Raw genomic sequence first — 72,089 nt, 5'->3', positions numbered from 1 at the left:
CCGTCATTTAATGCGTTTCATCATGGTTTAATTGGCTGTGTGTTTTCTTTCTTAGTTGTTCATAAAATTATAGCACAGTGGGCCCTCCATATCCATGGGGTTTGCATCTGTGGTTTCAACCAAATGCAAATAGAATACTCAGCCATTTTATATAAGGGCCGTGAGCATCCTCGCGTCTTGGTATCTACGGAGGTTCTGGAGCCAATCCCCAGGGTCAGCTGTACCTCTTACAACTTCTAGCACTTAGATCGATGAACTAAAAAATGCTTAACTTAAGAAGGTTTTGCAAACCAGTATCTTTAGTGTGCAATTCACTATAAATATTTTCTCTTTTGTTCTATTTCATTGTTTAAAAATTCTGGCCATGACCTACTAAACTAATTTCCTGGCCACTTGATAGGCTGTGACCTGCAATTTGAAAAGATGATGCCGGCAGCCACCTCCTCTACCACGTGCAGGAACCCCACCCGGGAGGTGGGAGAGAGGCGTGGAGTCTGAACAAGCGCCGTCCAATAAAAATGCAACAGAAGCCACAGACACAGTTGAAAATTCTACACTTTTCACGTACCCACGGGAAAAGTGTAGAAAGAAGCAGGTGAAATTAATTTTCATACTATATTTCATTTAGCCAAACATATCAAAAGATACCACCTTAACATGCAAACAAATATACAAAATTTCTTAATGAGCTATTTAATACCCTTTTCTTCCTAGTAAGCCTCTGAAATCTTAGTTTACACTTAAGCCCATCTTAGTTCAGACTAGACAGGTTTCAAGTGTCATAACATTAGAGAGCACAGCTCTAGAGCCAGGGTGAGCAAACCTTTCGTGTAAAGGCCCAGGTAATAAATATCTTAGGCTCTGCCAGACGATGGTCTCCGGCACCACCGCTCAACCCTGCCTTGTTGTGTGAAAGCAGACACAGATATCACTTAAATGCTTGTGCTCGTGTTCCCGTAACAATGCACTTACGAGAAAAGCCGGCAGGACAGATGTGGCCCGAGGGCCAGAGTTTGCCGACCCCTGATGCGGGTCATTCCCCGCCCGAAACCATCACCGTCTCAGGACTCTCCAGCTCAAGCCAACAAACCCTCTTTTTACCATTTGCTCAAGCGATCATCAAATTCCCAGTTAAGATCCACCGTCTCAAGCTCCCGCCTGCTGCGGCCGCTGGGCAGCCCTCAGCGGTGCCCTGGGTCAGAGTTTCCTCCCAGCTTTCTGTTCACTGCTCAGCCTTTGCTGCTCCTGCCCCCTTCCATCCGCAGTTCTCCTGAAAGCTTGGCATCACCTCTCCTCCCTCCCGCTCTCCCCATCTCCGTTTCTCTTCTAGGAGGCACTGGCTGGGTTCTCCTGCCTTTGAAAAGCATGGGGGAACGTGAGGTTGACTTCATGAAGGCACACTGTCTCTCATGGACTGGAACCCCAGGCCCAGACCAGAAATAGGGAGGCCTGTCGGGCTGGTTCAGGGAGAGCTGGCCAGACAGGCAGGAATGGCCCTCTGGCCCTCCAAGTGCACGGCCTGCGTCCCTGGTCCCTGCTGCCTGGAGGCCCCAGCACCGCAGAATCCCTCACGGCTTGGTGTCAGTCAAATGGCTCCGTCTGACTTTAGCTCGCTCAGCTCTGCACAGGACATGATTTCCAAGTGACAAACATGAGCCTGTGGCTCCCAAATGCCGGAAACAAGCGCTCCCCGAGTGATGGCGGCAGGGAGCAGCCCTCCCTAGGCTTCCCTGCCAGGCCCTCGCCTTTCCGTGGGCAATTCCTTGTCCCCAGCCGGCCTCCGATGCTGCGCGGGGCCGGGAGGGACCTGACCAACGAGTTGCTGCCCTGAGGGTTCTGGACTTGGAGCTCCGTCGGCTGAGGCAGACCCACCTGGGGGCCGTCGGCAGCCACGTGGAGAAAGCTGATGCGCCGCGCACGTGAAGGGAACCAAGTGCAGGGAGCGGGGAGGCAGCTGGAGGGGCCTGGGGGCGTTCGTGGCCCTGGATGTCACATCCAGCCCTGCTTTGTGCTTGCTTTCCTAGGGGCTGAGTGGCTCTTAGAGACGCCTCCAAGTCCTCTCCACAAGCCCCTGGCTGCCTTAGCCAGCTCCCATTTTGTTCTGACCACTTGCAAACACATGAGTCCTGTTAAGTCCTATTAAATAAGTATGATCTAATGCAAGTGGGCGAAGCGCAGTGAACGCACAGAGGGGAGAAAGGGGCAGGGACGGCCCGGGGGCTGCAGCCTGTCCGAGGCCAGAGGCGCGGAGCCTCCCTTCTTACCCGCGGTCCCGCAGTCCTGGGCTCGGTTTAGCCTCCCCTGCCTGGGGAAGGAAGCACCTGCTCGTCTTCCATCCCTGGGGAGAGAAGCAAGAAAAGAAGCTTCTCTTCAGAAAACACTTGTGACTCAGTTAATATCACACGCCGCTTTGGGGCATCACAGGGGTGAATTGGGGAGTGAGAAAGTCTCTCCAAGATGGGACAAAGGGGGCTGCTCTTCACAACATGCTTCCTGCACAGGGTTAAATCGTGTCTCCCCAGGTGCACGTCCACCCAGAACCTTGGAAGGTGACAATTGGCAATAGGTCTTTGCAGGTGTCATTGGTTAAAGATGAGGTCATTCTGGATTAGGGTGGGCCCCAAATCCAATGGCTGGTGTCCTTGTAAGGAGAGGAAAGACACACACAGAGGAACAGAACACACAGGGACAACGTCCACGTGACGACGGAGGAGCTGCCATCCGAGGAACCCCAGCGAACGCCATAAGCCAGGGAGGCAGGAAGGGTGCCCTGCGGCGTCCAGAGGGAGGGCACTGCCGCCACCTTGGCTTCTGGCCTCCAGGCCGTGAGAGAATAGATTCTGCTGTTTTAAGTTGCCCACTTCGTGGCACTTGGTTACAGCGGCCCCAGGACACTAGTGTGGGGAACAACTCCTTAGTCAGGCCCCCCGCCAGGGCCCGGCGCCCACCTGGGCTTCTGGTTCTGAATTAGCAGCCAGCGGCTCCCCTGACACACAGCCCTCACTCTGCTTCCTGCAGCTCTGCGGACTCCTGGACCTCCTGAAGAATCCGCTCTGTCCTGGGAAGCACCCTGCCCACACCTGGAGACCCCCAGTGCCCCTTTACCTGGCTTCCCTTTGCCCTGTGAAAAAGGCCACTTTGACGGTGACCTCAGAGGATGCCAGTGCCTGTGTCTGCATCTGCCTCCCTCACGTACTGAGCTCCTGGCGGGGACCCCGGCCCTGGCCATCTCCACGCTTGGCCGGAGAGGACGCACTTAAGGAAGCACCAGTTGGGGCTTCGCCGGCAAAGCAGGGATTTGAGAAACAATTGTTCCTGTTCATCATGGGCCTGATGTATCCGTTCCAAACTCTTGTGGCCTGGATGGATTCATTTCTCCTCATGACATCTGACGGGGGTCATGCTCCAATCCCCATTTGGTGTGAGAGGTGACGGAGGCCTCACATGTCCAAGTGGTCCCGGCACCCCTGCCAGGAGATGGGGCCTTTCAAGAGGTGACTGAGGTTACAGGAGGTCATCAGGTCATCCGCTAGGACTGGTGTTCTTATGAGAAGAAACACTGGATACACGTGACCACAGAGGACAGACACGTGAGGACACAGGGAGGAGGTGGCCGTCTACAAGGCAGGGAGAGAGGCCTCAGGAGAGCCAACCCTGCCCACACCTTGATCTTGGATGTCCAGCCTCCAGGACTGTGGGAAGATAAATTTCATCTTGTTTAAGCCCCCCAGCCTGTGGTACTTTGTTACAGCTGCCCTAGCAGACAAATACAGCAAAGCCTCCTTGATCTTATTTATTTGTCCTTAAAGTTCAATTTTTAAAATCGATTCATTGGTTGATACTCTGCCACATTCCAAGATGGGTGTGAGTGTTTCAAAATCTATGTTGACAGGTCGAGGGTTGCCGTGAACACTGTTGGAAGCTCCCCTGCCCCCCACCCCCAGGGCTGCGAGAATGATGCTCTCACCTTTCCAGGCCCATGGCTCAGGGGCTCACGTTCCACGTGGTGGTTTCACGGGTATCAGTTTGCAGCCCTGATGATGGGTCACCGGTGGGAAGATGCCGTGACAGCACGTGGGCAGGTCACTGGTGTTGTGTCCAAAGCATTGTAGTGTTTCCTCAGGTTTCACACTGCTTGTATGATACACAGTAGAGGGTGCCGGCCTCTGGGCTCTTCAGATCCTTCTCCCACAAAAGTTAGGAGGCACCCACGGGCCCCTGCAGAGTATTCTCTGTCAGGCGATTTCAAGGGATGCTCACAGAGGAGCTTTTTCCTCTTCTGAAATGCACTTAGAAATGGTGGTGCTGTTGAGGATTCCAAGTGCTCCCAAGTACTGGGATGTTCTCCCTAATTTGAAATGTTTTCCCCTCAAGCTCCCAAGAATTCACGCAAGCGTGCCCAGTGTTCAGGTTTGGATCAGAGCTCCAGCGCTGGCTGCTGCAGCAGCGGGTAGAGAAGTAATTCAGGCGTTCTGGTCGGGTGATGAAAACCGCTGCGTGCACATTGAGACACAGAAAAGGAGCAGCTGAAACCGTTTCCTTGTGGGGTCCCAATGAGAAACAGGCCTGTTAGTCCCATGGATGCACGGGGGGGCCAGGCAGTGACGTGCGTGGCAGGTGAGTGCACTGAGCCAGGGCCAGGCGCTGAGGTCCTCTGCGCTTCTCTCCTCCAGCCGTGCTCCTGAGCGGGGAGGACTTGCCTGGGGACTTCCCCACACCTGTGGCTCGTCGACCATAAAGGAGGTCCTATGAAGCCCCAGACCACCGAGTATAAACAAGTGCCCATGACCTGGACTCCAGGCCCGAGATCTGCCAGGGAGCATGGCCCCGGCCTGTGAGAGACAGGAGTCAGGCTGCGGCGTGACATTGGCCAATGCCACAGGCTGTGCCTCAGAGCAGCAGGACCTGGGTGACACCCAGTGTCCTAATGGCTCACAGGGCTAAAGGGTCCTGAGTGAGGGGACACCCACACACCCTCCACCACGCTCACAGCCCCCAGGATTTTGAGATGAGAGCAGAATGGTGGTCTCGAGGGGCTGCAGGGCAAGGGAGAAACGGGGCATTTATTCATGGGTACAGAGTTTCGGCTTTGCAAGATGAACAGTTCCGGAGACTGACTGCACAACAGTGTGAATATACGTAGCACTACTGATCTATACACTTAAAAATGGTAAATTACACTGAAGACAGGGAATTTTTATGTTCTGTGTATTTTACCACAATGAAAAAGAAATGAGAAAACAGCAAGTCCCAGCTGTAATAGTTAGCTTAAATAGGTTCCTTTAAAATCGTTACTTTAAAATGAAAACTCAGATAGGCTGGGCACAAATAGATGGAAAAAGACATGCCCTGAAACCAGTAAGCATAAGAAGGCTAGGCTGGCGACATTAACACCAGACAAAACAGAACTCAGATAGCAGTAAAAGAAAGGAGGAGGAACAGCTCATCATGACTAAAACGTCCACTCATTGGGCTCATCAGGCATGTGGACTCAGAGCCAGCACTCCGGTCCCCTGTCCACAGGTAGAGTCCCTGCTCTCTTTCCCTCTCTGGCTCCCCTGCCCCAGGTCAGGCAGAGTGGTAGGCTGTGCCCTGCCATCCCAGGAAGACAATCTCTGGCGAGGGCGGAATTGTCCAGAACTAACCTCTCGCTCGGGCTGCGTGTCCAGGTCAACGGCCTGCCCCTGGGCTCGGCCACCAGCCTGCCTGCACGGGCCCACGGGCCCCACTCACAGACAGCATCGCAGGCTGCAGCCCAGAGCAGAGAGGCCAGAGGGGCTGGGCAGTGGTGGCCAGGCTTGCCCGAGGGAGGGTGTTCCTGGGAACTCTGCACTGGAAGGCACAGGGGAGCAGGGCAGAGGGGAGAGCCCCAGTCCTGAATCTGGGGTTTTCCTTCCTGTTTTAGTCAAAGCAGGTACCAGCATGTGAGGAGTAGACACAGCCCTGATGTATCTGGACCTCAGGGCTCTGAGCATGGGGGAGGGTGTGTGGATGCCCCTCAGTACTCGGGGCTGTGACAGAAACATCTTTGCATAATGTCTTCAAGGTTCACCTGTGTTGTAGCTTGTGTCAGGATGTCCTTCTTTTTAAGGCTGAATAATACTTCCTTGTATGTATTTACCACATTTTGCTTTTACCCTTTCACCCATCGATGGACATATAGGTGGCCGCCCACTTTTGGCTACTGTGAATAATGCTGCTATGAACATGGTGTACAAATATCTGTTCAGGTCCTTGCTTTTCGTTCTTTTGGGTATATATGTAGAAGTGGAGTTGTCGGATCATACAGTAATTCTGTTTTTAGTCTTGAGTAATTACCACACTGTTTTACACAGCAGCTGTGCCATTGTACATTCCCACCAATAGTGCACAAGGATGCCCATTTTTCCACATCCTTGCAACCTGTTATTTTCTGGGTTTTTCACTGTCGCATCCTAATGAGTATGAGGTGTGGGTCTTGCTTTTTAAAGTCCATTCTGACACCCTCTGCCTTTTAATTGGCATGCTCAGTTCACTAAAATTTAATGTAATTTTTGATGTGGTTGGATTTAGGCTAATTTAAGTATTTGTTTTCTTTTCGTTCCCTCCGTTTTGTGTTCCTCTGTTCCTCATTTTCTGCCTTCTTCTGGATTAGTTGAATATTTTTAAAAAATCCATTTCAATTAACCTACTGTGTTTTAGCTACACCTCTGTACATTACACTATTAGTGGCTGCTTACAGATTAAAGTATACACAATACGCATCCTTGACTTTTCGGTCTAGTTAGAGTTAATACTGTAGCACCATATGTAAAATGTAGAAACCTTATAATTGTATAGGTCCATGTGTCCCCCCAGTCCTTTAATCTATAGTTTGTATAGGTCCATATGTCCCCCCAGTCCTTTAATCTATAGTTGTCATGGGTATTGTATCCACATACATAATAAACCCCAGAAGAAAATGTTACAGCTTTTTGCTTTAAACAGTCTTATGGGTTTTTTTTTTTGTGGTACGTGGGCCTCTCACTGTTGTGGCCACTCCCATCGTGGAGCACAGGCTCCAGACGCGCAGGCTCAGTGGCCATGGCTCACGGGCCCAGCCGCTCCGCGGCATGTGGGATCCTCCTGGACCGGGGCACAAACCCACATCCCCCACATCGGCAGGCAGACTCTCAACCACTGCACCACCAGGGAAGCCCCAGTCTTATGTATTTTAAAGAAATTAAGATTTTAACATTCATTTATATGTACCCACATATTTCCCAGTTTTGATACTCTCCATTACTTCTCTAAAATCTGAATTCCCAACTGGTATCATTTCCCTTCAAAGAACTTCTTTTAGTAGTTCTCATAAATAGCAACAGATTCTCTGTTATTTAATCTGAAAACATTTTCCTTTTTGAAGGATACTGTCCCTGGTTACAGACTCCTAGGTTGATGGGTTTGTCTTTCAGCATCAAACACATCGTTCCACTGCCTTCTGGCCTCCATAGTTTTTGATGAGAAGTCTGCAGTCACTCAGATCGTATCCTTCACGTACAATGTGTATAGTTTTTCTTTGGCTGCTTCAGAGATAGCCTCTTCCTCTGATTTTCAGCAGTTTGATTATGATGCTCAGACATGGTTTTATTTATATTTATCTTGTTTGGGGGCTCACTGAACCTTTTGAAATTCAAATTTAGGTGTTTCACCAAATTTAGGAAATGTCTTGGCCACTATAACTTCGAATACTTTTTTCTCCTACATTCTCTGCTTTCTCTCCTCTTGGGATTCAAATTGCATATGTGTTAGATGTTTTGATACTGTCCCACAGGTTCCCAGGGCTCTCTTCATTATTTTCAACCTGTTTTCTTTCTCTTCTTCAGATTGGATGATTGACATTCATCTATATTGAAGTTCACTGACTCAGATTTTAATCTATTATCTCCATTCTGGTAATAAGCCAATCCCCTGAATATTTTATTTCAAATATTTTTCAATTATTTTTTTCAGTTCTAGAATTTCTTTTTGGTTCTGATTTTTATAATTTCTATTTCTTAGCTGAGATTTCTTATCTTTTCTTTCACTGCCAGCATATTTTTCCTTACTTAATTGCGTGTAGTTATAATATCTTCTTTAAAGTGTTGCCTTCCAATTCCAGCATCTTGGGGGTCACCTCAGGATTGTTCTCAGCTGATTGACTTTCCTCTTGAGACTGAGTCACATTTTCCTGTTGTTTTTTTTTCCATATGTCAAGCGATTTTAGACTGTATGCTGAATGTCATGTATTGGAATGTTATGTTGCAGAGATTCTGGAGTCTATTCTAATCCTCCAGAGAATGTTGACTTTTTTGTTTTGGTAGGCAGTTAACATGACTGGACTTAAATTGCAAACTCTGTCTTTAGTATCAGCCCAAATCACAGCGCAGATCTTTTATTTTAGCTAAACTGCTTTGATTCTACCTACAAGCATGTGTGGTTCAGATATCAGTCAGAGATTTGGGCAGAGTTTTTTCTTTTTGTGCAGAGTTTTTAGTGTTTATATGCAAGAGGGTTAGGTCCAGTAGGAGTTTACTTGGCTATACCCGTATGCTTGTTTCCAACGCACAGGTGTTTTGTTCACCTGTCACAAAGCTGGGAAGCCTCTGAGCAGATGACTCAGTGACAGGTAGAAACAGAAGAGATTAAGGAATAAAAGGTTAACTCTCTCTAGGCTGAGGGCAGAGCCAGCTGTGGGCAAATATGCCTGTATTAGTCTGCTCAGGCTGCTACCACTATGTGGCTCAAACAACAGAAATTCATGTTCTCACGGTCCTAGAGGCTGGAAGTCCAAAAGTAAGGTGTCAGCAGGTTTGGTTTCTTTCTGAGGTCTCTCTCCTCGGCCTGTAGATGTCTGTCTTCTCCCTGTGTGTCTGTCTTTTCCCTCTGTGTGTGTCTGTGTCTTAATCTCCTCTTCCTATGAGGACAACAGTCATATTGGATTGGGACCCACCCTAATAACCTCATTTTAACCTTAAATACCTTTAAAGACTCTTTCTCCAAATAGAGTCACATTCTGAGTTACCGGCAGCTAGGACTTCAATATATGAAGTTTGAGAAGGAAACAATTCATCTCATAACACTGCCCTTCAAAGGCTAAGGACTGCCCTCTCTTAAAAGACTGTAATTAATTCAGTTGATCCACCCAGTGGCACCCATGTTATCCTTATATTATGATGAGGAAACTAAGGCTCTGGAGGACGCAGTCATGGAGCTACTGAGTGGCACATCTGGTGCCCACTTCCCACATCAGCCTGTCTAACTGGGAGCCCATTTTGGGTCTTGGGCTCTGGTCCTCCAAGCCCAGTAGGTCGTGGGCACCACCACACACCTCAGGACCTCCCAACACAGTACCAAAAGTACCAACTGGGGCAGAGCCCATGTTGGACAGAGGGGTCCAGATAGTTCTGTGGGCTCTGTCTGTGGCTCAGAATTGCCTCCTGGCAGCACCAACAGCCTGACCCAGAGGCAGGCAGCTCTCTCCTCAGGCCCCCAGCACCAGGGCCAGAGCATTTCTAAAAGCCCTCACCTGAGAGGAGGGCTCCTCACCCATCGGCAGCTGCCTTCCGGCTGTGTGGTGTTGTGAGCATCCAACGTCTCCACGGTCTGTATCTGACGACCCGAGCGAGAAGTGACATGGCTCCACATGGGTGTGAATCACTGTACAGTGTCTGAGTTCCCAGAGGACGGCCTGGCTACACGGCCCACCTCAGGGACTGCTGCGGAAATGAAAGCTTCTAGAGATGTGTCCTCTACGCAATGGGGTTGGCTCTTCCGAGGTGTAGCTGGAGGGAAGATGTGACACCTGGAATGAACAGAATTGGAATGTTTTGGAAAACTTGGCTTCAATGTCATGTTAAAGTGCAGATGACATTGAAGAGCACGGCACAGCCCTGAGCCATGGGCCAGCCTGGACCAGCCCTGAGCCACCTGGAAGTCTGGGTGGAGATGGTGGAGGAGAGGGAGGGGACGGACAGGCAGAAAGGCTGCTGGCGTTGCAGTTCTGCACAGCTCCATTGCTGGCTCATTTTACATGGCAAAGAACATTTTTAACCAAGCACTGCTGCCTTCCCCCAGCTTGACTCATGCACTCATATTGATGCAGTGTATTCATGCAATTTGCCTCAATTACACTGTCTGGGGAACAGCTTGGCAACCCATTAATCTGCGGGTAAAGTACTTGATAAACAAATTCAGAGAAGGATCGCTCACACTCCTGAATTTCACCAGCTCCCTTTTTGCACAAGGAGTCTGGGTGCTTGACCTCCCAGGAGGAAGCGATCGGCTCTGTCCTGCGTCCTAAGAGCCTGCCCTCCCCGTGGGGTGGCCGCTGCCAAGTCCCACCCCAGCGAGGAGGTGCCATGCACAGTGCATGTGCACCTGCCATCAGGTAACTCTAGCCCAACATGTTGCCCCGTGTAGGGTCACAACAGGAAGATATGCAATTAAAGGGACAAAAATACCCCAAGGAAATCAACACGGGACTTAGTAATATCAGACACATAGGTGACAACTGTCAGACAATCAGTCAACAAGGGGCCCCGTGTCTGTGTGATCCCGGCTAACCCATTATGATCTTTGTGAAGTGTCCTTCTGGGGGGTTCGGATCTGCAGATAGGAGGGGAAGCCCCTTCCCTTTTATTAGCAGCTAAGCTCTTTATACTTCAGCCATATTGCAGCAGGTTAGAAGTCTAAGCTTTATTGTCTTATGTTATTGAAAATCCAGGTTCCGGCGGCCTTCTCCCTCAGGTCACGCTTTGTCTGCGAATACATTCTCATTTTTCCATGTACGGAGAGCGTCTGGAGAGAGGCAGGAAAGATTAGGGCTGTAATATACTTGAATCCAGTTTATTTGCCTAGCCAGAAACTTCCACCCTCCGCAATTGCTTCCCACCCAAGATGTTGTCTTTAATTCTTTCGTGACAGGAAGAAACACCGGCGCCGGCTCCCAGCAGGTCCAGGCAGAGAGGAAGGGCCTGGGCCCTGAGGTGTCCCTGCCAGTGGGGAACAGGGGTCCTGTTCCTGCCACAGACTGAAGTTTCTGGTTCTGAACTTCTCATTTGTTTAGGAGGAATGCATCTTCAGTGGCACGTCATTCATCAGAAGAGAAACACGTTCATTAGAGAACGGCGGGTGCAGAAAAGCCCCCTGGCCCGCGATTCCTGTCACAGCCGCTCCCTCGTGCTTGGTATCCTCCGGGAGCATCTTGTCCCCTGGCTGCCGGCTCCTGCGCAGGTGTCGGCCCCGACTAGGGTGGTCCCCACAGCCGCTGCTAAGGTCCACCTTAGCCTGTGTGACCGCCCCTCCTGACTTTGCCGCTGGACACACACAGGAAGCCTGGGAGGGAAATGATCTGGGGGGATTATTTTGTTAATTAGTTTGCTCAATTTAAACGATGGGACAGCAGGGTCCAGCTGCCTGGACGGTGCCCTCCCCATCCCCAGCCTGGCAGAACAATGCCTGCCTTGGCTTTGGACTGCCCAGCCCCTGAATCTGGGACTGGGCTGTCCCCGATTATTACCTGTACACCCTGCCTACAGTCAGTCCAGTGTGGCTCAGAGCACAACCACTGAGCACCGACTGTGTATGCTATTCCATTCCAGACCTAAACGAAGGGAGGAAGCAGAGACGGCAGCCCAGAAAGAAGTGCTGAACTGGGGGCTCTGAGCTCAGGGCGAGGAGCAGGGCATGGGGACAGGGCTCCGGCTGGCAGGGAGCACCCAGGGAGGCGCTTGGGAGATGTTGCATAGAGTGACCAACTGGGGCTGGTTTCCCTGGAACGTCCCTGTTAACACTGAGAGTCCTGTGTCCCAGGAAACCCTCGGTAGCGGACAAACCAGGACAGTTGGTCACCCTGGCAGCCAGAAACCCAGCTCCGTGCTGCTCTGTCCCATCCGGGTGACCCTGGAAGTCAGCTCGCAACCCGGGCCTGTTTCCTCATCCATACACCGTGGATAAGGATGTCTTTCACCTCTAGGAAACCTCGCGGCTTTTCATACAGTTTTGTTTGGGTCCGTGGCCCTCCCCAAGGCACTCTGGATGCCTTTAAGGAAGGCTACCATCAGTTTGCTGTCCCCAGGGAGCCAATGGGCATGACCCATTCAGAGACACAGCAAGTCGCACGGCATCGACGGTGGAGAGCTTGGGATAAGAAACTGACTCGTATGGGGAAGTGGCTCCACTGTCAGCAGGAGGCCTGGAGGCTCCAATCTCTCAACAACTTAGCCAGTCAGGGTGCTCCAGGATGGGTGCGGGTGACAGTGGACACATCGGTGGGGACACAAGGGGCTGGTGTTCGACCAGTCTGAGTCTGGGGGCCGCCTCTTTAAGGGAATGCCCGGGTCCCTGCACCCCCAGTCCCCAACCCCTTTTGGGCTAAAGGCACCCCTGTGCCTGGTAACCTGTGCCAGGCAGTCCACAAAGTCATGACCATGACTGTGTCATACATCTGCTTGTCCCTGCGGTGCAAGGACCATGTGAGCGTTTGGGTCTCTCCAAGGCGAAGGCCACGTCAAGGCTCCTTTTGCAAAACATCAGGAAGTGGGCCGTTTGGTTCATGGATATCAACTCTGTACTGGCCTCAAATTCTTTCCCCTCACTGGAATAAGGCAGCGACGAGCGTCCTCGGTGATTCTCTCCTGGCCTGGCCCACCCTGCCTGCCTCCCGTGGTAAAGCCCCTTACTCAAAAGGGCAGGAGAAGAAGAGACCACAGGAGTGGAGCTGGAGGCCCAGCGAGAGGGGTCCCTGACGGCCATGGGGGCCTGGGGGAAACTGCACAGCCTCTTTGTCCAAGGCACCACTCCTGGACACAAGCCACCATGCAAGGGGACGCTTGCATCCTGGTCAGGACCCATGCCCCACCCGGACCTCTGTGAGGCCTCCTAGGGTGGATGTGGGGTGCTGCGCCATCCGAAACGCTATCGCCTCCTTCCCGCCACCGGAGGGCAGAGTTGGGGAAATCTGTTCCGCTTTGAACGCTGTGTCTGAGACCAGACATCCGGAGTACTGGTGGCTTCAACAAACCTAAATCTCCAGGGGCCCTGACAGGTGTCACCGTCCCCACATAGGACGTTTGACCCCAGAAGGGAAAGAAGACGGTGGTCCCTTCCGTAGGCTCAGAACGCAGCTTTGGGCATAAATCTGTGGACAGAATCGATTCTTAGGAGGGTGACGAATTGAGCAAAGAGCAAGGGCATTTGACACGTTAAAAGATTGTGCCAAATGGCCTTCCAAAATGATGGTAACACTTTTCATTGCTACCAACACTGACTGAGTGCCTATTTTCCAACATCCTCACCAGCACCAAGTGTTACGCTTTTTAAAACTTCTTGCCAAATTGATTGTAAAATATCTAACAGATTTGACTTGCATTTTTAAACTTACAAGTTTTAGCATTTTTGGCTGTAGCAAAAATTCAAGAGCAACCCAAGTGTCTATCAAGAGGATACCAGCAACATGAATTATTGTTCATATATTCAATGTAATAACACGTGGCTCTTAAAACAACGAGCCAGATCTGTGCTGATGAGTTATATTTACAGGAAGGACGCTCAGGACACAGTGTTAAGTGAAAATGAAAGTTGCAGGAGTTTTGTGTATGATTTTTATAACCTCCACACACACACGTGCATACACACGCATACACGTACACACACGCCCATGTGTGGACACGCACATTCATACAAACACTCGCACACACATGCCCCAGGAGGAGGCATCAGTGGGCATCAGGGAGGAAGACGTGAGACGGAGCCCGCCCAGCCCATGCGCATCACGTGACTGCCTTCCCAAATCCCGACAATCGGGACTTGCTTCCAGCGAGCCAGGCTGTGTTGCCAGAACATCTGAGAACAGAAAGGGAAATCCACACGTGCCAAGCGTCTGACACTAGTAGGCAAGTAAAGCGGCACGAGCCTGCACCCCGTGTGCGACGACAGCAACAGCCCTCGTGCCCTCTGACGTGGGACTCAGCACTTCTGCAGTCCTTCGGGCCCGGCACGGCTCACGTAGAAACCACGGCAGAGCATGGCTGCGAGCTGCGTTAAGACCTTTATTCCAGAAACGTTTTTCTTCTGGGGAATGTTCATTCGAAGCAGAGGCTTCAAACAATGAATGCAGACAAAAAAGTCTGATTAGGCGGCCACGGCATGTCCAGTCACACCCCGCATGCGGCGTGGCTCGTGTCCGTCAGCAGCGGGGATCGCCGAGGCAAACGCTGGCATCTCGTCTGCGAGGTGACCGTCCCCTGAACCTATCCAATGCTCTCCCGTATTCCCAGGCGGGCTGATAAAGTAGTTTGATACCAATCAGTTGTAGATTAGATTCTGCAAAGCACATTTTCCTAGGAAATCCAATTGCACCTGCTTTGGTTTCTGGGGCAGTATCCGTTATTTGGTGATGGTACATGATTGTACTTAGGCTCTTTGAGAAGAGAGGGTGTGATCCTTCATCTGACACGGGCCAGATGAGACTGCACCAGGGGCTTTGGAAGGGGAGGGGCCGGAGCGGGCACCCTTGGGTCCCGTGCTGGCTGGGCAGCCCCGTCTGCCCCTCTGCTTGGCATCTCCCCGACCAGGACCTGCCCCAGGGGCCCAGCCTGCAGGCCGTACATCCGAAGGCAGGCGTTTGGTGGTTCTCACCGCAATTTATTTTAATTACGTGTGACATAAAGATGCCACCTGCAGATGAGACAATGCTGCCGTAAGAGTCTCCAGGTTACTCTAGGGAATACTTCGTAACTGAAGCGTGTTTTCCCCAAGGAGTTACACTACCATTTGATTTAATTTTTAATTTTTACATTTTAATCAAAAATAGATCAAATGGTGGTGGTCTCTCTGGGGAAACATACTTCAGATAGGAAGCCGGCCATGCTCCTTTTAAATATGTAAAGCTGCCATCTCCCTATAAGTCACGGACGGCGCCTGCTGCCAGCCGCCCCTGCGATGGCCTGGGCGTGTTTCCCGGGCAGCAAGGCCGCCAGCGGCACCTAGACCTGCTCCAATGCGTCAGGAGCCTTAAACAAAGGATGAGAGGTTCATTTAATCAAATGTCCTCTGTACCATGTGGGTCATTAGATCTCCCCGGGGTGGGGCCTGTTCTGCCTCCCACGGGGAGTCCCCTTACCTTTCCCTGGTGGGTCGGTGGGCAGTGTGAATCACACCTCAGGGGTGTGTGTGTGTGTGTGTACACCTGGGCACACTTGCTCTGCATTCTAAACAACAGGCAATAAAACTTTTCAATTGCAAGGAAAGGCATGCACATTCTTATCCAGGTGGGTCTTCCACCTACAAGGGTCACCTGGTTTGTCACATCACCACCTTGAGGGTGACCCGGACTCCCGCTGATATCCAGGTGGGCTCCAAGAGCAGCCACTCAACCCACCATGGACCTCAGATGATACACACGTACCTTCTGTAGCTTCTCTGGACTTGATGTTCTCATCTGTGAAGTGGGGATGAAGCTGGGATGTGCGTCATCATGGGGACCAAGCGTCCATCAGAGGACACGCTGGAGAAGTACTGGCCGCACAGCGGAACTGCTCACAAACGTTATCTCGTTAGCGTCTTGCTACTGCCCGGGTAATAAAGGTAATGTGCTCATTCTCTCTCATCCTGAGTGTCGCCACAGGACACTGGAGGCTCCTGTTCAAGGCTGGATGCCTGACGGGGAAACAGCCTGGACAATGCGGGAGACCCGGGGCCTCCAGCAGCCCTGCCCTTCCCGGGGGCTGCCTTAATGCCTCAGCAGTGCCCACAGCTTTGCAGCCGGCAGGGCTTTCTGAAGTGCCCGGATCTCCCTTCGGTGAGTAACCCAGACACCCACACTCCAGGCTTCCAGCCTCCCCCGTTACAAAGCCAGTGGATCCCAGGAAGCTGGGAGGGGGTGGGGGAGGCATGCGGGGGAGGGGCACCGCCCACTTCCTCCAACTCCCGTCCCTGCCTCAGCTGAGATCGGCAACACCACGGCCACACCAACCTGGCCCCGGAGACACGCTTCCTCACGTTTCTAGATTCAATACATCCCACCGGTGCCCCAACTCAGGGATGTTCCCCTCCGTCCGCCAATGTCATTTACATAAAGATCCACTGAAAGTGTTCCTTCTGAATCAGCTCCAGGGAAGTAACGCAGTTTCTCCTAAAGGACAGGTGTGCCTCCTTTCTTTGGGCCAGCAGTCTATACAGCAGACCATCTCCGTGCCCTAGAAGCCGAGAGAAAAAGCTCACGCTCGCGTCCGGCAGCCTGGCCCCCGGACAGTGGTCCTCTGCTTTGGTGACGAATCTGTCTTCTACCTCCTTCTCTGTGGCTCATCACAGATGTGCTTGGCACTGGCCTGCCCGGCTCCCTCTAGAAGCTGTAGGACAGCGGGGCAGTAAAGGCTGGTCTGGCTGCATCCTCGCCCCGGTCCCACCCGCTAAGCCTGAGGGTGGAGCCTGGCTCTCTGGGCGCCCCTCCCACTGGCCAGGTGGGCAGGCCGACTGGGGGCAGGCACCCGCTTTCCCCGCCCGGGTCCAGCACCCCCTGCACCCTCCTCCTCCTCGGTCACCGACGTGGCCCATGGCTTGGCTGGACAGACTAGGTCCCCAGTACCCACTTCTGGGGCCACCATGGGGCTTTGGGACAGCATTGTGGGCCCCCAACTCAGGACTCAGGGTGAGTGGGTTTGGCTGCTGTTCCAGACCCAGGGGGCCCAGGGGAGGTGAGGCCTGCAGGGACCTCAGTCGGCTTCAGGCCCTGAGGGCCACCCACTATCCCCACAGTTACACAGGTCCCGGCAGTTCAGCAAATTTTCTCACAGACCGTGCACAAGCCGTGCATCACAGAGGAAGCTCATGAATGAAATAGAGAGCTGGGGAGACATGTTCTTAATAGACTTTATTACTACTGCAGAGGCCCTGGAACATAACGTGAGGCCCCTGGAACTGGGGGGCTCCAGCCCTCAGCACTGTCCCAGGTGTGTCCCCGAGGGTGGCCAGGGTGGGTACGAGGTCGGGCTTGGGCTTGCTCACTCATCCTTCACATGTTTGATCCCAACGCTTGGGGAAATCACGCGGCCGAGGGGATGGGGGATGAGCAGGCGTCCTGGTGCCGGGCAGGGCTTGGACACTCCCACCTCTGAGACTGGGGAGGATGGCCATGCCACCTGGCGGGTAGGAGGTCCAGCTCGGGCGGGTCCCCTTTCCTCCGCTGGGCTCGGTCTTCATGTTAGAATCCGAGCTCCACACGGTGCCTTCCCGGGGCACAGCATGTCATCCGGGCAGGACAGCGACTCTCTCAGACACCGGGCAGGCAGGTCCAGGCCTCTCCACTCGGGGGCTGGGGCGGGTCCTGGGCTGGGAAGCTGCCGAGGCGGCCCGGCTCGCTCGCGGCCACCAAGGTGGTGTCCGACTTTACGGTCATTTTGTTCGTAGGGTTTGCTGCCAAAGTGACAACTCCTCCTGAAGCCACGTGGAGTAAGTGCCGCTTCCACTCCTGGGAGGCTGCGCCTGGGGTTTAGACTTGGAGTTCTTCTCATTTAGAGTTAGAAAGTCAGGGAAACATTTAAAATGTTAAATGAAAACCTCAAGAAATTCTGTTGCTCATTGTTGGGAATCAAAGCAGAGAATGAGGAAATCCTGTCACATTTAGAAAGGGACTGTCCCTCGGTGATACGCTGAGTGATTTTAACCTCATCGCCACGTGTTCTCTTTTCAGTCTACCTGCGGCGCACACGCGTGGCTTTTCTACCCAGGAGAGAATCACCGGCAATCACCGGCAACACACTTAGGGCTGAGGGCAGGGTCTGCAGCGGGAAGCAGGTGGTGGACGTGGCTGCGAGGTCGGAGCCCTGCAGGATGTGGCAGCAGGACCACGGGCCGAGGGTCCTCGGTGGGCCGCCCCCAGCCCCGCTGGCTGAGCACGCTGCTGGCCTGATGGTGGCTGGGCTCCTGAAGTTCATTAAAAATTGGTTCCAATCGACTCTGTGAATATTCACGGAACCCCTCTGGGTGCCAGGGAACCCTGCCCAGCTCTGGGGCACCGCCGAGTGAAGCACCGTCCTCGACTCCACTCGGGCCCGAGAAAACCTCGCACCCTTGCCCTCCAAGGCCAGCCTCCCTCAGGGCTCTGGGAGGGGGGCTGGGTAGACAGGGATGGAGGGGCGCCCTGGGCCGGCAGCTGACGGCCGAGCCAGCGTGCCTGGACGGGGGACAATGGCACAGGGACCTGGCATCATCCATGACATATAAACATCACTAATCCACAAAATCCAGGCAAGCTGGAAGAGAAAATAAGGTGTAATCACAGTAAGACTTTAACATATAAGATTTCTAAAAGAAATGTGAAAATCTACATGACATTTTCTACCTCACATAAGACAGAGTCCTGTGAATTCATTTCACAAAAGCAGCAAAGAAACACCAAATCTGAATGCCACGCTGAGGGTACAAGGGGCCATCTTACGCATTTATACCAATTGTGTCAGGACGTCTTTTTTGTTAAGACCCACACTTCCTCAGAGTGACGCGGAGCTCGAGAGGATGTAAGCAAAGCTCAGCTGCCCCGGGACCTCTGTAATCCGCTGGGCCCATCACTGCCGCTCACATGGTTTCTGGGGACAGAGTCAGATCTTCTGGGACAAGCCTCTGTGCCTCTGTGTCTGAGGTGGCGTTTCCCAGAATAGGGCCCAGAGCATGTAGGGCCCTCACTGGACCGCGTCCACCTGTGTCAGGGTGCTGGTATCGAACTTGACAACGGAGGGACAGCTGGCCGGCTGTGGGATACTCTGCAGCCCGGGTGGGCACAGCAGCCAGCGTGGGCTGCTCCAGAGCCTGGACTTGCGGACACGGGGTCTTGAGCGCATCTGTCAATTACCCCGGATGCCAGTGAAACTGCGGCATAAGTGGAACCATCTGGAGGGACAAAGAGGCTTTGTGCAAAGTCTCCTCCTGCTCTGGTCGGAGGAGAAACTGCTGACCACGGGGAGGGGGAGGAGAGGCCCTTCAGCGACGACCCTCTGGGGGGAGGGGCAGCATTCGAACCCAAGTGCGAAGTCCAAGAGTAAGTGCAGCCCTCCCTCCCGAGTGCCACCGCGGTCTTTTTAACTTTACTGTGGTAAGAACACTTAACACAGGATCCAGCCTCTCGGGTTTTCAAGTGTGCAACACACACGGTTTGCTGACACAGGCACTCTGTCGTGAAGCAGAGCACCAGAGCTTAGTTTCCCTGCACATCAGAAACTCCACCCACCCAGCAACACCCCCCCGTGTGCCCCTCCCCCAGCCTGGCAACTAGGGTTCTGTCCCTTGCTTCTTTGAGTCTGACTCTTTTAGATTCCCCACATAAGTGGAATCATGCAATATTTATTCTTCTCTGAATGGCTTATTTCACTTAGCATAATGTCCTCCAGGTTCATCCATGTTTTCACATAATGTAGGATTTCCTTCTTTTTAAAGGCTGGATAATATTCCATGGTATGCATATACCACATTTTCTTTATCCATTTATCAGTCAACGGCCATTTAGATAGCTTCCGTATCTTGGCTGTTGTGGATAGTGCTGCCATGACCATGGGAGTGCTAGTAGCACTTCAAGACCCTGATTTCGATTCCTTTGACTATATTCCCAGAAGTGGAATTGCTGGATCATCTATCTGGTGGTTCTATTTTTAATTTTCTGATGAACCTCCATGATACTATTTTCCATAACAGCTGCACCACTTTGCATTCCTCCCAAGAGTGGACAAGGGTTCCGACTTCTCCACACCTTCACGAACACTTATCTTTTGCTTTTTTGGCAACAGCCATCCTAACGGGAGCGAGATGCTGTCTCAATGTGGTTTTGATTTGCATCTCTATAATGATTAGGGATGTTGAGCATCTCTTCATATGCCTGTTGAAGGCATCATACTTCCTGATTTCAAAATATACTATAAAGCTATAGTAATCAAAAAAGTATGTTAACAGTATGAAGATGGACATATAGACCAATGGAACAGAATAAAGGGCTCAGAAGTAAATCCATGCATATATATATGGTCAAGTGATCTTCAACAAGGGTGCCAAGAATACACAATGAGGAAAAGATAGTCTCTTCCACAGATGGTGCTGGGAAAATTGGATATCCACACACAAAATAATAAAACTGGACCTTTATCTCATACTATACATACAAATCAACTCAAAATGGATTAACGATCTGAAACTGTAAAACTTCTAGAAGAAAATGTAGAGGAAAAGCTTCATAACGTTGATCTCAGCAATGACATGATGTAACACCAAAAGCACAGGCAACAAAAGCAAAAATAGACAAGCTGGACTACATCGGACTAAAAACCTTCTGCACAGCAAAGGAAACAATCAACAAAGTAAAAAGGCAACCTACGGGATGGAAGAAAACATTTGCAAACCATATATCTGATAAAAGGTTAATTTCTAAAATATGTAAGAAACTCCTATAACTCAATAGCAAAAAACCAAATAACTCATTTTTTAAAGGGACTAAGGACTTGAATAGCCATTTCTCCAAAGATGACACACAAATGGCCACAGGACATTTTTGATGATCGGCAACTTTTAGGGATTGGAAGAAGCATTTATGACCCCCGAGGTTAAGTTTCTTCTGCTAATTCAAATTAATTATGAAGAGGCATGTCAAGAATGTTTGGAAAATTTAAGAGGTTTAGATCCTCATTCAACTGGCTTTCCTGACACATGAGTAAGTGGGCCTCACCTGAAGACCGACCAAAAAGATCACTTTACATGTCATATACATTTGTGGTTGACAGTTACATCTTATAATTTTATTCTTAATAAAGGTCATAACTAAACGTGATTTAAGTTTGGATTAGTGTAATTATTTTCACCTAAGTAAATTTAGATGTCCGTAAAGGAATATTGTTTTGTCCTGAATTGGGGCTAAAAAGTCATTATGGATTTAGTTAAAGCTCAATTAGCCCTTGCTGACCTGAGCAGGCCACTGGAAGGGCTTGGGCTCTCGTTCCAGAAGGAAGGGCTGCCCCCAGGCCTCCAAAGCCTCTGGCTCTCACCCTTACCATGAGTCAAGAAGTGGGAGTGCTTCTTGCAGACCAAGGAGAGCACCTGGAGAACCACACATGGGTGCAGAAGTAGCAGTTGCCACACGCCGAGCAGTTACCACACTACATGCACACCGGCGTTTCACCTCAGGTGGCTGACGACTGTCACAGACTCTATAAGGAGATGTCGGCCCCAAAATACAGCAGAGGAAACGGATGGTCAGACAGAAACCCCGGATGAGTCCATGAGAGCCAGGAGACGCAAACCCACATTCTGCATTGTCCCCACCAGTCACCATGCGAACCAGTTACCGTCACCAGCCATGGGAGGTGCACGGCCTCTCTTTACTGGACCACCCAGCCTTCCAACTGCTCGGAGCCGGCCCTGTAGATCAAACTGACATGCCGTCCTGGACCCACACCAAGATATTTGTCCTCAGAGCGACTGGAAACCTAGGAACCTGATTTTGAGCCTGACACTGACCCGCCCCCATTGGAAGGTCATCTGGAGGGATTATTGCTGAGTTCTTGAGACAGATGGTTGCTTCTACTCCATAGAAGCTGTGGGGCAGGTGGGTCCCAGGTGAAAGATGTCAGGTGGCTGAGCAAGGCTCTGAGCAGAAATTTACTGTACAGCTCAAGCTTCTAACAGAGGAGGATTCTCTCTCCTCATCCTCCTTTCTTTTCTTGCCCAGCTCGGCTGTCCCTGCGTGCAATGGAGGGAAAGGCCACGATCCATGCAGGTGCCGCTGTCTGTGACCCTCCCCTGCAGCACTGACTAAATGACAGTCGCCACATGCGTCACCGTCCACAGCCTCTGCCCTCCAGCAATTACGGCGGGAGGCCCAGCAGCGCCAACAACTCCTCCAGGACACCTGAGCGTGGCCCAGAGGAATGGACTCCATCCAAACGCTTGTCTGGGCTGTGTCCCCAAACTGGGGACTGAAGGGTCATCCCCAGCTCTGCGTGACCATTTTCCCAAAGAATCCAGGGCAGGGGGGCTTGTCTGAGTTCCTGAATTATCCCAGGGTTTCCAGTGGCTGGAGGAAGAGGAAGAAGTGGAAAATGAGTGGTTGGATTTGGGTTGTCCACAGCCGGTGACTTACAGGAAGCAAGGAAAAGAAAGGGAAGCGGTGGGACTTCCCTGGCGGTCCAGTGGTTAAGACTTGTGCTTCCACTGCAGGGGGCTTGGGTTTGATCACTGGTCGGGGAACTAGAATCCCGCATGCTGCGTGATGCAGCCAACAAAGAAGAAAGGGAAGGACTGAGTCACTGCAAGTCTTGATTTTTTATTCTGGTGAAATACACGACAAAGAACTTACCATTATAACCATTTCTAAGTGTACATTGCAACGGCATTCGGTACATTCATATTGTTGTGTAACCATCACCCCCCATTCATGTCCAGAACTTTTCCGTCCTCCCCAACAGAAGTTCTGTCCCCACTCCCGCTCTGAGCCCTGCTGTTTGCATTAGACAGCCCTGCCTTCCCACTGGGTGCAGAAGTGACAGTGATCATGGGAGGCGGACGCCCAGGAATCCTCACCAAATAAGCACGCATTCTGTAAGTAACTGATGGGCCAGAAGTTCCTAAAGGCTCTCTAAAATAAGCACAAAAATCAAGAATACTATCATGAGCTCGGGGGCCGCGGGCCGTGGTGATGAGGTCTGGGATGGTACTCGCCATGCGGCTCTGATGGCAAGGGAGGGGGCTTCACAACAGGGTCCGTGTCAGGGGCAGAGAGAGCCCGCTTTAACCTCCTCTGTCGAGACTGCCTGTGACCCTGCACACTGGGCTGGGTGGCTCAAAGGCCCCATGCCAGTGGACCCCGTTCTAGCACCTCAAGTACATCACCGCATCGGCCCCGCTGCAGCTTATTACAAGGGGGGCACCGTGGTTGCCATTTCACAGGCAGGAAACCGAGGCGCTGGGTTGGAGTGAGGAAGCGGCAGGAGCCCCGGGCCCCCGACCCATCAGATGTCACCACTGCAGGTGCTGGACACCGAGACTAGGGACTTCCTAGGCTGTCCAGTTATTCCAGGAAAACGGAAACACCTTCCACACTGGAGCCCGAGGACTGCCTGCACCTCCACGAAGGCCCCATGTCACAGGGTCCTAAGTGACTCGGGGACATGCCGGTTCTCAGAGTGTGGTCAACGGCACCTCCTGGGGCACCTCCTGGGAGCCCCTCCCCCAGACCCGGAGACTCTGCTTTTTAAGCAGCCCCTCCCACCCCCAGGATCCAGGAGCGCTTTGAGGAGAGCGGGCGGGTCTGGAGGGGCAGATGCTGGGGTCCAAGGAGCCTGGTTTGGACCCGTGGCCTGGCCGTGGATAACTGACCTGGTCTCACTGATCCTCTATCCTTATAAGTACAGTGAGGATAATTCTCTCCCCAAAGGGCTTTTTGAGGGTTAAAATTGATAATTTAGTACAACATCTGACATACAGTGCTGCTCTCTAAAGGGCAGCTTCTTTCCCTTTGCTTTTGGGGAAAAAATGCACCAAAAAACTGTTTGAGTTTTAAGCAGCAAAATTTCGGGAAATGATCTGGTATAACAGTTATAATCAGAAAATGTAATGGAAAAAAGATTATCTAGGACTGAGCTTAAAGTGTGAGACAGATACTAACAAAACAAAAACCAAAAATGAGGGGAAAGAAGGAAACTTAGCTGCACACGGAAGAAGTATTATCAGAGCAAAGTGTGTGTGTCTCCGGTGACAAGTCACAACAGTGTAAAGTCACCGCTTATCCCACAATTAATCGGTAAATTCAGCACAAATCCAATAAATACTTTATGTGGTTTTTACTTTTGATATTTTGACAAAACGATCCTGAAGTTGATCTGGAAGAACGAGCACGTGAGGAGAACCGGGAGCATCTGACAAATACCAGGGGGAGGTGCCGCATCAGCCGTCCACACAGCATGTGCGCTGGGCCTGGACACTCCTTTTTTTCCCTTTTCTGTTCATGTGTTATATTTTAACAAAAAGGCCCCCCCCGCCACACGCACATACACATCCCACACGCACAGGTGGTGTAACAGCCACCAGATGAGAAAGATCAAAGAACAGAAGAGGAAGTACAGAAGCAACCCCACGTATAGAAGTGGGATTTATAATCGGTGCAGAAAGATGTGGTTAGAATAACTGGTTAATATTTGGGGAAAAGAAAAGTTAGATATATCACCCTTTATGTCCCCAAACTTTGTAGCTAAAGCAAAGTTCTATGTGTTCAAAATGAAATCAGAATCATGAAAAATGTCGATGCGTAATTTACATATCAGTTCATATAAGGTATGTAATCCGGGGGAAAGGAAGGTCTTTCTCGAATGGTTCCAAGAAGAGAAACAGGCTAAAAAGAGGCCAACAGATACGACAGCTAAAAACTTCCAGCAAAGGACTTTGTAGACCTCACTGAAAAGAATGTGAAAAATTGTAAATGGGGAAAAAAATACATGTAACAGATGAGAGGAAAACAGACTTATTATTTAACTCCTAAAAATAAACGACCATGACATGCACTCCAACAGGAAAATGGCCAAAGATGGGACATTCAGAAAGGACGCCCACGTGGCCAATGACACGTGTCAGAAACGCAACGCAGGACCCGCGCATTAAGACCACGAACTTGGTGCAAAGGTCAGATTGGCAGGGATCAAAAAGGAACTTTTGCCAAAAAATCAAAATTGAATCTGATTAAGCTTCTGGATCAACATCAATTTATAGGAAGTACAGAGGTCAGAGAAGTAGGTAGAACACGGGAGATGCAATTAGCAACATCTCAGCACAAACTCTACGAATAGTTTCCTGAAAATACACTGCAAATGGGGACAGGAGGTGGGGGACCCGTGATCAGAGACTCAGGACAGATCAGCCATTCAGGTGCGTGGACCCTGTCTGCGTCCTGCATCCAACTCAAACAAGTCATGAAAAACCAAACAAAATAAAAACAATCACCTGTGAAATTGAAGAGGCATGTAGGAATTTGACCAAAGACTACAGAGGGATTTCATAGTATAAGGAATTATTGTAAATTTTGTTTGAGGGCTGAAAATTGTATTGTGGTTATGCCTTTCACTTTGTCTGTTTGGGAGGACAGACTGAAATAATTATAGTTGAACTAATATTATGTCTGGGATCTGCTTCCAGTACACAGGGAGGGGGAGAGGAGGTGGGCAGGACTGGCCGTGGTGACCCTTGTTGGAGCAGGTCAAAGGCTAAAGGGGGTCCTTGTACTATTTCTTCTGCCTACTTTTGTGTGTGTTTAAGACGTGCTAAGTTAAAAAGAAAAAATAAGAGTGGGTTCTATTCAGTGTTGGTGAAAGGGAAGGGACATGGGACCACCTTTCCAGAGGACAGAAGACCAGTGTACCCGCTGACCTAGCAATACAACCTCTAGAATCTTCTCTTATGAATATAATTGAAAAACTTTATAAAAATGTATGTGTAGGACTTTCCTGGTGGTGCAGTGGTTACAAATCCACCTGCCAATGCAGGGGACACGGTTTCGAGTCCTGGTCCAGGAAGATCCCACATGCCACAGAGCAACTAAGCCCGTGCGCCACAACTACTGAGCTTGCGCTCTAGAGCCCGCGAGCCACAACTACTGAGCCCACGTGCCGCAACTACTGAGCCTATGTGCCACAACTACTGAAGCCCACGGGCCTAGAGCCCATGCTCTGCAACAAGAGAATCCACCGCAATGAGAAGCCTGCGCACTGCAACAAAGAGTAGCCCCCGCTCGCCGCAACTAGAGAAAAGCCCACGCACAGCAACAAAGACCCAACACAGCCAAAAATAAATTTTTTAAAAAAAGTATATGTAAGAATATTTATCCAGCAATTTTTGTGATAGCAAGTAGATGAAAGAAAGAAAGAATGAATGAATGAATGCAAAGAACCTACATGCACATTAGACAGAAAGTGGGCAAATGCACTGTGTATTTTCAGTCAATGGAATACTATGCAGCCCTCTTTTTTTTTTTTTTTTTTTTGGCCATGCCGTGCGGCTTTTAGGATCTCAGTTCCCCCACCAGGGATTGAACCTGGGCCCTCAGCAGTGAAAGTGCTGAATCCTAACCACTAAACCACCAGGGAACTCCTGATGCTGCCCTTTAGGATGACAACCTAATACACGCTTACTGACATGAGAAGATGTACATGATGTTAACATCAAAAGTACAGGCCTACAGATGTGCGTGTCCACACAGAAAAAGATTTATAAGGATACACGCTGAAATGTAAGCATTAGTTACCTTTGCATAGGAATTATAGATGACTTTTTAAAAAAATACTTATTTTATTTGGTTGCACCAGGTCTTAGTTGCGGCAGGCGGGCTCCTTAGTTGCAGCTCCCGGGCTCCTTAGTTTCAGCTCACCAGCTCCTTAGTTGTGGCACGCATGTGGGATCTAGTTCCCCAACCAGGAATTGAACCTGGGCCCCCTGCATTGGGAGCGCGCAGCCTTATCCACTGCGCCACCAGGTAAGTCCCTGACTTTTATTTATTTATTTATAAATTTATTTTATTTATTAATTTTTGGCTGTGTTGGGTCTTTGTCGCTGCACACGTTTCTCTCTAGTTGCAATGAGCGGGGGCTACTCCTCGTTGCGACACGTGGGCTTCTCATTGTGGTGGCTTCTCTTTGTTTCGGAGCACGGGCTCTAGGCACGTGGGCTTCAGTAGTCGTGGCTCATGGGCTCAGTAGTTGTGGCACACGGGCTTAGTTCCTCCACGGCATGTGGGATCTTCCCAGACCAGGGCTTGAACCTGTGTCGCCTGCGTTGGGAGTGCAGATTCTTAACCACTGTGCCACCAGGGAAGCTCCCTGACTTTTATATTTATATTTCATTTCAACTTATCTAAAATTAAAATTTTTCTTTAGTAAGTGTGAATTTGAGGTATCATTTTGAAATGCGTTAAAAACAAATTTGAAAATAAACTATTTTAAAAGCAGGCAAAACGGTTCAAGTGATGTTAATAAGTCTTCGATAACCATTTACCATGCTTTTGAATTTTCTGAGAGTTTTGTAATTTGTTCCAAGGTTTAGAAACCATTATAAACTTATTTGGTAAAATGATAAAAGGTATGTGTTGATATTTTTGTCCCTACACAAAAAGCAAACAATGACAGATCATGATTAAGAAGAAATGGAAAATTTAATGGATGGATATTCATGTATATGTATATCTAATACACATACGCAAATGCCTGGTCTGTTTCCTCAGAGTATTCCTCCTCTTTTGACAAGAAGAGAAAGACGAAGCACCTTAAAGGGATAATCACATTTCATGCCGTCATGGGTGTGTCAAAACCCCGTTTCGTGGAATCTGTACAGGTTTTGCGTGTCGCTAGTCTGTTTTCATACCTGTGGTGTGGACAAATTGGTGTGGCAGGGAGAGGTGGTCCCTGTGCGGGGTCTCCGGGCGGCGGGCCTGCTTCCTGCCTGTCACATCCCCTTACATCCCGGCAGAGACAGACAGGCTCCCTGCAAACTTGTCTACGGACTTTAAAGCCAGCCCTTCCCCACCAAAGGGCACAGCTAGTGTCAGAGCCATCAAAACAATGGCCTGCTTGCCCCCAGGTGGGGTACCGTGCCACCTTTTAAAACGACGTTTTCCTACAATGATGTGGGAGCATGTTCACTACAAAACACTCAGAAGTAAAACAGAAGTCCACATCCGGAGGGCGGCCCGCCAGCAGGCCAAGGGTGGCAATGCGGGGTGAGGGGTTTTGTTTTCCTTTCTCTACTTTATTCTACATGAACAAGTATTATTTTTATAATCATAAAAAAGCCAATTAAGAAAGTTTTACCAAAACGTCGCCTCCCTCATCCTTTGCAGGCTGCAGGGCCCAAAAGGAGGCGGGTTGGGCGGGACAGAAGGGACGATTCCGGAGCCGGGGTGAAGTCAAAGGCCAGGTGGGCGAGGTGGGCTGCAGGACGTGCTGCCAGGCTCTGCAGCGCCAGAGGTCTCTGCTGGGCAAGAAGGCCTGCTGGTGGGCTCCGCGGGGCACAGGGGTGGTTCTGGAAGCCTAGACCCAGCACACTCTACCGCGGGCCTGTTCTACAGGGACAGAGAATGCTGAGGCCACACCTCCCAGGGGCCCCCATAAGCTCTTCCATGCTGCGTTTTCTCTTTACCATTTAAGAACTGTAGGAATTTAGGATAAAACTGCCGGTTCCCTCACGCTGGCTGGCTTCACTTCACCCCTCTTGTCACGTTCACACTGTGAGGACTCCTCATACAGGGCTTTTCCAGAGAAGGTCGCCTGCTCTGGTCTCAGAGGGGCCGTGTGGCAGGGCAGGGGACAGACCCTGAGCAGTGGCCAGGCCTCGGTCTCACTCCTGGGTCTCACACTAATGACAGCCTGTGGGTCACCAGACCCTTTCACAGAGGGACGGCAGCCGAGACGCTGGAGGCAGCGCGGGGAGGTGAGCCCTGACTGCACGTCCACCCAACTCTACCCAAGGGCGTCCGTCCTGCGCCAGGCAGGGTGCTGCACAGGGGCTCTTCCCCCCCCGGAAAGCTTTCTTTCAGTCCATGTAAACGGCTGGGGCGACCGCTGTGCTGCTTCAATTACCAAAACACCTAGCTGTGAACATGTGGTCACCTCCTCGCCCCATGAATTTGGGGGGAAAGGAAGAGCTTATACACAAAACAAAATGTTGTCATCTAAGAATTTTCACGTTTTCCATAAAAATTAAGATGTGTATCTCATTTGGAAAAGACAGAAGCAAATTAAAGCTCTTTAAAGATGTATTTTTAAGGCCACAAATCTCAATACTTTTTCTCGGCCCTGACTGGCGTTTCCTCATCAAGTCACGGCTCTGCGAGCTTGCTCGGGGTTAAGATGCTGCGGACAGAAAAGTCAGCTTTCTGTCCTGAACCTGGCAGTGCGTCCAGTGACTGGGTAATCCATATCACAGACGGTCGCACTAAGCTCCTTTCTGCCCCGTGTCTTCTGCCCCATCTTTCCAGTATGAGGTGCCTCCGTGACTACACACAGTGGTTTACGGGTCGGGCTCTTCGGGACGCGGATGCTGCAGCCCGTCACTGGCAGAGGACACGGCCACACAGCTAACACAGGGCAACACGGCGAGCATGGGGCTGCGTCCGCCCGGGCAAAGGACCCGAGAGCAAGCCTACGACCCAGTGGTTTCACCGGGACCCGCCTCTAGGTGACAAGGGCATCTCAGGGTGCCTGCAGACCCAGGGGAACAATGCCAGTCTCCACAGTCAGGCCATACACTGAAAACCCAAGAGAAGGTGAGAAATTCCCATTTTAACATAAAGGTGGTCCTGTGCCTGATAAGTTTAGTTGGGGAATCACACAGAACAGACTGGATACTAACATTTACTGAAATTCAGTTTAAGATTATAGAGCATTTTCAATATAAAAATAGGACTTTTAATTAAAAAAGAGTACATAAGCAGCTCTGGAAACATCCACAAAACAACAGAAAAGTATAAAGTGGGGCGACATCTGGATATGGCTCCATAAGCTACAGGGTTCTCAAACCTCACGGGAAGTTTGATACTGAATTTTTTAAACTTTTAAATAAAGTAATTGATCTTCTTCTCAAGCAAGATGCATTTGAAAGGAGGCTTCATGAGGAGTAACATTTGGAGGCTCTTCTGGCTTTGGAGCGGAGGAGGACGTGGGATTTCCTGACGGGAGGGTACCGGGCGCTATCTGAACAGGTGGGCACACACATCCACTCAGGAGAGGTTTACATTCGCTGGCACATGAGGGTTCAAAACCACAACTGGAATCTTCCTTTTTCAGCTTGCATCTTCTACCAACTCTCCAGATGGTTAAAATGTCCCTACAATGATAAAACAGCATGTCGTGGGAATCAATTTACCTTGGCTTCACATTCACCAACACAAAGCACTGCATTTAAAACGGCTGAGCTAACACTTATTTCTGCGGTAAGTACATATTTATAGAATATATATAAAATACTATAAGATATTTAAAGCACTTCCTACAGTGCCTGGTACACAGAATGTTCTCAATAAATGTTACTTCTCTTCTCTCCCACAGTTCTATGAGAGGGAAAAAAAATAAAAATCATTTATAAATTCATAAATAGTTTTTAAAAATGATGTCTAAATATGGAATATGATTCAGCACAAAAGCACTGCAGCAGGGGCCAGGGTCTGGAAGTAACCCAGCGTCGGGAGGATCCGCACCCGGTCCCCCGCCCTCCCCGCCCCTGGAGCAGACCTCCTGTCTCCTCACCTTCGCCCGCAGAAGTCACTAGGAGCACCGGACGGCTGGGGGCAGACCCGTGGCCAGACACTGTGCCACCATGAAATGAGAGGTCTTGTCCAGCAACCAAAAACCTTTATCACACTTGCCACTGTCCCGGCAAAGAGCAGTGTGGCTCCGTGGCCCCTGGGAAGAGGCTGGCAGGGCACCCCTGCACTCCAAGGCTGCGCCGTTGTGGCAGAAGGCTCGCTGCGCTGGCTGAGGCCAGGAAGGGAGTGGTGGGCCAGGCGGTGGGGGGACAGAGCAGTCCGGTCCACGATGGCATCCTGTTTCCTGGAAGGCGGGTGCTGCCCTGAGCCACGGGGACCCAACAAGAGAGACTGAGGACTTGCGGTCGGCAAGGGAAGCAGCACCCAGGCTCGTGAACACCCGTTTCACACGGATGGCTCACTGGGGTGACTGGAACGGGATGCTGTGGCTGATGAACCTGACGAGGGGTGGGGAAGGCTTCACACACGTGGACCGTGGAGGCACAGCAGAACCTTACAAGATGGGAGATGGCACCCCAGGCAGTGAGAACGGCAGGTCAGAGTGTTCCGGAACCAGAGCAGCTGCCTGGGTGACCGAAGCCAGGGTTCATGGTGCACAGAGACAGGGATGGGAGATCTGCCTGGAAGGTCAGGGGAGGTCAGGCTGGGCCAGGCTGCAAAAGGTCCTGAAGACCACGATGAATACAGAGGCTGGATTTGTTCAATGGACCTGTGTTTTCCAAAACAGTCTCAGAAGCACATGTATAACAGGCGTCCCTTGACAAAAGGATGTTCTAGAAATACTAGGCTGAGCAAAATCAAACCCATCTCTTCACTTGATTCTCGGGACCAACAGTCTAATGTACATCACACCTCCAAAGGTGGGGAAAGGAAGCAGCATTTCCCGAACTTCTCTGGCCGGAAACTCTTGTCAGGAGCCCCTGAGCAGCAGGGCCCCCAGTGGGGAGGCGGGGAAGAGGCCAGACAGAGGGTGGAGGCTCTGTGGAGGGGCCGCGGGAGAGGTAGAGGAGGGGACAGGTCAGCAGGCAAGGCTGCAGAGAAGACGGGCCTCTCGGGAGAGACACTGGGACTGGGGGGAGGGGCGGGGAGAAGACGAGCGACTCTTTTTAATTAATTTCATCATCATCATCGTCAACACCACCACGTGGGTCAAAAAAATTTTTTTTGTTGAAAAGGTCTTCAGTGAGATGTCTCATTCCTGCCCCCACCCCCACCCGCCTGCTTGGGTGGGGTGTGTATGAAGCCACGCTGAAGGCAGAACAAATAGGACTTAGGACAATCGGACGCGCGAGGCACAGCAACAAGAGCACTGAGACCTAGAACCTCCCACACAAAGGAACCACTCATTGAAACCTCCCACCCAATCTCTGTTCCCTGACCCGACTTCAGGTTCCCACATCACCATGTTCTTCTCCCCACAGTCCAGTTTGTCAGTGTTCCTCTCAAAGCCCCCCTCAAAGCTCAGACCCCCAGGGGCACCCACAGAGGACCTGTCCTGTCCCTGATACAGATGTGAGGCCTGACGTCCTCAGACTCCGACACACCTGGTGGCAGGGACCAGCCACTGGAGGCACGTCTGATGGGGGATGTCTGGGCACTGAGCCCCTGATTTGGGTTCATGCTTTAGAGGGACCCCTCTGGCCGTACCTCTCCATGGATGTTCCCACCCAAAGGCCCTGTCCCCTTCTGGAGCCTATCCCCTGGCTAGGCCAGCCTCTCCTGCAGGTGCATTCTCCTGAGATCACAGCACATCACTAGTGTGATTGCTGCAAGCCTGAAAGATGCCCACGGGCCGGGTGCTTGCTGGAGAGGGGTGTGATGTGGGAGCAGGAACGTGGATGGGGTGGACGTGTCCACGTGCACGTGCTCAAGGCCCCTTGTCATGCAGGACAAGGCCTGAGCTGAGGAGGGGGGTGGGCCAGGGGCCAGCTTTCCCTCGTTCCACCATGTCCCGGCGTGGCACTCTGAGAAATTCAAGAATTCTATATTTGAACCTGGCCTTCCACCTTGTTAGGAAGGATTATTTGTCTGTATAAGTCTGAAGTAGTGCTGGAGAGCAGGGCACAACCAAGGAAAAGAAGACTTGATTCCTGCGGTCACGTTTTACCTCTGTTCCAGATTGTCCCATAGCTCCCGTGTGCTGGAACGTGTCCTAGCCTAATCCGCTAGGGCCCTTCTAGGAGGCGGGCATGGCCGACGCGAACAAAGCTTAGTACTTATCGGTACCCAACGACAGCGTCTGGTGAGCAGTTCAAACAACGGTGAGCACACGATGTTTATAATCAGTCCCCTACTGAATATCTTTAAGGGGATCAAGTTTGGGAAGCATCCATTTAGACCCAGGAAAGGGTAAGTGGGTAGCACTGAAGTCAGGGGAGGTAGCGTGAGATGATACCCCACAACCTTCTCCACTCCTCTGAGGCTGAGTCAGGTGCTCACGCTGGGAAGGAAGACACAGGCCTGAACCCAGGCCCAGGCTTCTGCAGGGCGCAGCTCCACCAGCCACAGCAGTGCGACAGGCAGCGCTCTCACCTCAGATGTACAAGGATCAAGAGCTTTGCAGAGGAGCTGTTGTTGAGCTTGTGAGACAAACAGGCAACTTTAAAAATAGGGTATAGGGGCCCGCACGCCACAACTCCCGAGCCTGTGCTCTAGAGACCGTGAGCCACAACTCCTGAGCCCGCGCCCTAGAGACGAGCCACAACTCCTGAGCCTGCGCTCTAGAGACTGCAAGCCACAACTCCTGAGCCCGCGCCCTGGAGCCCACGCACCACAACTCCTGCGCCCATGCCCTAGAGCCAGCGCACCACACTACTGAGCCCACGCTCTAGAGACCGCAAGCCACAACTACTGAGCCTGCGCTCTAGAGCCCGCGAGCCACAACTACTGAGCCCACGTGCCACAACTACTGAGCCCACATGCCACAACTACTGAGCCCACGTGCCACAACTACTGAGCCCGCATGCCACAACTACTGAAGCCCACGCACCTGGAGCCTGTACTCCGCAACAAGAGAAGCCACCACAATGAGAAACCCACACACCTCAACAAAGAGTAGCCCCACCCACCACAACTAGAGAAACCCTGCGCACAGCAACAAAGACCAAACGCAGCCAAAAATAAAGAAATAGGGTGTAAGGATGAATGTATATATTCTAGGAAAAGTCTTGAGTTTAAGACCAAAAAAAATTGTAGGCACAGCTTTCCTGGACTTCAAAAGCAGGCATTAAGGACAGACTCTCCAAAATACATATAGGCTGTTCTCTTACATAAGTTTGCTTTATCTCAAATTCATTGACATGGGCTCAGGAAGGGACATCCTGGCACCTTGGGGGGGATGCTGACGTCTTAAGAGGCTGCCCTGGAAGGAGCCTCAGGAGCTTAAAGAGCCCACTTACCCAGTGCTGCTGCTGCTTTTAAAAAAGATTTTTGTTGCTGTTTTCTTTTTACCTTTTGACCCCCTTCACCAATTTCTCCCCCCCCCCACTTCTGGCAACCACCAATCTGTTCTCTGTATCTATGAGCTTTTTTTTTTTTTTTAAGATTCCACATATAAGAGAGATCATACAATATTTGTCTTTTTCTGTTTGACTTACTTCACTTAGCATAATGCCCCGAAGTCCATCCATGTTGTTGTAAATGGCAGGATTTCCTTCTTTTTATGGGTGAATAATATTCCATTGTATGTATAGCGCAATTTCTTTAACCACTCATCCATCCTATTTTTGCATGTTTTTCTTCTATTCAACAATCTTGTTGAATATTAGTTCTAGTAGTTGATCTGTAGATTTTCTTGGATTTTCTATGTAGATAATAATATCATCAGGAAATAACAATTTAGCTTTCTTCCTTCCCAATTCTTGTTGCCATTGTTTCTTTTTCCTTGTTTAATTGTCTGAGTTAGAAACCCTGGTAAGCAGACAGAAAACAAACTTGTGTTTTTCTCTTCATCAGCAGAAATGCCCACCTAGTGTGAGGATCCTTAAACCTTACCAGGATAAACCTTCTATTTCTGGTTTTATCATGAGTGTGATCTGGAGTAACTGAACACTGTTTCTGTCTCTATTAAGATGATCATTTGTTTTTTTTCCTCCTCCTTTGACCAAACAATGTAGTCATTTTTCTAATGCAAGTCATCCATGTGTTCTTCAGGTAGGATTTCTTTAAACCTATAAAGCCATCTGGGATGGTAGCCTTTGAGAACATTCCCAAATTATTCCATTGTGATTGGTCTACATTCTCTCTTCCAGAGTCAGTTTTGGCAAGTGAATTACTATGGGGGGAAGAGAATTCCCACTGCACTGGTCATTCTAGCTCTGAGCCTAGCACAGCCACGTGTTCACACAGGACAGTCCCCTTAGCATTTCAGAGCGTTATTCCAAGGTCTTTGGTGTCTGTTACTAATGGGGGGTCTGTTGTCACTCAAGTCCCTGTTTCCTCATGGATACCAGTCCTGTCTCTCTAGCAGCTCTCCAGGATTCTGTCTTTAATGTTCTTCAGTTTCACCATGATGGATGTGCACATACATCACATCCAAGACTCACCAGGACTTCTCAGAAACACAACAAAGTATAGACAGCAATATAACAACCCCCATGACCCATCACATAGCTTAAGAGGTAAAATATTACAGATATGACTGAAACACGCACCATACCTGAGCCCTCACTCCCTAGGTAGGAATAACCTTCTCATGCTGAACTCAGTCTATCATTCTCAGGAATGTTTTTATCCTTTTAGTTAATATGTATCGACGTTTTACTTGTTGAAAATTGTATCTAAATGGTGTCATTTTCTTCTGTAATTTCCTTTTCTGAGTCCATCCATTCTCACTGCAGTGTGTATTTCACTGAATAAATATAGCCAATTCATTTATCCATTCTCCTATTGATGGACGTCTATGTGGTTTCTGGCTTTCTGCTAAGCAAACAATGCTACAATTATTTTGTACACATTTCCCTGGGCACATCTGAATATGTACCTAGTATTGAAACTTCCAGGCCACAGGGACACCCACCATCACCTTTACTAGACATCTGCTCTCCAAGTCACTATGCCAGGTTATACCGGCTCCACTGAAGTGGACAGACCCTCCAGGTCCACACCCTCACCCACACTCACATCAGCAGACATTTTTATTTTTGGTGCTTTAATTGCACGCCCTTAATTATTAGAGAGGTTGAATCTCCACTTAACATTTATTGGCTGACCGGGTGTCCTCTTCTCTGAACTGCCAGTTCATGTACTTCACCCCTCTGTCTGCTGCTCTCTGTTTTGTGTGTTGCAAATGTGTCCCCTGCTTTATGGTATCTTCTTAAACAGTGAAGGAGCAATTTTGATATGCAACGTCTTATGTGCATAGTCAAATATGTTAGTCCTTTCCCTTTGGGTTTATTAGTTTTTATAAATCTTCCCAACGTCATAAATATATTCTCCTATACTTTCTACTGAAGGTTTTAAAGGTTTCTTTGTTTCGGGGTTTTTTTCCCCCACATTTAGGTTCTTTACCTTTCCCCCACTTCCCAGAATTGATTTTTGTGTGGGGTAGAGATCTAATTTTATTTTTCCTCACATGTGGATAGCCAATTGTCCTGGCACAATTTATAGAGTGACTGGTCATTCCCAGCTGACTTGTAACACATTGTCTGTAATATATCCAGCTGCCATATATGCACTGGAGCTACATTGCTTGGTTAACTGAAGCTCTCAGTTTTATTCACTTGTCTGTCTGTCTACCCCTAGGCCAATAACACTGTCTTAATTACTACAGCTTTGTAATATATCTTGACATCTGATTGGTGATCTCCCTCACCTTGTTCTTCTTCAAAACTACTTGTCTACAAATGCCTTTCTTCAATTTTGGGAAATTCTCAGCCATTACTCTTTTCAAATCAGATCTTTTCATTATCTTTTTCTCTCCCATATTCTAAATTCCTTCCTTCTAGATTCCCTAATGAACCTTCTCATTCTTTCCTCTGACTGCTAATCACACTTTTTATCTCTTTATCTCTCTTGCTGTATTTTGGATGATTTCCCCAGATAAATTTCCTAGTTCACTAATTCTGTCTTCAACTGTGTCTAACCTGAGAATTTTTTTTCACTTCAATGACTGTATCATTCATTTTTAGAAGTTGTTTCTTTTTTTTTTTTAACCTCCCAATTCCTTTTTCATACCATCCTTTTCTGCATCATGGCTCTAATTCTTTTTAAGTCATTTTTAAAATTCTTAAAATATTTACCTTTATAGTGAACTTCAGGTTCTTCTATTAATTCAGATTCTTACAGGTTTGTATTCTCCTGTTTGTTAAGAGTTCCTGACGCCACTCCCCTACTCCACCCCCCAGCCCCACCACGGTAGATTTGTTTACATAGCTTATATCACTGTATTGTGACCTTACGCACAGTGCCAGCTGTTTCACCTCTGAATCCTATACGCTTTGGATGGTGGAAGCATCCCTCCAGGCGGATTCTGACTTTGCCACTAACCGAGGCCTTAAGGACTTTAATAGTCCGTGTCTATTTTTATGTTCACGCTTTAACTTTTGATTTTTGTAGCACTGAGACAGAATAAACTTGGAGCCCACACCCATGTACGACCGGTACTTTAACTTCTAACCCTCTTTTATGGTATAGGCAGATCTTCAAGGCAGAGAACTTTAGGGAAGGGTCCAAATTCTAGCTCCCACATCTCCACTGGCCAAAGTCTCATCTATCTCTGGACATCAGCATTCTAGCCCCCATGCCCTGGGCCCATTCTACTACCAAACCCAACAAAGGCCAAGACCTAACAACAGCCACAAAGGAATATGTTTGTATCCACTGCTCTGCTTCTCTCTTCACTTATTATACTATTAACTATGTATCTAATGTTTTTATCTGTAGCAGGAAGGGATACATTTGCATTAGCTTAGTCTAACGTGCTTGTAGGAAATCTAAATTGCATTTTTCTTAAAACACTATCTTTTCTGTAAAAATCCATTTCACCGTCTCCTCATAGTATAACATTTTATTCCTAGAGAAAGGTTTAGTTTTGTTCTTCTAGTCACCTGAAGGCTATCTGTTCCTTCAGAGCCTGGAAATGATCTCAACAACACAGTTAAAAATTTTTAAACTCTTTTTCTGGCATCCATATTCAGAGAAAGCATTTACCATCAGAAGTTATATCCAAAGATTCTGGCAGCAGGTCTATTCAAACTCGTCCATTTTGGGATTCACGTCTGGCTACGCTGACACAGCCAAACTCCTCTCTTGGCCAGCTTGTTCTTCCACCGTTTGAATAATTCAGCCCTACGTCTCAGCCAGGAAGCTCTCACTGTGTCTGGGAACAACATCCACGAAGACCCACCACCTCACACTGTGCTCCTCAGAGGGGTTGGAGCAGGTCGTCACTGTGCACTGTCCGGGAGTGCTGCTGCCACACGGGCTATGAGCACAGGACCAGCCAGAAGAGCGGGAAGAGGAGAGGGCTGTGGTGTCGGTCCTGGGGCCGCCACCTCCCCATCAGCCATGGTGCCCAGTGGGCCAGTCACTTAACCCCTGTGGACCTCACTTTCCTTATCTGTAAGGTGACAGGGTTAGACCGGTGACCTCTGGGGTCCCTGACAGACCTCAGGGAAAACGCACAGAGCGCAATTTGATTCCTACAGAATGAGCAATGAAATTCCCGTTGATCCCTCTATGACTGTGTTTCCTTCTCTCAGGACGTAAGAGTAAAGGACTCACGAGGAGTAACTGTTGCTGAAACGGGACACGAAGACCAGCCCACTGCACACAGATCTGTCTTCACCTACAGCACAGTGTTACCTTCTCATCCTCGGCCCTTGCTCCTGCCTGACCCCCCGGGCCCAGGAGAGAGAGAGAATCCTGTTTACACCAGCTTCCGGGTCCATTCCGTTTCAGTGCAGTATTTACAGATGCTACAGATGTAGGAAGCAGTGGCTAATAAGACAGATAGGTAAATAAAATAAGGCAAATATTTTAAAGGTCACCCATTTGGAGATAAGAAGTAGTACAAGGAAAAAAATGTATCCATTCAGAATCAGAATCATCATCCCTGGGCTCCTCCTGCCGTCCCTACAGGGAAAACGGAGCCCAGACAACAGCTGGACGTGCCCCCCGCCCAACGTCTACTCTCACGTCCCGCCTCTCTTCTTCCCCTCCCCCAACACCACTGTCCGGCAAAGGATTTCCACGTCAAAAAGTGAGTAACATCGAAGCTTATTAAGGCTGCTCCCTTAGTATTTGCCCTCAACACTAACAAACAGTCTGTTATCCAAAATCAATCTGTCGGGGATTGGGGGTGGGGGGTGGTCCACAATACCCAAAACATCCTGTTTTGCATGTTGGCTTTTATGTGGCAATTCACTACCAGCTTGGGTTAAAAACCCAATAACCTGAGATAAATTGAAGCAAAGGAATACCAGTGATGTGCAATACATAAGGCCTACCTTTTTCAACTTAACGCCCAGGTTCTCCACTCTGTGGGCACTCCTAAATGCTGAGCCTGCTGGGCAACCAAGACCCACAGGCCTACATTTAAAACTGCAAGGCTTTTGTTTTCAGGAGGATTTGTCCACTCCTTAGATGATTAGCCCAGGTGGGGTCCAGTCAGAAAAGGGAAATCAATCTAGGTATTTCATACACAGGGATTCAACTTCACAAGTGACGGAGGAGAAGAGAAGCCACACAGGGGAAGGGAGGCAAATATTCCCCCAGTAGAAGCCCCACCCTCCTGCAGGCTGGGAGGACAAAGGGAGGAGATGGTGTGACTGCAGAGCCCCAGAGCTGGCCAGGAGCTGGGACCGGAGGGAGGGGCTGCGAGGCTGCCTTGGGCGGGGGAGGGGGAGGGAGCCATGCCCTGGGAGATGCAGGGGAGACGAGCGTGGTGAACGGAGCTGAGAGAAAACAGACAAGTGACCGTCACGCGGACCCAATAAAGTCTGAAGGTGGCCCCTTCCCTGAGGAGCTGTAGAGCATCAGTGGCCAGGTACCATTCAGAAAACGGGGTGCTGTCCCCCCAGCGAACATCTTAACTCTGTTCTTCCTGTAGTTTCCTGCATGATAATGCCCACCGCTTTCACGCATCTTCCTTTCATTATCATGGAGACCTCTCGCAGCCTCACTAGGTTTCATTTAATGGGCAGAATCTCCAAGAAGAGCGTGATTTCCATGGCACACCTGGCTGCCATGGACCCCTGTGCCAGGCGGGCTGAGCTGACCGAGGAAGGAAGCTGGCTGCAAGGCGCAGCCCGGCCTTGGGACCACTCGTGGAAGGAAAGGAGCCTGCTAGAGACGGCGACCATCACCCTGCTCCTGGCCTTGCAGCCTGGACGGTGCACAGCAGTGAGGGCAGCCTGCCCCGGGGTCGGGGGTGGACACCCCAAGTGACATAACACTATGTCCCACCACCACAATTGGGGATGGCTTCACCCCAGTTGTCCGTAACATGAGCAGGGTGACTCAGGGTGAAGAGGAGTTGTTTCTAAATAATAACTTGTACTAGGAGTTGAACCTGAACAGTGATCACCCTAAGAAACTGTCAGCAACGACTGAAACAGTCATCCCCGCTACAGTGAGCTGGAACAGACCAAACAGGAGACTCGTGTGCCCGCCTGGAAAATGAGTTTGAGAAGGTCTACAGAAAAAGTCCTTGCATAGTGAGCAACGACTCATGGTAACAACAAGGAAAAGCTTCGCGGGAGAAAGACAACAGGAACTCAGGCAGCGGGCTTAGACAGCCACGTGAGAATTCAGAGCAGAAGCCATCTATCAGCTGATACCCTGCTGAGGTCAGAAATACCCAGAGAACTGGGATGCAAAGGAGGTTTTCAGGGATAAGCAGCAAACAAGCTGAGAAACACAGGTCTACGTTTTCTGTCAGGGATTCCACACAAACTCCCCAATGTAACCTCTGCTTCTCTTTGAGCCAAGGTCGCCATCCCGGGTCAGCTATGGGAACTGTGGGCCAGGACAGGGCGGGCTTGTGTGTGAAGTGGGGGGCACACTTGTGAATGGAGCTGTGTGTTTAATAAAGTCTTCTGAAATTTGGAATTGCTGCCCATCAGTGATTTACCGTTAAGCACTTCTCCCTGGGATCTTGCACTTCTAAAAATACTATTTGCTTTTTATTTAACACTGAGCCTTTTGATGTTCTAGAATACAAAAATAGTGTCTTATTATTTTAAAAGCTTAAGAGAGAAACTAGCCATATTATTAGAAAAAGAAGATATATGCAGCTATAGTCTGTTCAAATATCAAGAGGTGTGACTTTTCAAATTCACATTTCAATCTTTATTTACATAAGACTTTTAGAAGTAGTGGGTGTAAATATTAAATCACCCAAGCTTGGGTGAAATTTTATTGAGAATAACTACAAATAAAGGGAAACTGATTTTTTAAAGTCACTTTCTGAAATTTAGATGAAAAGAATATCGAGCATTAACAAAAAAATGATATATTTACATATCAATATAGGTTTTCTGTGCGCAGATTCATCTCCTAGGAAACATACAGAGGCAAGCTTGGGGAATTACAAAGGAAGGAAAACCCTAATCAAATAGGTACTGTTGTTCAAACAGAACATTAGCTTAAATGATCCAATCAGCTGCTTGGGCCAAATTTTTTTTTCTTTAAGCCCTACGTGCCAGAAGACGACCTCTCAGAGCATGAAGAACCCACATTACGTTCCAACTGTTTGCCCAGCAGATGGGGGATTTGAAAGATACATTCCATGGAAATGGGATAAGAACAAGGAAGGTCCTGGTTAGTCACCAGCATCAATGCAATCTACCCATAATGGGGTCGCACTGTTTACTCGAAATCCAGGGCATGTTTGGCAGTTACAGTGAATCAACCGAAATACGGTAAGTTCAAGTTGCTGGATCTTTGATTTCACCATTGTTCAGGATTACGCCACAAAACGCAATACAACCTGCGGAAAGTTCCCGGAAGATAGAGGACAAAAAGTAGAGAAGCACATTGGGGCAGGTCTGCCACCAACCTTTGTCTTCATATTTGTCTGATGACGTCACAGAGTCAGAGGTTCGCATGGGCGATAACTGACACAGTTCTAGGCCTCAGTTTAAAAGAGTCATTGCCTCTCACTATAAAACAAGTTGCCTGCAATGCAGCACGTGAAGACTATAGTTTACTGACTCAGTCTTTTGCTTATCAAAAACAGCAATGTGTTTCTCTATAAAGATCTTTAGGGGGCAATCCTGAAAATAATTTCCACATAGAAAGCAGGAGTGTCTGTGTGTGTGTGTGTGTGTCTGTGTGAGTAAACACAATTCTATCTTACTGCAATATGAAGACCGCAAATTTAAAATTAAAAAAACAAAAACAAAAACCAAGAATTACAGCGGTTTCAAACCTATTAACTTGTTTTTAGAACAAGTTCAGAATTAGTAACGAGGGTATCATGATGCTAATGCACACTTTACGATTTTCTGCCCAGCACAGGAGACTGAGAATCTGACTCTGGTCACGTTAAGACCTCCCTTTACTTTGAATTAATGGTGTGAATACTGTGTTTCTCCTTCTGAAATCTGTGGTTTGTGTGAAGTTTATGCAAACATGAAAGAAAAGCTTAAAGAGGGAAAAGAGAAAAAACAACGTTGATTCCTATTTGGATAAGTAAATGAGGTTAGGACTTTTCTCTAAGATGTACTCAAATAACCTCTATTTTAACCATATCCAGAGACCTGTTCCCTTCCCTGAACCCTGTGTTTTAGAAAGAACTTAAAATGTATATTCAATTTCTACTTCCAGTCTGAAGCTGGAAACAAATCAGTCCGCAGCCGGGTAGAAAGCTAAGAAAAGCTTGTCTGCACCTTCTTATTTACATCCCTCATTCCTTAGAAACGTATCTGCTGTTTTTATGAACTTTGTTTTATGGATCTAATATTTAAGGCCAAGTCTATCTTTTATGTCACAGCAAGAAGGTTAATGTACTTACAGACTCCCCCGCAATGCATCTTGGGCAAGGCTGGGCCCAGCTCTTTCCACCGTCCTGAGGAACCTATTTAACAAATCACAGCGGCAGGTGAATCAGAACGGTGGTTATTTACACTTTTCATTAGACATTTAAAGGCTGGTTTGGTGGGAGCAGAAACCTACCCCCACGCTTGGTCGCCCCTGGCCACCGTCTGGCCTCGGTGCAGGGAGGTGGCCTCTGGGCTGGGCATCTGGTGACTCGGGCTCCTTGCTGCCCCAGGATGTGGGCACGCGCACCTTCACCCGGGGGCAGCCCCACTCCTGCGCCGCTGCTTCTAATCTCCTGCATGCCCGTTTCTGCAACAAACAAAATCTCACTTGAGATGGCCTCGTAAAGCACACGACACTCTAATTGAATTTGCTTTCTGAGAACCTCAGCTGCAAAGACAGACCCCTGTGGAGCTGGGAAAGTTTATAGGACATTTGAGGAGATGACTTTAAACTTTATCTTTCGGGAATAAACACCATCAATTACACTTAACCTCATTATTTCTAGCATTGTCTGATATTTACTTAGCTTTACGGATTTAAAATAGTCATTTTAAACAATTTTGGCTGAAACTCTTGTAATAAACTATTGTGACTGGTTTATTGATATTGAAAATGTACAAAACCTATAAATTTTGTTCAAGAAACTGGCTATATGCTTCAATACATTTGGCCTGGTATCAAGGCAAATACTTCCTTAATACAATATGAATAATTCACATGTGGATAATTCTTTGTCTTACTGACACTGAAGAGTAAACTAATTTTATTTATTTCAAAAGTTGCACACACAGCCCATAACTGATAACCTTTGGGAAAGTCAGCATTTGGCTTTTGCTTCTCCATGAACTAAAGATGAATTACAAAAGCAACCCTCCAACGCTAAAGGAAAACGGTTCACTCTCTAAGTGCGAAGACTGTGTACTTTGCAGGGTAACGATGTTTTCAGTGACACAGAGCTGAGGGTCAGGACGTCCACCCCTTGCCAGCGCCAGCATTCCATCCTGGGTCCCTGGGCCAGAGGGCGGCCCCGCTGGTGGACAGCTCCCACCTGAGTCAGAAAGCACCCTAGCACACGGGCGGCCTGCACACCCTCTTCAGTCACTGGCAAACCATCGTCATGACTGGGGCCAAATCTGTTCATTATCTGTCCTATTATTTATTTATGGTTTTCTAAATTGACTTTTTTTTACTTAATGGGTTTATCTAATATATTGATAGAAACCTCCTATCATGGGTTTAGAGTGCCAGGGTTACTCTTCCCTAACATGTCTTAAAACAGATACCTGAGGATGAAAATGGAAAACGTTGACATCTGAGCCCCTTAAACCATTGAGAATAATGTCCTGGGATAAATAAAGTGTGGAATCCATGCGGCTGAGACAAGGGCAGAGGCAGTCGCCCCTCTCCCTACAGTTCTTCCTGAATACCAGGAAATACAGAAAGGTCACAGTCACTTCTGCACTGAACCACACCCTGGGCACAACCTGAAATCAGAGAACACTGACATCTGAGAATACGGCCAGCGAGAAAGAAAAGCCACCAAACCCCAGTGCGGGGTCCCCTCTACTCCAGCCCACACCCCCAGCGTGGCTCCACGCTGAGCAAGGGCAGAAGCTGTGAGCTGGACGGAGCGGGGACGCCAGTGAGGGTGTGAGTGATCTGCCCCCGGAAAGCCCACCCAGACACGGCAGCTCGCGGGGAGCCTGAGCCCTGGAGCACAGACTCCGGGCAGGGCCTCCAAAGTCCACACCGTGGAAACAGACGCCATTTAAAGAGGCTCTCCTCCAAACTCACAGGTCCTGAGAGGGAAACAGGCAAATGAGTTGGGGGAGTGCCCCTTGGGTGCTGGGTGGTGAGAAGGAGAAAGAGGGGAAGTTAGGGTCCTGCAAGCCACGAGGACCATAATACCAGGAGCCTCACACCCTCCCCTGTCCATCACCAAAACAGACAGACAGACACCTGCTATACCTGGACTCAGCCAAATTAACAGAAGAACTGCCATTAGACCAGCAATCTTTACAAAACATCCATTAACATAAAAATCCCTCCTGAAAAACAACCAGGAATCAAAAGAAGATTGTAATTCAAACAGTCTAAAAACATACTTAAACGCTCAAACAAACATTTGAAGATATGAAAAACCACCTTGAATTAGAAATGTAAAAACAGAAAGGGACAAAAGCAGGGAGAAACCAAGAGAGACTTGAATGAGTTCACTAAAGTAATGGAAGGAAAAAAGCACAATTATCTCAGAAATGAGGAATAAATTATAAAATGCAATAAGGAGAATAAATTCAAATGAAAATAAAGGGCACTAAAGAAGGACAGGAGCACAACCAAGAGAAGGAAAAGAACATAAAGGAAAAAAAAAGGGTAGGAAAGGAAGCAGTGGAAATGGAAGACAAAGAAGGAATAGTGTTCATAAATCAGAGTTCCCAAAAGAGGAAAACAAAATAATGGAGCAAAGCTAATGTTTAAAACTGTAACCTAAGAAAACTTCCCCAAAACAAAAAAAATGACTGAATCTTAAAATGAAAAGGCTCACAGGGCACCTGGGAAAATTAACCCAGAATGATCAACGCTGAGATATATCCTAATAAAACTAGGAGATTTCAAAGATAAAGATAAAATCCTCAAGGCCCCTGGGCATGCAGATCAATGAGAGTGCAAAGGAACTGGACTGGCATCAGGTTTTTCAAAACCAACATACAAGTAAGATGACAATGGAGAAACATTCTTTTCAATCTCAAGGAAAGAAAATATGAAATAAGAATTTTAAATCCAGCAAGCTGTCCTTCAAATATCAAGATTACAGAAAAAGAGTTTCAACATACAAGAATTTAGAGAATACCACACCCATCAGCCCTTCCTGAGGATTCTACGTGAAGGTAAGCTTTATCTCACCAAGCGATGACTGGGAAAATTCCAGCATAAGGATTTTTTGTAAGCATTTGAAAGTATTTAGATGTACATCTAAGACTAAATTTAAAATAAAGGTGGGATTAGGTCGAAAGACTAATGTGCAAATATTAAATACTCTGACAAAGCAGAAATAATTCAAGTAAAATATGAGAGATGAAGGGGGAGGGAAAGAGGAAAAATTCTGACCGTGGGGGCTTCCCTGGTGGCTCAGTGGTTGGGAGTCCGCCTGCCGATGCAGGGGACGCGGGTTCGCGCCCCGGTCCGGGAAGATCCCACATGCCGCGGAGCGGCTGGGCCCGTGAGCCATGGCCGCTGAGCCTGCGCGTCCGGAGCCTGTGCTCCGCAACGAGAGAGGCCACAACAGTGAGAGGCCCACATACCACAAAAAAAAAAAAAAAACAAAAAAACACTACGAGAAATTCTGACTGTGTATAGGCCAATACTGTATAAGTGACAGGAGCATATTAAACAATACTGGGAAAAAATTGATAAATCAGACAGTAAAGAGTTAAATGACAAAACCGATTACTAAGGACATTAAAATAGGTTTAAATACAAAACTAATTACTAGAAAATACAAATCCTCCTAAATCCAAAATAAAAAATCTCAATAAAAAAGCAAAGAATACAGATTGCATAAAGAAATAGCAAATATAAGAAAATATACATAATTATGGAATATTATGATAGAGTTGCACGCAAATAAATCAGTCACGTCAAACATTAATGAGCTTAACTCACCTATTTTTAAAGAAAGGTTTTAAATTTGGTTCACAAAACAAGACCCAATTATATGCTGTATACAAGAGGCACACCTAAAATAAAATGATTTTGAAAGGCTAAAAATAAAAAGAATGGACAAACATATACCAGCAAATGAAAACAGAAAGAAGGAATAGACCAAGTAGATTTCAAGCCACAAAGCATTAAATACAACAGAGGACATATTTAATGCTAAAAGCCATAGTTCACAGTGAAGACTTAATGCTCATGAACATCTATGCACCAAACAACATAACCACCACCTTTACGAAGCAAAGACAATACAGAGATACAAGGAGACAAAATCATGCTAATCATAGGAGACTTAATACACCATCCTCAGTACAAGGCAGAGCAAGGGTTCCAAAAAGTAAGAAGACAGAAGATCTAAATGGCGTTCTCAATCAAGGTAGATCTTACGGCTATGTACTGAACTTCATACCCTGATAACACAGAATCACATTCTTCTCAAGAACCTACAAGGAAAACACTACCTATCAGAATCCATGCAATGGATTTAAAGCAGTTATCAGAGAAAACTTCATTATACTAACATGTTACCAATAAAAATGAAAGAATAAAATTAATAAATTAATAAAACCTCAGCTCATAAAAATTAGGAAAAGAACAACACAGTAACCCAAAAGAAAACACAAGGAAGGAAATAATGGAGGGAAAAGCTGATTAATGAAGTAGAGGTTTTTTTTCCATCGAAAAATAGTAGATGTAAATCCTGGGGAGTTGGGGGTGGGGAGAGAGGAATTAACAAAACAGACAATCCACTGGCTAACTTAACCAAGAAAAAAAGGGGGAAAAGCACAAATACAGAAAATAAGAAATGACACAGGGAAATAAAATGAAACACAAGAAATTTTAAAACTCGTAAGAGACTATTTTGTAGATTTCTATACAAATGAATTTGAAAATGTAGACAAAATGGATAACTTCCTAAGAAAATTCAGATGACAAAACCTGACCCCATCAGAGATAGGAAACTTAAACAGATGACTGCCATAGAGAAAAAACCAGAAAGGGTTATGAGCAAGTACCCCACAAGAAGCACCAGGACCAGCCAGTTCCACAGGGGAATTCCACTAAACTTTCAAAGATCAGATCATTCCAGTGCACTACACAGAAATTATTCCAGAGCACCGACAAGGAAGGAAACTTTCCAACTCCTTTTATGAAGCATGTATAACTCTGATAAATCAGATAAACAGAACAAAGAAAGAAAACTGCAGACCAGTATCACTTATGAATTTCAATGCAAAAATATTACATAAAATATTAACAAATAGAATTAAATATCACATTAGGCAATCACATATCATGACCAAGTAGGATATTTTTCTAGAAATGAAAGTTGGGTTCAGTATTAGGAAATCCATTAATATCATTCACTGTATTAATAAAGCTAAGGAAAAAATAATATTATCTCCATGGATGCTGAAAAATCCTTTGACAAAATTAAAACCCATTTATAAAAACTAAAGAAAATAGGAATTGAGTGTTATATTCTTAACATGGAAAAATATACATAGCTTAATCCTAAAGCCAGTATCTTATTTATTGTAAAAAGACTAGCAGCATTTCCACTAAGATCAGGAACAAAGCAAGAATGCCCAGTCTCCACTTCAGTTCACCATTGTCCTAGAGGTATTATGTTACCCAATAGAGTTACAGAATGGCCATCATCAGAAAGTCTACAAATAACAAATGCTGGAGGGGGTGTAGAGAAAAGGAAACCCTTGTACCCTGTTGGTGGGAATGTAAATTGGTACAGCCGCTATGGAAAACATTATGGAGGTACCTTAAAAAAATAAAAGGAGAACTACCATATGACCCAGCAATTCCACTCATGGGTATATATTTGGAAAAAATGAAAACTCAAATTCAAAAAGATACACACACCTCAATGTTCACAGCACCACATTTACGATAGCCAAGACATGGAAGGCAACCTAAGTGCCCGTCAACAGACGACTGACGTAAGAAGATGTGGTGTATATGCACAATGGAATATTACTCAGCCATTAAAAATATCAAAATATTGCCATTTGTAGGAGCATGGATGGACCTAGAGAATATTATGCTTAGTAAAGTAAGTCAGACAGAGAAAGACAGATACTGTATGACCTCACTTATATGTGGAATCTAAAAAAATATTACAAATGAATCTATATACAAAACAGAAACAGACCCACCAGATATAGAAAACAAATTACCAAAGGTGGGGGGGAAAGTAGGAGTACTGGATTAACAGAGACACACTACTGTGCTTAAAATAGATAAGCAACAAGGATTTACTGTATAGTACAAGATATTATACCCAATATCTTGTAATAACCTACAAAAGAATACAATCTGAAAAAAAAAATTTCACAAGTACACCTGAAACTAACACAATATTGTAAATCAACTATACTTCAATGAGAAAAAGGAGGGGTAGTACTGGTGATAAACAGACAAACAGACCAATGGGACAGAAGTTCAGAAAGAAACCTGAATGTGTATGAAAATCTGGCATCTCGAGCCAGTGGGATAAAGATGGACTCTTTAATACATGGTGCTGGGACAACCGGGCAGCCATTTGGAAAAAGATAAAATACAATCTGTATCCCATACCACATACAAAAGTAAACCTCAAATGGATTAGGGAGCTAAATGTAAAAGAGAAAAGAAACTATAATTCCTAGAAGAAAATGCGAATAGATGCTTCTTGAACCTTGGTGTAGGGAAACACCTTCTAACTATGACTCAAAATCCAGAGCAACAAAACAAAAATGGATAAATTTGACTATTTAAAAATAAAGATGTCTGCAGGGCAAAACAAAACCAAACCCTAAACAAAGTAAAGAGATAACTACAAGTTGGAGGGAAGTATTTGCAGCATACACCACAAGAGAAGAGCTAATAACCCTAATACATGAAACTCTCATAAAAATTGAGGGACAAAGAACCAGAAACCCAAGAGAAAAATAGGAAAAAAAGACATGAACAGACAAAGTTATAAAAATGGCCTCCAAACACAGGAAAGGCTCAAACTCACTTATATTTACAGAAGTGAAAATTAAGACAATATCAAGATACCACTGTCATCTATCAGGCTGGCAAAATTTTTCAAGTGTGATGCGGCCTCTGTTGGTGAGGCTGTAGGAAACAGGCACGCTGCTGATGGGAGTGCACTCTGCAGGGAAATTTGGCTGCCGATGGGAGTGCACTCTGCAGGGAAATTTGGCGGTATGCAACAAAGCTCACTTTTTAACCCAGAAACTACACCTCTAGGAATCTACCCTCCAGGCACAGCAACAAGCGTGTGAAAAGTAAAAACTGCACAGGGTTATTCATGGCAGCACTGGTTAAAGCGCAAGGTATTGGAAACAACCTAGATGGAGAGTGGTCGGACAAACATGGTACTCTCCAGGCAGTGGAGTGCCATGCAGCGGTAAAAAGGAGGAGGGTCCCCGGCTTGCAGTGATTTCCATGATATACCGTGAAGTAAAAAGACAAACTGCAAAAGAATATCTATGATCTGCTATCCTGCATGTAAGAAAGAAGGGGATATAAGACATTATACACCTCTCTGCTCATCTGTGCAAGAGAAATACTGGGAGGATATATCAGAAGCTGAAGACAGTGGGTGGGAAGGGGCTGGCCAGAAGGGGGCTGGCACCAGGGATGAGGCGGGAGCCCCGCCCTGCTGAGCTTGTTCTTGGGTAGTTCTGAGTCTTAGAACCATAGTAACATTTCATGTGCCCAAACAATAAGTTTGAAATTTAAATCAAAAAGCATGTCAGGGAGAGGGTACCCAAATGGAACACAAACAATAACAAACAAACAGAACTGTATTACAAAAGAGTAACATAGCCACTGAAGGACAGAACCATCCTGAGTAAGCCTGGAAAATACTATTCTGACTAGAAACTTAAATGGCTAATGACAGAGCCCATTAGAAATTATGGAAATGAAAAGTAGTTACGGAAAAACTCAGTAGATCACTAAACAGTGAGTCACTGATGAAAAATCACTAATCAACTATGAGAGAGAACCAAAAAAATTACCTGGACCGCAGCGCAGAGTCAGAGACACAAAAAACTATGAAAACCAGTAAAGGAGAAGGAAGGTAGACTGAGAAGATCCAACACTCATACATCCTCCAGATTTGGAGTGTTAAAATAAATAAATGATAGTGAGGCAATATTTGAACTAAAGACAGAATTTTTCAGAACCAAGGCATGAAATGAATTAGATTTGAAAATCCAACCAAACGCCACACAGGATTGACAGAAGAAGAACCCATATCCAGACATATCACAATGTAACTGCAGAACATCAAGGATAAAGAGAAAAGAGAAGAGGCCACCTCTTTAAAAGTACCTCTTTAAAAGTAAAGAGGCTGTATGCAATTACTGACTCTAGTTAGGAAATCTGTTTCTCGCAGGGTTACCAGTTTTGAAGCTTTATTGGCATACTAGGATTGAATAAATAGGTAAATATACTGTCAATAATGAGAGCCAGCTTTCTATTAATGAAGAAAAATTACAAATAAAGAAAGGGAGAAGGCTACAATGAACCCAGGGGTGCTGGATTAGCAATGGAATTATTAGTATGAATGCACAGTTTTTAATACATATCCAGATAGAGATACAGAAATATACATAGATGTGTGTATACATATGTAAATACAAATACATATACATTTACCCACATATATAAAATATGTATTTTATAATGTACACATTATAAATATGTATATAATATATACATTTCCTAGCTATGTCTGCTGAGAACAATGGCACCCTACCAGCAAGACTACACCTAAGCCCCTAGATACTGGTTTCTAAATATCATTCTCCCATTAAAGGAATCTGGGCTCCGTGGAAAGTGGCTGATTCAGGGATGGAGCGAGGAAAATATAAGCTGAGCCTTAAACATTTTCTGGCACCCAAAATAAGAAAGAGTTGTGCTTTTTTTTAAAGGACAAGGGCACATCAAAAAAAAAAAAATAGCACCAACCTGAAGGAGTTCCTAACGGCCAAAGCTGAAACAGCTCAAGCAATAAAATAAATAACAATAGCAGTGGATTGTAATCCACAGAATAAATACCTGTGAGGCTAACCAAAACAAAAATAATTGAATAATTGGGGGAGAAAGAATAGCTCTTCCCTGCAGATGAATTCTAATTAATAAGTATAAAATGAATGAGGGAAAGACAAAATCATCATTAAGTATATACCACAGTAAAAAAAATTTCAGGCAAGATTTACTAATAGATGCTAAATCAGTAGGCAAAGGTTTAAGGAGAAGTAGGATATGGCACAGTCTCAAAGTATCTCCCCCAAGGTATGTATTAATTATGAAGAGAAAACCAGTAACTTTACAGGGGATGAAACCACCTTCATCCAGAGATAGAATGAAGGTTAATATCACCAGTAATGAGACATCCTGACATCATGGACCCCCAATGGGATGCGCTAAGAAAGTGTAACATCACCTCTGTGACATTCGTGCCCGAAAATGCACGGCCTCAACCTCATGACAGAAAATGCTGAACAACCAAAATTGAGTGACGTTCTTCTGCAAAATAACTGACCACTGCTCCTTAAAAGTGCCAAGGTCGGGACTTCCCTGGTGGCGCAGTGGTTAAGAATCCGCCTGCCAATGCAGGGGACATGGGTTCAAGCCCTGGTCCGGGAAGATCCCACATGCTGTGGTGCAACTAAGCCCATGCACCACAACTACTGAGGCTGAGCTCTAGAGCCTGCAAGCCACAACTACTGAGCCCGCGTGCCACAACTACTGAGTCCGCGTACCACAACTACTGAAGCCCATGCGCCTAGAGCCCGTGTCCCACAACAAGAGAAGCCACTGCAATGAGAAGCCCATGCACCACAAGGAAGAGTAGCCCCACTTGCTGCAACTAGAGAAAGGCCGCACGCAGCAACGAAGACCCAACACAGCCAAAAATAAATAAATTTACTAAAAAAAAAAAAAAGTGCCAAGGTCAGGAAAGACTGAGGAAGCCTCATAGACTGGAAAAGTCTAAGCAAACACCAGGACTAAGTGCAATGTGGGGTCCTGGATTAGATCCAGGAACAGAAAAAGGATGTTAGTGGGAAAACAGGTGAAACTTGAATAAGGTCTGTAGTTTGGTTAATCGTCCTGCACCAATGTGAACTTCATGGTTTGCTAACTGCACTACAATTACGTACGCTGTTTAGGTGAAGGGTGTTCATGAATTCTCTATATTTGGGTTTTTGGTTTTTTTCCCCAACATTTCTGTAAGTCTAAAACGATCCGGAAATAAAATTTTAAAAATGAAGGTAAGAAAGTCTCTCGCACCCACTGTGGCATGTATGCCACACTTCTAGAAATACGGATGCAGCCAGATTGCCTCCCCACAGCCCGCTAATTCCAATTTTTCCCTCTTGAGCAACATAAAGTAAACAGTGACAGGTGTGTAAGATAAAAATCCTTTCCGATGTGTGAAGACAGCTCTCAGGTACTTTTGAGGCTATTCTCTCCAGCCAAACTTTCCTACTGCCTTTCACTATCCCGTATCTGAGGTTTTCCACAGTCTTCCCATCCTAGACACGCTGCCCTGGAGTTCCTAAATCGTCAAGATCCCTCTTAAAACGCACCATGCAAAACACTTGCAATGCCCTGTCGCCAGCCACAGAGGAGAGCCGCGTCCCCACCTCCCCAGCTCGGCCCTGAGCCTGCGGGGAAGAAACCCCTGCCAGCCGAGCGGTCCTGGCGACCACGGCATTGGGTCCACGTGAGGCCAGCGCCCCCAGCTCCGCGTCTCCTCCACAGGAAGCACCGTCCCGTTGCTGGTGCCCACTGACTGTCCTTGTTCTTTAAATTCAACTGCAGGCTCTGCTACGTCCCCTTGTTAAGTGTAATTTGATTTCCATGTTGTTTTCTAGTGTATCAAAGTACTGCCAAATACTGCCGTAATCATGCAGATTGCCTTCGTGATTGGAAATGACGCCGCCTTCTGTGTCCCACCTGAGTCGACCGAAGTGTTGAAGAAGGAAAGACCAAGGACCTAGATCTCCGGTTACTCAGGATCTGCTCAGTCTTTACACTTTAAAAAGAGGCATGACGTGTAAAAGGGGTTTACTGTCAAGCTCCAATAATCTGGGCAGGGCTTCCCTGGCGGTCCGGTTGTTAAGATGCCGCGCTTGCACTGCAGGGGCGCGGGTTCCATCCCTGGTCAGGCAACCAGGGCACCGCGTGCTGCGCGGGACGGCGGAAAAAACATCGGGGCAAAGGGACGAAGTGGAGATACTAAACGCGCCCGTGCCATGTTACACACAGGCTGCGACTTTCCCGTCAGTAGCGTCACAGGCTGGTATAACTGCGGTATTACTGTCTCCCTCGCTCCTTCCCAACACCACTTGCCAAGAAGGAAAGCAAAGGGCGTGGGTGGGCGACTGCGGCCGCAAGCCATACTTTCTGGATGGAGTCTACACACGCTGGAGCTACACTCGAAACTCTTCCTCTCTGGCGTCTAATAACTTCTGGCACAGTAAGGTCAGCAGACCTGGGACCACAGCCGGTGACAAGATGACACTCCTCGCGGCGCTCAGGTGGCCGCGGCTGGGTCCCCAAATCCCGGGGCAGGGGAGAGGGGAGCTACACTGACACTGGGGTGCTCAGCGAGGGCTGTGCTCCTCTAGGGAATGTGGGGATCACCTGCTTGGTGGCCCTCAGCCAGCTGAGTGGATTAAATTATTCATGTTTTCTGCCATTTACTGTGGATTGTTGAAAGCTGGCCGCATACGATACTGATCCGTATCATTTACTTGGGAAATATTCCGGTTATCGTGGATTGGCCTGGACCAGAGGAAGACGAAGGATGCAGAGGCATTTAACTCCGGGATGCTTGTGCTGCATGGCTTGCTCTCTTCCACTCCCTACTAGAGAGGCTCTGTCAGCCTTCATAAAGGCAGATGAAGATTTACCACCCAAATAAAAGACTCTTGCTCTGTATAAACAAAATTAAAATCCTGAGTATACACAAAGACCCCATTACTTAATAATTGAAGATCTACCGAACAGCAACCTCGCCAGAGAGGAGTTGAAACAGGAACATGGTTGAGTAAGAGAAGACACTTGATAAGATGCATAAATTAAAACATAAAAGATGTATCATGTTCCCACAATGATGGGACACACAGCTGGCCTGTCTGGGAAAGACAAGCTCCCCTCCATTGAGAAGGCAGGTCGTGCCTTTGCTGCCGGGACTCTTTCCTTTACCGGAAGTGATGGGGCCCCGGCGAGCTTGGTGAGTGGGGTGAACGGGAGGTGGGGTAAAGGTTTCACAAGCTGGCAGAAACGGAGTGCACAGCCCTGGCTAGTAGAAACCAGACGGGGGCTGTTCTCCTGATGCGCCCGGGCACACATGGGTGAGCCAGCAACAGGGAGCACACAGAGCCCCGTCCAGCCCGGCTCTGTCGAGGGCCAGCTCTGACCTGGACTGAACCCACACATGCGGCCACCTCTGGAAACCCATTTCTCGACTCTGTGCTCGAGAAGGATGTGGAGGATAAAGACGCCAACTTCCTGAACCCTGACAGAAACACAGCGTGTATCCTCTTCAGTCAGCACAGCAACAAAGCGGCACGCTCTTAAAAACCTTAAGTTAAGCATATATAATACGTATGCTAATCTATGTCAAGCATATGTAAGTTAGAACGCCAGTGTAAATCATTAGAAGTTGGTAATGCAATTACAGGTAATTCTCTACACACACACACACAATAATCTCAGCTCTCATTTCAAAGGTATTTTAAGGATTTTTATTGACTAATGGAGATTATTCAAAAGATCATTTGTATTATAAACGTGTGATGCTGGTTAACGGGGTTCTAGTTATCAGAAAATCTGCTGAGTGAGTTTTTTATAGGTTACTTTTAACTCTATCGTAGTAAAGAAAGTTTACTTTTTCTGGAATAGGATGCAGACGTCCATCAGCTCTGATACAGAACCCTTAGTGCTTATGAACAGGATTAATAAGGCCTACAGACTGTCGTTGAGAAAGAAAGTGTGTTTCCATCAAGCAGAGATTCCCCCTCAGTGACACTTGGAAACGACCTTGTGCTCTTGGGGAGGGGTTGCTTTCTGCGGCACAGAGCAAACTACAGAAAACACCAGAAGCTAGGGTCCCTACTCTCAACCCCATGTTGTCAGGGCATCCCAGGACTTCAGCCACGTGGACCGTAATATTGAGATGCTGCGCTTCCCTCAGCTGCCCTTTCCAGAAGACTCCTCACCTTACCGGGCACGGGCTTGCATCCACGCCCTGGACCAAGTTTAGCTCAGCAAAGAGAATGCATCACCTCCCGATGAGGAGATGAACGAGGTTAAGCCTCGGGCAGGAGTGAGAGCTGGTTCCCTAGAGGAAGGTAGCGGAGGAGAGTGAAGAAAAATCACTCTTTACTTCCAATTAAAAGACAAATGCACACTCTAGGCTGAGGATTAATTCTGCTTGCATGGTTTACCAAGGACACTATAACCCTAAATTGTAAAAATCTACTCACCACAGGTGGAGCCTAGTAACCGTCCCTGCAATGATAAAAAACTACAGCTTGGAGTGTTTCTGCATGTGTTCTTTCTGGTTTTTTGGGGTTTTTTGGCTGCATTTGGGTCTTCGTTGCTGCGTGTGGGTTTTCTCTAGTTGCGGCAAGGGTTTTCTTTGTGGTGCGCGGGCTTCTCACTGCTGTGGCTTCTCTTGTTGCGGAGCACGGGCTCTAGGCGCATGGGCTTCAGCAGTTGTGGCGCACGGGCTTAGTTGCTCCGCGGCAAGTGGGATAGAACCCTGGTCGGGAAGGGTTCTATCTGCATTGGCAGGCGGATTCTTAACCACTGCGCCACCAGGGAAGTCCGTGCATTTGTTATTTCAATAACAAACAAAAATTCTGCGACGTAGGAAGGATAGGGAATTTTATTTCTATGAAGTCCACAAACCTCAGGTAACTTGCCTGGTGATTTGAGATGGCAGAGCTGGGGCTCAGTGTGCATTCATTCTAACTGGGGAGACAAGACTGAAACATACACTAAAGCAACACTAAAAACTTTACAATAATGTAGGAAAAATATTTCAAAACTTAATATAAAGCTATAGTAATCAAGATAGTGTGGTAATGGCACAGGGATACATATAACAGATCAATGGAATGGAATTGAGAGTCCAGAATAAACCCTTCCATTTACGGTCAACTAACTTTTGACAAGAGTGCCGAGACAATTCAACAGAGAAAGAAGCGTCTTTGTAAGGAATGGCGCTGGTGTAATGCTATACCCATACACACAAAGAAGCACAGGGCCCTGTCGTTTACCACACACAAAGATGAACTCAAAATGGATCGGAGAGCTAAATGTCAGAACTAAAAGTACTAAATTTTTAGAGGAGAACATAGGAGAATATCTCTGTGATCTTTGGTTAGGCAAAGATTTTTTTAGATATGACAGCAAAAGCATGACTCGTAAAAGAAACAAATTGATAAATTGGATTTGATCAATATCGAAAACTTTGGGGCTCCAAAAGACACCATTAAGAAAGTGAAAAGACAAGGCACATTCTTGGAGAAACTGCTTACACACCATACACACGTTAAAGGACTTGTCTCCAGAATATATAAAGAAGTCTTTCAACCTCACAAGAAGACAACACAATTTTTTAAACGGGCAAAGGATCTGAATAGTAATTCTGCCAACAAATATATACATACGGTCAATAAGTACATGAAAAGATGTTCAACATCATTAGTCATTAGAAAAAGGCAAATCAAAACCACAATGGCGCTTCCCTGGTGGTGCAGTGACTGAGAGTCCGCCTGCCGATGCAGGGGACATGGGTTCGTGCCCCAGTCCGGGAAGGTCCCACAGGCTGAGGAGCGGCTGGGCCTGTGGGCCATGGCCGCTGAGCCTGCGCGTCCGGAGCCTGTGCTCCGCAATGGGAGAGGCCACAACAGTGAGAGGCCTGCGTACCGCAAAAAAAAAAAAAAAAACCCACAATGGGATACCGCTTCCCACCCACTTAGAAGGGTTATAATCCAAACAAGTGTTGGCAAGGATGTGGAGAAAATGGGACACTCATTTGTTGCTAGTGGGAATTTAAATGGTGCAGCTGCTTTACAAAGCAGTTTGGTGACTCCTCAAAATGTTAAGTGCAGAGTTAGCTGACAACCCAGAATTCCCCAGCTAGGTACGCACCCAAGAGAGATGAAAACATATGTCCACACAAAAACTCGGTCATGAATGTTCACAGCATCATTACTTATAAAATCCCCAAAGTGCAAACAACCTGAATGTCCATCAACTGAGAAATGGTTAAATAAAATGTGGTATTATCTATACAATGCAATGTTATTTAGAAACAAGACGGAATAAAATACTGATATATGCTTCAATATGGATGAACCTTAAAAACATTATGACGCTAAGTGAAAGAAGCCAGTCACAAGGGACCAAACACTGTGTGATTCCATGTGTATGAAGTGGCCAGAGAAGGCAAATCAAGAGACAGAGCTGGGGGAGGGGGAGCTGCTAGTGGGTACCAGGTTTCTTTTGGGGTGATGAAAATGTTCTGAAATTAGATTACGATGATGTCTACACAACCCTGTACGTACACTAAAACCACGGATCCGTGCACTTTAACAGAGTGGACTTAACGGTATATAAATTTGCAATACTGTGATTTATAAGAAATATATATATCGTCATTCCGGTGACCAACACATATTTTTCAGATATATGTGGTCTTTGTCCATGGTTCCTGGATCACAGCTCCCAAAACCCTTGGAATTTGCCACGTGATTAGAGCAACGTGAGTGTTCTCTGTCAATAATACGTGGTCTCTAGTCCTCAGTTCCTGAAACCACTTCACAGCCATAAAGGTGAAGTGGGTGTCTCCTTATTCATAACAAGCCCCCTTCCACCCCAACTAGGTTTATGCTAATGAAGTGACTTTTGACAAGCACCTGGGGGGTGGGGGCACTTGCTGCCTGAGGAAAAAGGTAGAAAACTAGATGGATGGAACTTTCAGTCCCACCCCCTGATTTCCGGGGAGGGGAGAGGGGACAGAGTCAGTGTTCAACCATGCGTATATAACAAAGCCACCACAAAGCCCAGAAGGAGGGGGTTCGGAGAGCTTCCAGGATGGGGAACCAGACGCTTCCACAACCAGTGTGCCAGGCCCCAAGCTCCAGGAAGACAGAACCTCCTTTGTTCAGGAACTCATCCTATGTGTTTCTCCATCTGGCTGTTGATTCGTATCCTTCAATGTCCTTTTACAATAAATTGGTAATCTAGTGAGTAAACGGGCTTCCTGAGTTCTGTGAGCTGTTTTAGGAAGTTAATTGAATCTAAGGAGGGGGTCGTGGGACCCTCTGATTTATAGCCAGTTGGTAACAACCTGAGCTTTCAACGGGCATCTGAAGTGCAGGGCAGCCTTGGGGGACTGAGCCCTTTACCTGTGAGGTCTGATACTGTCCCTGGGTAGTTAGTGTCAGGATTGAGCTGAATCCTCGGACATCCTACTGGTGTCCCAGAACTGCTGTGGGCAAGCCTCTCCTCCAACACATACACACATTGGAACTGGGTCCAGGAACCCATTTAAAATGATACATAAATAAAGCTATTTTTTTAATGGGCAAAAAAACTGAATAGACAGTCCACCAAGAAAGATATAAATGATTAATAAATACATAAAAAGATCTTCAACATCGTTCGTCGTTAGGGAAATGCAAATTTATATTGCTGTGAATACCTAACTTCACACCTACGAGGATAACTATAATCAAAACGACAGACACCGTGAGGATGTGGACAAACCAGAATACTCACAGGAGGCCAGTGGAGGTGCAAAATGATACTGCCACTTTGGGAAACAGTCTGGCAGTTTCTAGGAAGTTAAACATCAATTTACCATTGGAACCAGCCATCCCGGTGAGGGACATCTATCTAGCAGCAATGAAAAGTTATGTCCACACAATGATCTCTATGTGACCCTTGTGAGTTCTCAGCACTATGCATAATAGCCAAAAAGGAAAAACAGCCCCAATGTCCATCCGCTGATGAATAAACAAAATGTGGGCTATCTATACAATGGAATATTATTTAGCAATCAAAAAACAATACACTAATATATGCTTCATCATGGATGAACCTCAAAAAACATTATGAGAGTGAAAGAAGTCAGCTGCAAAACCACACACTGTATGATTCTGTTTACATGAAGTGTCCAGAAAAGGCAAATCTAGAGAAACAGAAAGTAGATCAGCACTTGACTGGAACTGGGGGTGGGAACAGGAGTCATTGCAAACGGGCACAAGAGTTCTTTCTGAGGTGAAGCAGTCTAAAACTGGGTGGTGATGGTTGCACAACTAAAGTGACGAAAAATCACTTCATTGTACACTTAATATTTTAAAAACCCTAATCAACGTGGTCTTGATGATAAGCGCAAAAGGGAAATCCGAGAAGTCATGGGCCATGGGCATGGTCCTGAAGGGGAACACTGCACTCAGCTGATATATAATTTCCCCTAAATAAATGAAACTTAGAAAATATCAACAATTTTATGCATCAATGTAATCCTCCCTTCACTTCTTTTCAGTTAAACACACATACACACATGCTCTTCCACGTTAAGCAGTCACGAAGTAGGTGCTGAACACCTACTGGGTGCCTCGCTTGGCTCTGGGCACCTGGTAATTAGAGAAGCAGACGCCAGGTCGTGGTCTTCCATGGGCCACTGCTGAACACAACAGACACCTACAAGGGCCCAAACCGTGGAAAACTACCTCCTGACTGACCTAACCTCATTTTGACTTTTCTGTGTCATGTACAAAGAAATCTGCTGAAAACTAGAAATGACTGAGGCTATGTGTAGCTGGCAGTATGAGTATTTGTATTAGAGTTATAACTGAAGGTGAATTATGATTGATAAATTTCCTTTTTCAAGATGGAAGAATGGCTGAATACAATTAAACTGAGTAGACCAGACAATACGAAGTAGCTCAACAGATGATTTCTAAACTAAAAGACAGGTGAGAGAAATAAATAACTTGTTTCTTGAAGAGTGGGTTACAATTACTTAGAATGAAGAGTGGCCACAGAAAGGCAAAACAAAAGGGCTCTGTCAGGGGTCCGCATCATCAGCTACTATACATTAGGTTTTTTGTTTAGTTTTGCTTTTTAATTTATTTTTGGCTGGGTTGGGCCTTCGTTGCTGCACGTGGGCTTTCTCTAGTTGCGGTGAGCGGGGTCTATTCTTCGCTACAGTGCAAGGGCTTCTCATTGCAGTGGCTTTCCTTGTTGCAGAGCATGGGCTCTAGGCACATGGGATTCAGTAGTTGTGGTACGTGGGCTCAGTAGTTGTGGTTCGTGGGCTCTAGAGCACAGGCTTAGTAGTTGTGGCGCACGGGCTTAGTTGCTCCGTGGCATGTGGGATGTTCCTGGACCAGGGCTCAAACCCGTGTCCCCTGCATTGGCAGGCAGATTCTTAACCACTGCGCCACCAGGGAAGTCCCTGTTCATTAGATTTTCACAGTGGGGATCTCAATTCAGCAGATGAGCCAATAAAACCTACATCCTACAGGACGAAACAAGCAAATTTAACTCTGAATTTTCTCACTTTGTAAGTTCAACCCCATAGGACAACCTGGATGGAGTTAAAGCCATCAATATGTCTAAGTGGTTTTGCCTACAAGGACTACTAGCTTTACTGGATAACTTTTCAAGTGTTAACAAAGGCAGATCTAAAAGTTATCCAGAAAAGAGTGGATATAAAATACCCTCGGCCCTCTAATTTAGGGGCAGCTATTCATAATACCAAGAATTGGTGAAAACGGCAGACTGGAATTTTACAATTTACTCACATCTGAATTTCAACAGCTGCATCCAAAACATTCCAGATTGCAGCTCACAATTACCTGCCCTCTCCCCAAGCTCAAGCCTGCTCATCCCTGGACTGAAGACATGACCTGTGTACAGGTGTGGTGCCCACAAGGAAAAACATGTCTGCCAACAGCATGTGCACCTGAACACCTTCAACCTGCAGAAGAGCCCACACAGCACAGCTAAATAAAGTCACACCAGGGCTGACAAGCTAAATGCTGTGCAGAAAACATTCACATTGTTAGCGGTTTTAGCTAGCAGTGACTTCGCTGCTGCAGTGCACAACCTACACAAACTTCTAAATATTCTAAGTCAAAACAGATAGAAAGCATTCACAATTGACATTCTTGCACTGTTTAAGGAGTGCCTCAAACTTAACTTTACTGAGTGTGTGTGTGTGTGTCGCAACTTCTTTCTATAAGCTTTGAATCAATAATGCAAGTAGCTCTTCAGGCCAAGATGGAGCAACAGGGGCCAGATTCACCCTCCTGCACGAAACAACCAAAAATGGACAAAATAAATGAAACAACAGATTTCAAGACACTGACCAACAAGTAACAAAGAACAGTGACCCCTGAGAGAGGGACACAAACGGGCTGAGCCCTATACCTGCCCTCCCTCACTGCCTTGAGTTTCCAGGCTGCGGCATGGCAAGGGGAACCGAGGCAGAGCCTGGGGGACTCCCTGAGTTCATAGCACATTCCTGAGCATGTTGGGGGCTCACAGGACAGAGCCCTGGAGAAAAGACAGTGGCCTAGAGCGAGAAACAGGATGATGCACACACATACAGCTGAGTGCTGGTCAGCATACACGTGTAAAGGAAGTACCCAAGGGCAGGAGAAGGGCCACCCGGAAGGATTAGGAGCAGTGCCTGGTGCTCAGACTGGCTGGGAATACTGTCTGACCCTGCCGCCAAACCTGGAAAACCTCATGACTCATGACGCAGAGGGCAGACTACACAGATCTTGCTTCAGGAGTGGGGACTTATTAGCCCTAGACCAAGCCCTATTCTGGTCTCACCTAACAAATCTTAAAAGCATGATCCAAAGGCTCAAACTTTTTCCAAGTAACTTATCTGTGACCCAGAACAAAGTTCAAGCATGCTTATAGGAATCTAAAAATATCCAGCACCCCATATGGTAAAATTCACAATATCTGAGCAGCAAAGCAGCAGAAAAATATGATGCACAGTGAAGAGAACAACCTACCAAAGCTGGCCCCAAACTGACACAGGTGTAAGAATTAGCAGAGAAGGACATTTAGGAAGTCATTTTGACTGTATTCTATGTGTCTGGAATGCTACGCAGAGATATGCAAGATATTTTAAATCCCAATCAAACGTTATAAGTTGAAATCTACAATGTCTGAGATTAAAAAAAAAAAGTAACGGATATAATCAACAGCAGATTAGACACTGAAGAAAAGGTTAGTGGACTTGAAGGCACAGCAATAGAAACTACCTGAAAATAAAAAAAACAGATTTTTAAAAAAGAACAGAGCATCAGTGGTATGACCTCAAGAAGCTTAAATGATGTGTAACTGGAGTTTCAGTAGGAGAGAAGAGAGGGGAAACAGAAAAAAATATTTGAAGATATAATGGCTGAAAATGTCCCAAGTTTGAGGAAAACTATAAACCCACAGATCCAAGAATTTCAGTAACACCAAACACACAAAAACATGGAGACAATTATACCAAAGAACACCATGGGCAAATTGCTCGAAGCCACTGATAAAGAGAAAACTAAAAGGACACAGAGACCAAAGATATTACATTCTGAGGAACTGAGATGGGATGACGGCAAATTTCTCATTAGAAACAAACCAATTAGGAAGACAGCGCAGCAACATCTTTAAAGTACTGAAAGAAAAAACTACCAACTTAGAATTCTGTATGTCGTAGAAATATCTTTCAAAAACGAGGGTGAAGTAAAGACATACAAAAGGTCAAAATTTTTATCACCAGTAGGTTTGTCCTATAAGAAATGTTAAAGGAATTCCTTCAGGAAGAAAACCAAAATATAAAACCAGATGGAAATACGAATCTACGAATCTACACAAAAGAATGAAGTGCACTGGAAATGGTAACTCTGTGGGCAAACAGTAAGTTTTTGCTCTTGTTACTGAAACTTCTTTAAAAGATGACTGACTGTTTAAGCAGAAATAGTAATAATATAGTATGGTTTGCAGCATATATCAAGGTAAACTGTAGGACAAGAGCAGAAAAGCAGAGAGGAGAGGGATGGAAGTGTATATTGTAAGGTTCTTACATGTACAGTGGTATGGTACCACCTGATGACAGACTGTACAATTTGAAGATGCATATTCTAAATCATAAAGCAAAAAACAAAGTTACAGTTAAGTCAATGAAGGAAATAACATGAAATCATAAAAAATATCTTACTAAACCAAAAAGAAGTAAATAAAACAAACAAAAAGCAATATGATAGACTTTAATTATATTAACAGTCACATTAAAAGTAAATAGACTAAATACTCTAATGAAAAGGCAGAGATTATCAGACTGAGTAACAAAAAAAACCCCAATTATAGACTGTCTACAAGAAACTCACTTTAATACAAAGATACAAATAGATTAAAAGTAAAAAGGTGAAATAAGATATACAATGCTGACACTAATCCAAAGAAAGCTAAGGTGGCTATACTAATATCAGACAAAATAGATTTCAGAATGGAGAATGTTACCAGGGATATAAAAGGTGATTTCATAATGACAGAGGAGTCATTTAATCAAGACGACATACAACTCATAAATGTATATGCACATAAGAGTTTCACAGTACATGAAACAAAAACTTATAGAAGTTTTTGCAAGGAGTTTTTGCAAGTTGTTTGCAAGGAGAAAAGACAAATCTACAATTATATTCAGAGGTTTCAATACCATCTCACAAAAACCATTACAACATTAAAAATATTATAGGACATGAAAAAAATTGTTAAGGATACAGAAGATATACACCAAACTATCAACCAACCTGACTTAACTGACACTTATAGAACACTTCACTCAACAGCAGAATACACATTTTCCAAGACTAACCATATTTTGAGTCATAAAAGAAATCATCTCATAGGAAAAACAGTATGGAGGTTCCTCAAAAAAATTAAAAATACCATATGATCTGGCAACCCTACTTCTGGACATTTATCAAAAAGAATTGAAATCAACATCTCAAAGAGACATTTAGCATGTCCATGTTCACTGCAGCACTATGCACAATGGCCAAGATGTAGAAACAACCTAAATGTCCATTTCAAATGAATGGATAGAGAAAATGTGGTATATTCAAACAATGAATACCATTCAGCCCTTAAAAAATAGGAAATTTCACAATATGCAACAACATGGAGGGGCATCGAGGACATTATGCTAAGCAAAATATGCAAGATAATGAAAGACGAGTACTGCATGATTCCATTTATACGAGGTATCTAAAATAGTCAAATTCACAAAACGAAGACTGGAATGCTAACTCCAGGGGCTGTGGAGAGGAGGAAATGGAGAGTTATTCATCAGCAGAGACCCGCTGTACAACACCGTACCTACAGTCAACAATAACTGATTGTACACCTATGATTTGTTAAGAGGACAGATCTCATGTTAAGCATTCTTACTACAATAAAATTTTAAAAATAAATTAAATTAAATTTTAGAAAAAGAAAAAAGTGTCAGTAAACTTCAAAGGATTCAAGTCACACCAAGTATGTTCTTGGACCACAGTGGAATTAAACTAGAAAGCAGTAACAAAGATCTCTAGAAAATCCCCAAATATCTGGAAACTAAATAACACACTTCTAAATAACAAATGCATCCAAGAAAAAATCAACTGGAAAATTATAAAGCATCTTGAACTGAAAAAATAAAAAACAAAACATTACATTCACTAAAGAAGAAATGTATAGCGGTCAGTGCCTACGTTAGAAAACATGAAAGGCCTCCACCTAGTGACCTCAGAATCCACCTTCAGTCACAAGAAACAAAAGAACCAGTGAACCCAACATGAGAAGAAAAAGGGAAATAAAGAAGATGAGAGTGAGAATTACTGACAAAGTAAATAGAAAAGCAACAGAGAAAAATCAGTGAAACTTAGAAAGACATCACATGTACATAGATCAGAGACTTAATATTGTTAAGATATTAAGAGATAATATTCCTCAAATTAATCTATAGATTCAATTCAGAATTCCAGCTGACTTCTTTGCAGAAATTGACAAGTTGATCCTAAAATTCCTATGGAAATTCAAGGAACCCAGAATAGCAAAAACGATGTTGAAAAAGAACAAAGTTGGGGGACTCTCACTTCCAGGTTTCAAAACTTACTATAAAGCTACAGTAATCAAGACAGTATGGTACTGATATAAGGACAGACATACTGATCAATGGAACAGAACTGAGAATCCAGGAAAAAACCCTCACCTTTGCAGTGGGTTGGTTTTCAGCAAAGGTGCCAAGACAACTAAATGGGGGGAAAGAATAGTCTTTTCAACAAATGGTGCTTGGACAGCTTAATACCTACACGCAAATGAATGAAGTTGGAACCTTACCTCACACCATATATAAAAATTAACTTGAAATGGAATGTAGATCTAAATGTAAAAGCTAAAACTATGACTTTTAGGAAAAATACTGGGGTATGAAATAGAATAATTTTGAAAATCATGTATCCAATAAGGGACTGGTATTAAAATATACAAAGAACTATTACAACTTAATAATAAAAAGACAACAACCCAATTTAAAAATGCGCAAAGGATCTGACAGACATTTCTCCAAAGAAGATATACAAATAGCCAAAGAAACACATGAAAAGATGCTCAACATCATTAGTTATCAAGAAAATGCAAATCAAAACTACAAAGAGGTATTACTTCATATCCACTTAGAATGGTTACAATTTACAATTTAGAAAGCAGACTAAGTGTTGGTGATGATGCAGAGAAACTGAAACCCTCATACACTGCCGGTGGGAATGTAAAATGTGGCAGCCACTTTGGAAAACAATTTAGCAGTTCCTCAAATGGTTAGAGAGTTACCATATGACCCAGAAATTCCACCACTAGGTATATACCCAAGAGAAATAAAAATATATGTCTATACAAAAACTTGAACATGTTCATAAAAGCATTATTTATAATAGCCAAAAAGCCAAATTGTACACTTTAAGTACTTGTAGTTTGTTATACCCCAATAATGTTGTTAAAAAATAAATAGGGCTTCCCTGGTGGCGCAGTGGTTGGGAGTCCGCCTGCGATGCAGGGGACACGGGTTCGTGCCCCGGTCCGGGAGGGTCCCACATGCCGCGGAGCGGCTGGGCCAGTGAGCCATGCCGCTGAGCCTGCGCGTCCGGAGCCTGTGCTCTGCAACGGGAGAGGCCGCGGCGGCGAGAGGCCCGTGTACCACAAAATAAATAAATAAATAAATAAATAAATAAAAAGAAAGAAAAATTATAGGCAAAAAACCCTGCAATAGCCAATCAATTAATGTATCCTTCTATTTTATTTCTAAAGGACATTGACAAAGAATGGAAAGAAATTACAACACAGGAAATGGCCACTTATCCCTAGGAACCAAAAGCTGGGAAAGGGGATCTTGGATCACCTCAGATTAAACCAGAAAAAAATATCAATTCAACGTGAGCCCAGGTATGCTCTGCCTAGAGAACTTGCTCTTTACAGAGCTTTTATGGAAGGAGAGTCTTCAGGGAGATGAAAGGCTGAGTAGACATGAATCTTCAGCTGTTCTAGGCAGAAACTTCTATTCTTAAAGGAAAGGTGAGTGTGGTGGGCAGGGACTGAAAGGAGCCGGGCACTGGATGCCCCGAGTCACGGGGTCAACCTAGGCAAGGACCTCACGTCTCTTCTTCCAGAGCCTAGAACAGTTCCTGATACACAATAGATGCTCAAAAAACGGCTACCCGACGGAAACGATAATCACTACTGATATTTAACTGCTACACGTGTTACCACATTAGCCAACCTTACCATGATCAGGACACTAACAAGATTACAGGAGAGGCACCTGACTCTGGTTCATGACTCTCACTCATTCCAGAGATGGGTCCTGGTGGCTGTAGCTCCTAACTCCACGGCTGGTTTTAACGCACAGGGTGTAGGGCCACTAGGCTGCCACAGAGGTAGGAAAGGAGCTGCACTTCCTGAGTGACCAAATTCTGAAGGGGGGGTGTGTGTGTGAGAGAGAACGGAAAACTTGGGACAAGAGCTTGGCTACTTAATTGAACTCAATCTGGATTATTAGATCAAAGACTAGGACACAATACAACATAAACAAGAACTTTATCAAATTAGGAGGCAATACACACCACAGCAATAAGATACCACCTCATCCTTCTTTGGTCACAATCAGGAAGTGTTGTAGCCTCAACCTGGGCGTTTAATTTCAGCAATTCCAGTCTGAAAGATCACTCAAGGTCTCTTCCATTAAGCCCTTCCTGTTCTATCTGATCAATAGTGACCTCCGGCTCCCCACCCCTGACAGCCCATGACATCACACTTTTCATCATTTGATGGCCAATTTAGGACTTCGTTTTGAAGTCTCATGTTTTAGGTCCACAAGCCCCCCATGGGAAGCTGTATAGCCCAGTGGTTAAGAACACAGGCTCTGGAGGCAGACAGTGGGGTTTAAGACCTACTGCCACCACTTGCTAGCTGTGCATCCTTAGGCCAGTTGATTAACCTCTCTGTACCTGAGTTTCCTCATTGGTAATACGGGTATAATAACGGATTGTTGTGAAACTGATAACCCACATGGTAGCCGCTCAAGGACTGGCAGTATCTGCCACATCTCTGCTAAATGTCTCTAAGACACACAACTCAGTGTGGCCTAACAGGAATTCCTCATTTTCTCCTGCAGTCACACGTCAATCTTTCCTCAATGACAGCACCACTGCATATCTGGGTGCTCAAGTCACAACCCTGGGAGTCACCTGGACTCCTCCCTTTATATTTCCTTCCACATCCACTCCACCAGCAAGACCTGACAGTTCTTCCTCCAAAATATACAGCCAAGTCTGTGTACTGTCACCATCTCACTCCCCTCTGTCTGAACCTCTGTCGCCTCCCACGATCTATTTATTCCTGGCCTCCCCTCTGACCACTATCCCTTTCATTTCCCACAAAGCTGCTCTGTGGAAAGAGTTAGCTCTTTAAATGTCAGTATGATCGTGTCATTCTACTATTTACTTCCCACTGTCTGGAGGACAACACCCAGGGAGTGGTGAAGCCATGGACAAAAGGTAACTGAGTCCTTGGATGTCTTTGATCTGGGTACCACCAGTCCCATACTTATATTTAGCGGCTCTGTGTTCCACGGCCCTGGGCTCACCTCCATACTGTAATGTACGGGAGAATCGAACTTCCATCCGGTTTGAGCCAATGTGGTTTGAAGTCCCTCTGTTACAGAAGCTTAACCTATGCCCTGTAATATGGCACAAGGGAGTGGGGCGCCACTGTGACAGAACATAGTGATACTGGCTCGTGGTCAGGCAGTGGGTGGTGAGGAAACATGCTGCAGAGTAGAAAGCTCGTCACTCCTGCTATGCTGTGCAAAACATTTGAGAAAAACGTTGCCTGCATTAACTCAGAAGGCACACCCCGTGCATATGGAGCCCGTAGGTCCAGAAGAAGCAGACAAACAATTAAGAAGCACGGTATGGTGGCCGATCCTTGCTGCTCTTAGAAGGAAATAAACGAGATGAAGTGAGAAACAGCAATTCGCAGGCAGAGGTGTTAGACAAGAGCGCAGCTCAGAGGCCCTGCACTCCTGCTCCAGTCCCACAGGACTTCTTTCAGTTCCCTAAAAGCCTACGCGCTTCCTACCCACACTGTTTCCCCTTCAAGCCTCACAGAGACCCGATTACCCTCCCACCCCAGCTTGATTAGGCCCTGGCCCCCCTTACTGATCACCTCTTACCCTGCTCTCTCACAGCAAAGGACTGGCGTGTCTACTCACCTGGCACCCATACCACACCCAGTCCAGCGCCTGCACGTGGAGGCGTGACTTAGGAACAGCGGCGTGCAGAACGCAGGACACCCCCCTGACCTAGACATCGAGACCCTGCAGGGAGCCCCGCGCACATCTGAGGGACCCTACGTCTCCAGTGCTCCTGAGCGCCCGGGTTCGCATCTCTGCGCAGGCGCGGTCTGAGGGGCGGCCCCGCCCACTACCCTCCGCCTCAGCAGGTGCGCGTGCCCCGCTCCGGCCGGGCCGCCTCCCAGGCAGGGCGCCAGAAGACGCGAGGCCCAGTGGGGGCCCGCCGAGAGCCACCGCCTTCCCGTTCCTAAGGCCCAGGCCCCGGGGGACTCACCGCGTCCCCCGGAACCTGCAGCTCCTCTGGCCTCCGCCGTCGCCACCGGCCCAGCGCCAGGGGGTCCATGCGGGCCCAGGCCCGAGGCCGCCCAGCCTCTCATGCCCACAGGCTGCAAGGTGCCGCTGCCGCCCCGACCACGCCCTCTCCGCCCACGTGCCCCGAGGGAGCCAATGAGGGGCTGGGGGCGGGGCGCCGCAAGGAACCCTTGAGACCCGGCGGGCCCAGGCGACAGGCCGGAGTAGCGGAGGCCAGAGCCTTGAGGAGACGAGGGGACGTTTGCCTCAGGTCATTGATTCGGGAAGAGGGCTGAACGTCACTTCTCCGATCACTGAGTCGGCCGTGGGGCTCCAAAGAACCTACTCTTAGGGTTTCGTCACGATTCGACTACAGACCCTGGACCGGCTGGAGGAGCGCCCGCCTCCTTTCTTGTGATTGGTCTCCGAGCCCAGTCTGCGGCCGTCTTCCTGTGTCTGGTTGGCTGATAGAAGGCGCAGCGGGCCTTATCAGCATGGGAGAAGCTCTGGCGTCTCTGGGAGATGTAGTCCCGGGGATGCAGCTTCAACTTCCGGGTGGGAGTGGGCCCCCGGTTGCTGCGATACCGCGCAGTGGCCTCCTGCCGAGTTTGCTCGTTGTACGGTAGCTTCTCGTCTGGAGGCCCCGGGAGCACCCGCTTCTCTGAGGCAGCAGGCCTGAGCTGCCGGGGCCTTTGGGCTGTGCGGAAGGGGAAACCGAGGCCTTGCTGTCCGCGCCGTCGTGGGGTGGGATTCCCTCTGTGAGCAGTCCCCAAACCGTGGCCATCGCACCCCCGACCCAGTGCTGTGCGGAGCTGCACTGCCCTCATCTCAGGGAGCCGAGGGACCTGGCCAGGCTGGAGCGTGCTCAGGCTCGGCCGGCACCCGTACCCCACCGCAGAGCCGCACCGGCTTCTGCACCAAATCGCCGAGCCCGAGGTCCTTTCTGGTTAACTAAAATTAGTATAAGCCAGTCCTTTGACAGTGATTGGCTAGTGGGTCTGTTAGGGGCATGGCTGGCTCTGGGACAGATGTTCCTTACTGTTTAAAAAAGGGGCTGGATGGTTGGGGGCTTAGTTCTTTCCTGCTGTTGTTGCCAGTGGAAGCTCCCTGGAGCTGCTGCAGCCTTCTTATCACCATGAGGGCAGCTGGTTGGAAACTTAGTGAAAAGTAGGAAGGCATCCAGGCTCTAACAATGTGAGCTTCTGAACCAACCCCAAACCAGCTGACCACCAATCTCCAGACGTCTTGTCTTGTCTTTGTTATTTGAGTCACTGTAAATTTACCATTTTGCTTCAGTTGGAGGCATCTTTTGTCACAAAGACTTGTCCTTACCCGTTGTGGTGAAAAGCATGAATCCCTACTCAGCTGGGCTACTTTATGCAGGATATTCAGCAAATTAAGTAGCTAATCACGTAAGTTTTCTCATTTATAAAAGATGATGACTTTTCTGGTATTGGGAGGATTAAATGTAAAGTGCTTAGAACCATGCCTGACACAAACTAAGTGCTCAATTCTACTACTAGTACTTCTAGGACTACTAGTTAATCCTGTATCAAAAACCTTGGGACCTTCCAGTTACAAGGTGATTAAGTTCTGGGTGTGTAATATACAGCATGGTGATTATAGTTAGCAATCCTGTTTTCTTTATATATTTGAAAGATGATCAGAGAGTAGATTTTAAAAGTTCTCACACAACACACACACACACAAAATGTAACTATGTGATGGATGTGTTAACTTACCTGACTGTAGTAATCATTTTGCAGTATATACATATATCAGATCATTACATTGTACACAGTAAACTTAAATGACAAATGTCAGTTAGAGCTCAATAAAGATGGGGGTGGGGGACCTTGGGGCCAGATGTTTTGGAATTCAAAATTTTTTGGATTCTGTGTTAAAGGGCAGTATGCATACTGCATGAAACACCTTCAGCGGGGTCTGGAACGGCATATAATCAAAGACAATATTTCTGCAGCAAAAATGTGTGAATATTCACAAATATTAACCCGAAGTGGGATATATAAAGGCTATAGTCTTATGTTAGTTCCAATGAGTTTGCTCCAAACTTAGGGGGAAACTTCTATGTTTTAGAACTTTTTGCATTTCAGAATTGAAAATAAAGTACTACTGTGGACCTGTATTACTACCTCTACTTTAAAAACTTTGCATGTATGTGTCTTGCAGTTGAGATTAAATGACCTGCTTTGTCGTCCAGTTTCAATTTCACTGTTCTTTGCACCTAGGGCTGCTTTTTCAGATGCTTGAGCCAACCGTTGGGTAATGGGGGTACAAACGCTTAGTCCCTGAAGTAGTGACAGATGGTCTCCTTGACCAAACTACTCAGGTTCCTCTGAAATCTCTTATCAACTAGGCTCTGACCTTTGGGCTCCCGTGTTCATCCCTGCATTTTCCAGTTTCAGCAAGAATCTTGCTAAGGCAACTTAGCCAGAAGCCCCCAGCCTTGGTTTCTGATTGGGCTTCTCATCCTCCAACATCCCCCAGGGGTTGTCTGGTCATGGTGGCCTGCTTTCAGCAAGAATGCTGCTAGGTTAGTTTAGCTAGAATCTCCTCTTACCCTTGATGTTTCCTCGTAGAAATTTTCCATCCACTGACCCCACTCCCCCACCCCGCCATGCTCCTTGGCTATAAGTTACCACTTTCCCTTGTATTTAGAGTTGAGCCCAATCTCTCCACTCCTGCAAAAGCCCATTTCAGTAGTCACTATACCTGTCACAGTGGGATCCCCCTGAGTAAAGTCTGCCTTATCATTCTTTAACAAGTGTCACGATTACTTTTTTCTTTAACACAATTGGTATATTTAGAAGGATGCGGTTTAGCTTATCACACTATTTACCAAACATCAGTCATTTGGGT

General features: G+C 46.9%; 1 protein-coding gene across 1 annotated transcript; it reads right to left on the bottom strand.

The window, feature by feature from the left end:
• Positions 1-30,260: 30,260 nt before the first annotated feature.
• Positions 30,261-69,327, bottom strand: LOC307175117 (uncharacterized protein C10orf143). The gene is made up of 4 exons (XM_079899993.1): positions 69,193-69,327; positions 42,392-42,565; positions 42,231-42,293; positions 30,261-31,253 (listed from the first exon to the last, which is right to left on the bottom strand). The coding sequence occupies exons 1-4, from the start codon at positions 69,259-69,261 to the stop codon at positions 31,185-31,187; spliced, it is 375 nt and encodes a 124-aa protein (XP_079756119.1). The 5' UTR covers positions 69,262-69,327; the 3' UTR covers positions 30,261-31,184.
• Positions 69,328-72,089: the final 2,762 nt, after the last annotated feature.

The sequence above is a fragment of the Stenella coeruleoalba genome (genome assembly GCF_951394435.1).
Source record: "Stenella coeruleoalba genome assembly, chromosome: 16".
Taxonomy (NCBI): domain Eukaryota; kingdom Metazoa; phylum Chordata; class Mammalia; order Artiodactyla; family Delphinidae; genus Stenella; species Stenella coeruleoalba.
This window is presented reverse-complemented; position numbering and strand designations above follow the sequence as displayed.

What these genes read in the sequence shown, in the direction of transcription:
- LOC307175117 (XM_079899993.1), bottom strand. Translation starts at nt 69,261, where the DNA reads ATGGACCCCCTGGCGCTGGGCCGGTGGCGACGGCGGAGGCCAGAGGAG. An exon ending in AGGGGCGACCAAGCGTGGGG is followed by an intron (nt 42,294 to 42,391) that starts GTAGGTTTCTGC and finishes TTTGTTAAATAG; the next exon opens with GTTCCTCAGGACGGTGGAAA. An exon ending in GATGCATTGCGGGGGAGTCT is followed by an intron (nt 31,254 to 42,230) that starts GTAAGTACATTA and finishes GCCCCTCCACAG; the next exon opens with AGCCTCCACCCTCTGTCTGG.